The 71,210-nt window shown below is 46.5% G+C and overlaps 4 protein-coding genes and 2 pseudogenes across 5 annotated transcripts in view; 3 read left to right on the top strand and 3 right to left on the bottom strand.

Moving 5' to 3' along the window:
- Positions 1–1,752, bottom strand: part of LOC136466337 (sucrose synthase 6-like) — a 9,592-nt gene extending 7,840 nt beyond the window's left edge. Inside the window, exons 1-2 of the mRNA XM_066464707.1 lie at positions 1,228–1,752; positions 255–601 (exon numbers count right to left, since the gene is read on the bottom strand). Coding sequence (XP_066320804.1) covers positions 255–601; positions 1,228–1,752 — 872 coding nt within the window. The remainder of the gene's footprint in view (positions 1–254; positions 602–1,227) is intronic.
- A 22,995-nt stretch (positions 1,753–24,747) lies between these two features.
- LOC136464899 (uncharacterized) lies at positions 24,748–27,016 on the top strand. The gene is made up of 5 exons (XM_066463848.1): positions 24,748–25,220; positions 25,299–25,502; positions 26,127–26,210; positions 26,316–26,438; positions 26,517–27,016. The coding sequence occupies exons 1-5, from the start codon at positions 24,984–24,986 to the stop codon at positions 26,652–26,654; spliced, it is 786 nt and encodes a 261-aa protein (XP_066319945.1). The 5' UTR covers positions 24,748–24,983; the 3' UTR covers positions 26,655–27,016.
- Positions 27,017–32,453: 5,437 nt separating this feature from the next.
- Positions 32,454–36,160, top strand: LOC136468084 (uncharacterized; annotated as a pseudogene).
- LOC136468085 (large ribosomal RNA subunit accumulation protein YCED homolog 1, chloroplastic-like) lies at positions 35,831–38,173 on the top strand (annotated as a pseudogene).
- A 107-nt stretch (positions 38,174–38,280) lies between these two features.
- LOC136468083 (zinc finger CCCH domain-containing protein 19-like) lies at positions 38,281–41,703 on the bottom strand. The gene is made up of 3 exons (XM_066466949.1): positions 41,271–41,703; positions 40,625–40,735; positions 38,281–40,507 (listed from the first exon to the last, which is right to left on the bottom strand). Exons 1-3 carry the CDS (start codon positions 41,367–41,369, stop codon positions 38,636–38,638), a joined length of 2,082 nt encoding a protein of 693 aa, XP_066323046.1. The 5' UTR covers positions 41,370–41,703; the 3' UTR covers positions 38,281–38,635.
- Positions 41,704–42,824: 1,121 nt separating this feature from the next.
- On the bottom strand, positions 42,825–58,687 carry LOC136468082 (uncharacterized). Of its 2 annotated transcripts, none has more exons than XM_066466946.1 (17): positions 58,297–58,687; positions 56,634–56,752; positions 56,465–56,510; positions 55,262–55,334; positions 55,109–55,166; positions 54,728–54,823; positions 54,476–54,599; positions 53,806–54,072; positions 52,878–52,979; positions 52,353–52,710; positions 51,964–52,077; positions 51,139–51,770; positions 50,682–50,875; positions 49,079–49,301; positions 48,713–48,832; positions 46,807–47,577; positions 42,825–46,358 (listed from the first exon to the last, which is right to left on the bottom strand). In XM_066466946.1, the coding sequence occupies exons 1-17, from the start codon at positions 58,390–58,392 to the stop codon at positions 43,263–43,265; spliced, it is 6,489 nt and encodes a 2,162-aa protein (XP_066323043.1). In that variant the 5' UTR covers positions 58,393–58,687; the 3' UTR covers positions 42,825–43,262. The 2 variants fall into 2 exon arrangements, with proteins under 2 accessions (XP_066323043.1, XP_066323045.1); XM_066466948.1 differs by having other exon boundaries at positions 46,807–47,574.
- Positions 58,688–71,210: the final 12,523 nt, after the last annotated feature.

The raw sequence follows: 71,210 nt of genomic DNA, 5'->3' as shown, positions 1-71,210 counted from the left end.
TAGGCTGCTCACTCCTCGGTGGCACGACGTCTGGCTCGATCGGAGCCGAGGCGACGTTCCCCCCCCCCCCCGAACTAGGCTTCGTGCTATCCGCAGGCTCAGAAGCATTCTCCCCACGCATGCTTCAGGCCATGTCTTCACGGCGAACATCCATCACCCACTCGGTAGAGACTTGCTCTAACACCGACCACGTGTGCGGCAGCAAGCTCTCCCCGATCGATTGGATGTCCCCCATGCTCAGGCCTTCAGTATACCTGCTGTAGATAGTGGTGAAGTCTAGATTCGGGTGGTGCGTCGCCACCGAGGTCAGCACCCCCGACGCTCCGTAGAACAGCCCACTCCTGACAAGGTCCTTGACCGTGTCCAGGACCTCCGCCAGCTGGACAGCAGGCGCGCTAGTGCTTGGCACCGACCCGAAGACTTCTGAGACAATGAGCTGGGCAACATTGTGGATCTGGTCAAGGTCCCCCTCAAGAGCACGTCGCTCTTCATGGGACTTGGCTAGCTCCTCCGCATTCTGGCTGATGGTCGCCTTGGTCGTCTCCAGGTCTTGCTCCAGCGTCTTCACCTTTCCATCTAGCTCTGAAGGAAGGTCGACAAGCTCAGGAACAGGCGGAAGAAAGAAACCAATGCAATGAAAAACAAGAAAGGGTACGCACCAGTGTGAGAGTTCTCAAGAGTGAAGAATTCCTCCACCTGTCGAGTCGCCTGTGCGCACAGCCAGGTGTTTGCCTTCTCCGTCCCCATCACCTAGCCTTGGAGCGCGAGCACCTCCTGGTCCACCTTCGACCAGGCCCTCCGCTCCGCCTCTAGGGCCATCCGCGCTGACTCTAGGGCGGCCCGCTCCGACGCCAAAGCACTCCGCTCCGGCTCAAGGGCCGCCAAGGCCTCTTGAACCGCCGCCTTAGTGCTCACCAGGGATGTCCGCAACCCCACCTCAGTCTTCGCCTGGTGGGCTTTCATCGCCTCGAGCCCTTGCTCGACGGCAGTCGCCCGCTCCACTGCACATTGCCCCTCTGCCTGTGTCACAGCAAGCTCGGCCGCTCGGTCCTAGGACTCGCGGCAAGCGGACCCTACCCGACGCTCGAGCTCGACCATCCGGGGGTGTTCCGTTCGGAGGAAGTAAGACTTGCGGGATGACATCTTCCTCAGATTCTATGAAAAACAAGCATGCTAAAGACAACCGATGAAAGATTCAAAGGGCAAGGACAGGTACCAGAAACTCACCTCCGCAGCAAGCTGCAGGTCAATCTCAACCAACTGTCGAGCGAACTGAGCCTGCTTATGGGTGTTTTTGAACTTCGTGGCTAGCTTGGTGAGTTCGGACACCGCGACATGCCCTTGCCCCCCAAAAATGTCCCAGAGCTGACGCTCCCGAGAATCCCGGAGGACGAACCGTGCCTTTGATGGGTCCTCAGGGCAGGACCACTCTAGGTCACCCTCCGGCAAACCGCCGGAGGGCCCAGCCTCCAACTGGACCACTGCCAGCTCCCGCGGCGACACTGGCGGCCCCGCCACGATATCCACCTCGTCATCAGATAGGATCTCCACCACCTCATTCGCATGGGACGCTACCGGGCGTCCCAACTCTGTCCTAGCCACACTTCCCTCCGACGCCTTCGGCTCCGATGACAAGGACAAGCCGTGCGTCCCTCCACCCAACGAGATTGGGAGCTCGCCCTCCCTCGTCTCTTCCACCACGACCGTCGGAGGAGGGGCCGCGAGAGTTACCTCCGACGCAACCCCCGCCATCGGCACTGGGATCACCGCCAACACCGACGATGCCGCTGCCGCCTTATTAGCAGATGCCCTGGGGGGCACCACCCCCGAGAGGGAAGGCTTTGCCGCCGCCACCCTGCTGCCCCCTTCGCCCACCGCAACACGCTGTAGGGTGGGCCTCCAAGTCTCCTACACGAGGGTTAGGGCGATGCTCAACCCCGACATCCCTTGGCCGCTGACGGAAATTACAGGTGAGTCACTCCAAAAAGACTCGACCAACAAAGGATCGAAGGGCAACAAAGAAAAACATACCGGGAGGTGAGCGGTATGACTCTGAAGGCAGGCTCCGACAACAATGGACCTATGGGATGATGAAAGGTCCTAATATGGCTAGAGGGGGGGGTGAATAGCCTATTTAGAAATCTACAAATTACCTAGAGCAATTTGATTAGTATGACAAATAGCGTAATGCAAACTTGCTCTAGCTCTACAAGAGTTGCAAGCCACCTATCCAACAATTCTAGTTGCAATGATTACTTAGGCACACAAACTTGCTATGTAATTACTCACTAAGAGCTCTCAACCTTGCTACTCTAAAGAGCTCAACTAGATGAATGTAAATAACAAAGCAAGCTCTCAATTCTAATTACACTAAAGAGCTTGTATCAACTAGTTTGCAAGAATGTAAATAAGTAAGTAGGGTGATTATATCGACGTGTAGGAGATGAACCAATCATAAGATGAATATATAGCCAATCACCGGGAGAATACCAAAGACAAGAGACAATCGATTTTCTCCCGAGGTTCATGTGCTTGCCAACACGCTACGTCCCTGTTGTGTCGACCAACACTTGGTGGTTCGGTGGCTAAGAGGTGTTTCACAAACCTTGTCTAGACAATAGGACACCGCAAGAACCGACCCACAAGTGAGGTAACTCAATGACACTAGCAATTTACTAGAGTTACCTTTTGGCGCTCTGCCGGAGAAGGTACAACTCCCCTCACAATCACCGGAGACGGCCATGAACAATCACCAACTCGTGCTGATCCTCCACCACTGCACCGAGCCGTCTAGGTGGTGGCAACCACCAAGAGTAACAAGCAAAATCCACAGCACAACACGAATACCAAGTGCCTCTAGATGCAATCACTCAAGCAATGCACTTGGATTCTCTCCCAATCTCACAAAGATGATGAATCAATGATGGAGATGAGTGGGAGGGCTTTGGCTAAGCTCACAAGGTTGCTATGTCAATGAAAATGTGCAAGAGATCTCCCTTGAGCCGGCCATGGGGCTATAAATAGAGCCCCCATCAAATAGAACTGTTATACCCCTTCACTGGGCAAAACACGCTCTGACCGGACCCTGGACTCAGCGTCCGGTCCACTGTCTTATGCCACGTGTCACTCTGAGTTAAAACTGAACCATCAGATCACAACGGCTATGTGCTGACCGGACGCTCCGGCTGAACTAACCGGACGCTGAACCCCCAGCGTCCGGTCGAGTACAGTAAGGGCCAAAATTCATTTCTCCTCGACCGGACGCGTCCGGTCCACCTCGACCGGACACAGCCCAGCGTCCGGTGATAAACCCTAGCCACTGTACCGCTGACTCAGCGCGACCGGACACAGGCAGTGAGCGTCCGATGCTTTTAGACCCAGCATCCGGCCAGTTGACCGACGCCAGCGTCTTCGCGATAAACTCCTTTTCACTTCTAACTTCTCCACCCTTGCTCCAATGTGCCAACCACCAAGTGTATCACCTTGTGCACATGTGTTAGCATGTTTTCACAAACATTTTCAAGGGTGTTAGTACTCCACTAGATCCTAAATGCATATGCAATCAATTAGAGCATCTAGTGGCACTTTGATAACCACATTTCGATACGAGTTTCACTCCTCTTAATAGTACGGCTATCTATCCTAAATGTGATCACACTCGCTAAGTGTCTTGATCACCAAAACAAAATGGCTCCTATATTTTATACCTTTGCCTTAAGCCTTTTGTTTTTCTCTTTCTTCTTTTCCAAGTTCACGCATTTGATCATCACCATGCCATCACCATTGTCATGATCTTTGTCATTGCTTCATCACTTGGAGTAGTGCTACCTATCTCATAATCACTTTGATAAACTAGGTTAGCACTTAGGGTTTCATCAATTAACCAAAATCAAACTAGAGCTTTCAATCTCCCCCTTTTTGGTATTTGATGACAACCCTTATACAAAGATATGAATTAAAGTTTAATCGAATCCATGTTGCTTGCCCAAGCATATTTACCATGTGTAAAAGAATATGGACAAGTTTCATGAACTCCAAATGGTAGTAATTGCTCCCCCTACATATGTGCTAGAAGTTTGGATTGTAGCTTGCACATATGCTTAGATAGGAAATATAGGAGTCAATTTCTACCAAATGATGCTAAGGTATAAGAGATGGACCTTTGAAGCGTGATACCAATCGAAGTGCACCAATATACCATCCTTAGCACCATTAGTAACTAGACATATACAAAAAGACTAGAATACCCCGTGAGATCAACATTACATGCAAGGGTCTAGTTTCCATAGAATGAACATAAGTCTAGTTACTTAGCCTATGCATGCTAGTTTTTCATTTCAACATTCAAACCTACAACTAGCATACACCACACAAGCATGGATATTTGAAATTAAAACTTATGACATGTAAGCAAACATATGTTATGCTCATTCAAATGCACCATATGAGTTTATGAGCTTGCTCCCCCTATTTGTATGCTTAAAATTTGAATTGATCCCCTTCTTTTGTCATATATCACTATCTTTTTGTACACTATTTCTCCCCCTTTGTCATCAATGACCACAAAGGCTTAAAGTATAGATAGGGTAGGATTAATAATGTCAACAATTTGCACAAAAGGTGGTCTCAAATTATAGATATGTTGGGGTGAGACCATGTGAGATGAGGATCATTTTCCCAATTTGGTTCAATCTAGATTACTTGCAAAAGATATTTAACTCGGTTTGATCCAAGGACAAGCTTCTTCACACCTCCAAATAAGGGTTATCTTGTACCATGTTGAGTTAAACACTTATAGCTCATTTTCTAAATCAAACACTAGGTTTACAAGCCCACAAACATGTCATATGCTACCACAGGATTATTTTAAACATACAAGCAATAGTGGTACCATACAAGCATCAAATTCATTTGATTTTCATGAATGAGCCTATTCAAAAGTGAAATATGTCTAGATGCACTAATCATGTCCTTAGCAATGGATGAATGACATGTCAATCAACTTTACCTTGCTTGGCTCGAAGGAGAGGCATGTCATATAGTGAGGGTGCATCAACACATATTGGAGAAGTCAAGTATATTCAATTCATTCCTTAGCTTGCAAAACCTCTTCTCATCAAGTGGCTTGGTGAATATGTCGGCAAGTTGATCTTCGGTGCCCACACTCTCTATGCAAATGTCATCTTTTTGTTGGTGATCTCTTATGAAATGATGGCGGACATCAATATGCTTTGTTCTTGAGTGTTGAACCGGGTTGTTGGTGAGTTTTACGGCACTTTCATTGTCACATAACAATGGCACTTGCTTGAACTTGATTCCAAAATCACTCAAAGTGGCCTTCATCCAAAGTAATTGAGCACAACAACTACTGGTCAAAATATACTCTGCTTCGGTGGTTGAAAGTGCTACATTATTTTGCTTCTTTGATGACCAAGACACAAGTGATCTTCCTAATAGTTGACATGTGCCCGATGTGCTCCTTCTCTCAACTTTGCATCCCGCATAATCGGAATCTGAATATCCAATCAACTCAAATCTTGCTCCTTTGGGATACCATAATCCAACATGTTGTGTATGCTTCAAGTACCTCAATATTCTCTTTGTTGCCTTTAAATGACTTTCTCTTGGTGAGGCTTGAAATCTAGCACACATGCATACACTAAACATCACATCCGGTCTTGATGCGGTCACATAGAGTAGGCTTCCAATCATAGACCGATACATCTTTTGATCCACCATGTTGCCACTAGCATCACTATCCAAGCTTCTACTTGTCCCCATTGGTGTACTAATAGCTTTACTCTCATCCATTTCAAACTTCTTGAGCATGTCCTTGATATACTTGTCTTGACTCACAAATGTACCATTCTTCATTTGCTTGATTTGAAGACCAAGGAAGTAACTAAGCTCTCCAATCATAGACATCTCAAACTCACTTGCCATCATCTTGCCAAACTCCTCACAAAATTCTTGATTTGTTGATCCAAAGATGATATCATCAACATAGATTTGCATTACAAATAAGTCATTCCTAAGCTTCTTGGTGAAAAGAGTGGTGTCAACCTTTCCCATCTTCAATCCCTTAGAGAGTAGGAAATTCCTCAATATCTCATACCATGCTCTTGGTGCTTGTTTCAATCCATACAAAGCCTTTCTCAACTTGTAAACATGGTTGGGTTTCTTTTCATCTTCAAAACCGGGAGGTTGCTCAACATACACAAGCTCATTGATGTACCCATTGAGAAATGCACTTTTCACATCTATTTGATACAACTTGATATTGTGGGCACAAGCATAAGCTAGCAAGATCCTGATTGCTTTCAATCTTGCAACAGGGGCATATGTTTCTCCAAAGTCAAGACCTTCAATTTGAGTGTAACCTTGAGCCACTAATCTTGCTTTGTTCCTTATTACTATCCTATTTTGATCTTGCTTGTTTCGAAAGACCCACTTAGTTCTAATCATATTATGATCCTTAGGCCTCTCAACTAAATCCCATACTTGGTTTCTTGTGAAGTTGTTTAGCTCTTCATGCATAGCATTGATCCAATCAATATCCTTCAAAGCTTCATTTATCTTCTTAGGTTCAATGGATGATACAAATGAGAAGTGCTCACAAAATGATGTCAATCTTGATCTAGTTTATACTCCCCTTGAAATATCACCAATGATAGTGTCCAATGGATGATCTCTTGCAACATTGGTTGGTTGAAGCACTTGCAGTTGATTGCTAGCATTTGATTGATCACTTGGTTGAGATGATGAACTAGCCATTTGTTGATCTTGCACATTGCCATTACTAGTGCTTGCTTGGATTTGATCATGAGAACCGTTAGCTTGCACATTTGAGTTAGAGAGCACTTGATTCTTGTCATCTTCAACATCAATCACCCCTCTAGGCCTTAACTCACCAATGTCCATGTTCTTCATTACATTAACCAATTGAGTGCCTTTTACATCATCTAGGTTCTCATCTTTCTCTTGGGAACCATTTGTTTCATCAAATTCCACATCATGAACCTCCTCAAGAGTACCACTAGCCAAATTCCAAACTCTATAAGCCTTGCTAGTAGTGGAGTAACCAAGCAAGAAACCTTCATCACATTTCTTTTCAAACTTGCTCAATCTAGTGCCTTTCTTCAATATATAGCATTTACAACCAAAGATCCGAAAGTATGCTATGTTGGGCTTTCTTCCATTCAATAGCTCATTAGGTGTCTTTTCCATCATAGGGTGACAATAGAGTCGATTGCTATAGTAGCAAGCCGTGTTGATTGCTTCGGCCCAAAAAGAATGACTTACATTGTACTCACTCAACATTAATCTTGCCATATCAATCAAGGTTCTATTCTTTTTTTCAACTAGCCCATTTGATTGAGGAGTGTACTTGGCCGAGAATTGATGTCTAATTCCAAATTCATCACATAACTCATCAATTCTAGTGTTCTTGAACTCACTTCCATTGTCACTTCTAACTTTCTTGATTGTTGTTTCAAACTCATTGTGAATACCCTTGACAAAAGATTTGAATGTTGTAAACACATCACTCTTATCACCAAGAAAGAATACCCATGTGTATCTAGTGAAATCATCCACAATCACAAATCCATATTTATTTCCTCCAATACTGGTATATGTGGTTGGTCCAAACAAGTCCATGTGCATTAACTCAAATGCCTTGGATGTACTCATCATGCTCTTCTTAGGATGTGTATTACCAACTTGCTTTCTGGCTTGATATGCACTACATAGCTTATCCTTCTCAAATGTGATATCTTTCAAGCCTCTAACTAAGTCATGCTTAATCAATTTGTTTAATTGTTTCATTCCAACATGACCAAGCCTTCTATGCCATAACCAACCCATACTAGACTTAGTGATCAAACATGTTGACAATTGAGCTTCTCTAGTATTGAAATCAACTAAGTATAGATTCTCATATCTAAATCCTTTGAATATCAAGTTAGAGTCATCTACACTTATAATCTCTACATCATCCACACCAAATATGCACTTGAAACCAAGATCACACAATTGAGCTACCGACAATAGGTTGAAGTTCAAGTTCTCTACTAGTAGCACATTGGAAATGCTCAAATCATTAGATATTGCAATCTTACCAAGCCCTTTGACCTTGCCTTTGCCATTGTCACCAAATGTTATACTATCAATCACATTGCTCTTGCTTTCATTGATTGAATTGAACATTCTTGGATCACCGGTCATGTGTTGTGTGCACCCACTATTAAGCACCAATGCCTTCCCCCGGCTTTATAATTTAGCTACAAAAGAAGAACAATTCCTTTTAGGTACCCAAACTTGCTTGGGTCCTTGTAGGTTAGTCACTAAGGTCTTTGGTACCCAAATGGCCTTCTTCTTTGGGCCCATAATTGGTGTACCAATGAACTTAGCCTTCACACCATTGGCACCCTTATAAAGCATGTAACAAGAATTAAATTTGATTGAGGATACATTAGGTAGCTTGTTCTTGTTAGTCTTGCAATTTTGCTCTATATGCCCAACTTGCTTGCATCTATTGTAAAACCGACCATTGCCCTTCACAAAGCTAGCTTTGGGAGTGACAAAGGCCGCCTTGCCTTTCTTGGGGGTATAGCCTAATTCCTCTTTGTTGAGAGAAAACCTTTGGCTACCCAAGCACTTTAGCAAGTGGGCTTCTCTACCATAGGCATTGCCTAAGGCACGAGTAAGCTCATTCACCTCCTTCTTGAGGTTCTCATTTTCCACCATAAGTGATGCATCATTTATAGATAGAGTGGAAGTGGTAGTGCTACAAGAGGTGTTAGTAGGAGCAACAATAATGAGTTCATGAAAAGATTCATCAATAAGATCACATGTTAGTCCCACATCACATGTTATGATCACTTGCTCCTTCTTGGCTTCCTCCACTTTGACTTGCTCAATGAGAGAGGAGTAAGCCTTTTCAAGCTTAGAGTGAGCTTTGCCAAGCTTCTCATGGGCTTCCATTAGCCTCTTATGAGTGGCATTGAGTTCATCAAGGGATTGCTCAAGAAATTTGACTTTCTTGTTTAATTCCTTCCACTCCTTTCTCTTCATCTCAAAACAAGTATGCACTTGCTCACACATGTCCATGAGCTTCTCCTTGGAGTACTCCTCATTATCATCATCACTCCTACAAGCATCACTTTCACATTCATCATCATCACTCACATCATATTTTACCTTGGTAGGTTTTGCCATGAGGCACGTCGATGGAGTGTCGAAGATGGAGGGCTTGTTGTTGATGGCGATGCTTGCTAGTGCTCTCTTGATAGATTTCTTATCATCATCACTAGAGCTATCACTATCCAAAGAGCCATCACTATCCCATGTGACCACATAGCCTCCACCCTTCTTCTTATTTTGGAAGGTCATTCTCTTCTCCTTCTTCTCCTTCTTTTCTTTCTTATCCTCCTTGTGCTTCTTCTTCTCATCCACATCATTGTCACTATTGTATGGACAATTTGCTACTACATGATCGGGGCTTTTGCAATTGTAGCATCTTCTCACATACTCTTTCTTCTTAGTGTGATCTCTTCTCTTTCTTGCACCATAGCCCTTCTTCTTCATGAATTTTCCCATCTTATGCACAAAGAGAGCCATAGCTTCATCATCAATATCACTAAGATCATCATCATCACTTGATTCTTTCTTGGATTTGCCCTTGTTTTTGTATGATGATGAACTAGCCTTGAATGCTATGCTTTTCTTCTTCTTGTCCTCTTCTTCCTTGTCCTCCTTGTCATCCCCCTCCCTTTCCACACGGTATGTCTCTTGTGTCATGATATCACCTAGTACTTGATTGGGGGTAATGTCCTTCAATCCTCCTCTTATGATGAGCAATCTTAACATCTCAAATCTTGGAGGTAAGCACATCAAGAATCGATGGGAGACATCATCATCCTTGATCTTCTCTCCCAATACCTTCAAGTCGTTGACAATGACTTGCAATCGATGGAACATCTCTAGAATGTTCTCATCATCCTTCATCTTGAAACTTGTCAACTTGTCCTTGAGGATGTACAACTTGGCACTCTTCACCGCCGGTGTGCCCTCATATGTTTCCTCCAATCTCTTCCACACCTCATTTGCTCTATCACAATCCTTGATTTGCTCAAATACTTTGGAATCAATGGCATTGTATATGGTGTTGAGAGCCATTGTATTGCATTGCTTGTTGATCTTATCTTGATTGGTTGGATCATCGGGATCAATGATAGCATAGTCATTTTCGGTCACTTCCCATACTTGATCATTGATTGAACCAAGATACATCCTCATCTTTCTCTTCTAATAACATAGCATGTGCCATCAAAGAACGGTGGTTTGCCCCCCACATGGTTAAACACAACTTGAGCCATAATTTGACACCGAGGTTGTTAAGCCTTTAATCAAACGGTGACCATGGCTCTGATACCACTTGAAAGGTCCTAATATGGCTAGAGGGGGGTGAATAGCCTATTTAGAAATCTACAAATTAACTAGAGCAATTTGATTAGTATGACAAATAGCATAATACAAACTTGCTCTAGCTCTACAAGGGTTGCAAGCCACCTATCTAACAATTCTAGTTGCAATGATTACTTAGGCACACAAACTTGCTATGTAATTACTCACTAAGACCTCTCAACCTTGCTACTCTAAAAAGCTCAACTAGATGAATGTAAATAACAAAGCAAGCTCTTAATTCTAATTACACTAAAGAGCTTGTATCAACTAGTTTGCAAGAATGTAAATAAGTAAGTAGGGTGATTATACCGACGTGTAGGAGATGAACCAATCATAAGATGAATATATAGCCAATCACCGGAAGAATGCCAAAGACAAGAGACAATCGATTTTCTCCCGAGGTTCACGTGCTTGCCAACACGCTACGTTCCCATTGTGTCGACCAACACTTGGTGGTTCGATGGCTAAGAGGTGTTTCACAAATCTCGTCCAGACGACAGGACACCGCAAGAACTGACCCACAAGTGAGGTAACTCAATGACACTAGCAATTTACTAGAGTTACCTTTTGGCGCTCCGTCGGGGAAGGTACAACTCCCCTCACAATCACCGGAGACGGCCATGAACAATCACCAACTCATGCCGATCCTCCACCGCTGCACCGAGCCGTCTAGGTGGTGGCAACCACCAAGAGTAACAAGCAAAATCCGCAGCGCAACACGAATACCAAGTGCCTCTAGATGCAATCACTCAAGCAATGCACTTGGATTCTCTCCCAATCTCACAAAGATGATGAATCAATGATGGAGATGAGTAGGAGGGATTTGGCTAAGCTCACAAGGTTGCTATGTCAATGAAAATGTGCAAGAGATCTCCCTTGAGCTAGCCATGGGGCTATAAATAGAGCCCCCATCAAATAGAGCTGTTATACTCCTTTACTGGGCAAAACGCGCTCTGACCGGATGCTCCGGTCAAACTGACTGGACCCTGGACTCAGCGTCCGGTCCAATGTCTTATGCCACGTGTCACTCTGAGTTAAAACTGAACCGTCAGATCACAACGGCTACGTGCTGATCGGACGCTCCGGCTGAACTAACCGGACGCTGAACCCCCAGCGTCCGGTCGAGTACAGTAAGGGTCAAAATTCGTTTCTCCTCGACCGGACGTGTCCGGTCCACCTCGACCAGACACAGCCCAGCATCCGGTGATAAACCCTAGCCACTATACCGCTGAGTCAGCGCGACCGGACGCAGGCAGTCAGCGTCCGGTGCTTTCAGACCTAGCGTCCGGTCAGTTGACCGACTCCAGCGTCTTCGCGACAAACTCCTTTTCACTTCTAACTTCTCCACCCTTGCTCCAATGTGCCAACCACCAAGTGTATCACCTTGTGCATATGTGTTAGCATGTTTTCACAAACATTTTCAAGGGTGTTAGTACTCCACTAGATCCTAAATGCATATGCAATGAATTAGAGCATCTAGTGGCACTTTGATAACCGCATTTCGATATGAGTTTCACTCCTCTTAATAGTACGGCTATCTATCCTAAATGTGATCACACTCGCTAAGTGTCTTGATCACCGAAACAAAATGGCTCCTATATTTTATACCTTTGCCTTGAGCCTTTTGTTTTTCTCTTTCTTCTTTTTCAAGTTCAAGCATTTGATCATCACCATTGTCATGATCTTCGTCATTGCTTCATCACTTGGAGTAGTGCTACCTATCTCATAACCACTTTGATAAACTAGGTTAGCACTTAGGGTTTCATCAATTAACCAAAACCAAACTAGAGCTTTCAGACGAGGACCGCTCCCAGGCTATGACCCGTGCCCCCTCACTTCAGACGAGGGCGGAGTCATCTCGACCGGCTCCTGCCCGGCCTGTGGGTCACTATGACCTCTGGCTCGGGACTCCCCGACCGGAGCAGCGGGCAGAGCGTCCTCCTATTGCAAGTCATGCGTCGTCCGGGCGCCAGTCTGCCCCTCAGACCGACCTAACTGCTTGACCACACCCACGGCAGGCAGGGCCTCCTCTGGCTGTGAGTCAGCCGTTGGCACCGGTCCCGTCGCCGCACGAGCGCCAGTCCGCTCCTCGGGCCGCCCGGCTTGCTCAACCACATCCACCACAGGCGACGACGGGATCGGCGACACCACCAAGGGACGCGGTGACCGTGTCCGCTTTGCCGCCTGTCCACCAATGGCGTTCGCGCTTGTTGCACGCTTCCTCAATGCAGGAACCTCCGCACGTCGCGCGGCCTCCTGCTCCTCACCGGTGGACATCGCCGTAGGGTCACGACGCTCCACCGAGGTCACAACGACCTCCCAACTCCCCTCCTCGTCGGAGAAGACCATGTCGTCCAAATCCATAGGATCATCTAACGCGAGTTTCGACTCGATGTCGCTCCTACGTTCCCCAGCTCTCACGCACCGGATGACCTCCCGCTCCTTCTCCTCCTTTCGTTGAACCTCCCCGGTTCTCTTCTTCTTCCGGGCGTCTACCGCCTCCTTCTAGGTGGCCTGTCGGGCCCTGCCCTCTGGTCCCTTAGGAAGGTGCGGTCGAGACTTGTACCTTTCAAGCCCCTACGGAACAGATGGCCCACGATCAAGAAACAAGAAAAGCAGAAGAAGAAACACGAACAAAATAAGGGGCCATACCAGGTTGGACATGATAGAGGCATTGAACGATATGGGTTTCCCCACAACTGTATCCCTAGGCCTCAGCTGTAGCACTCGACCAAGGCGACTCTATACCTCGTCGTCTGGCAGGTCCTCCAGTAATGCACGGTCTGGGTCCGACCGACCACCGTACATCCACATCGGCCATGTCCTCTTCGCCAACTGCGCAACCCGATGGTGGAAGAGGGTGTGGAACACCCACACCCCATCAAGGCTGCTCCTTATGAGCTTCCACAGCTCCTTCTCGATGACCTCCACCTTGTGCCTCTCCGGGCGGGCGCAACCCCACGACCAACTTTTCTGCTTCTCTGACCTCCCACCGGTGAACGCCGAAAACGGCGCCTCCACTGGATTCCTGATGTAAAACCACTCCTCGTGCCACCCTCGGTTGGAGTCATAGGAGGAGTACGTGGGGTATGAATCTCCCACGCTCAGCTTCCTCTGCAGGGCGAAACCTCCCACCGGCGTGGTCTCGGCCGAACTCTCCGCCGTCAGGGTCCTCTCGGAGAACAGCCGCCGGAAGAAATCCACGTGCGGCTCCATCCCAAGGAAAGCCTCACAGACGGTGACAAAGCCGACAATGTGCAGCACCCCCGTCGGATTAAAGTGTTGTAGCTCTAGACCCCACTCGTTGAGGAGCCCGCGTAGGAACCAGTGCGTGGGGTACCCTAATCCACACTCATGGAAGGTAAGGAAAGAAACCACCTCGTTGGGATGAGGTTGCGGGAACTCCTCCCCTCTAGGGACCCTCCAGTGCGCCACCTCCTGCGGCGGCAGAAACCCCTTCTTGACGAAGGCCTCCAGCACCAACTTCCTCACGTTGGACGACCTCTAGTCCGACATTTTTGCTCCGGGTCACAAAAGGATCGGTGAGTTTCTTCTCTCCTCCCTCACTCTCTCCCCTTTCTTTCCTAGAAACCACCGTGGCTCTCAGGAATGCTCACGGCAAGAAGGAGAAGGGAAGGCGGCGGTAGAGGAGGAACAGGCAAAAGAACGGGACGAAAACCCTCTCACTTCTCCTACTTAAGGAAAAGGAAACAACAGTTAGGGAAGGACGCGCCGATCAGGGAAGGCAGAACGGCGGAGCGAGAAAACCTCTCTTTTCCATTTAATGTAGATAAGACGTGCCCTGACCGATGAGACATGCTCTGCCCGACGGAGCGGCTCCTGATCAGAAGGGACGTGGCCTGGCCATGGCTCACCACTACCATACGATCAACCACTACCACACGACAGGCACAGGAACCGAAGCACCACCGCACGCGGGCCGCTCGCCACTTCCCTAGGACAGACCTAGGGAGACCAAAAACGAAATCTCCACCAGGAGACCAACCGGCCCCCTGAGTCGATCAAATCGCTCAGTATCCACCCCGATACACAGGTAGGAAGCGAAGGGACGCCCCCATGTAGGCCATGCCGACTCCATCATGAACGACGAGCACGGGTCCCGATCAGATGTTTCCGACTGAAGCTCTCCGAGCCCCGTCACTCCAGTCGTCAAGGTAAAATACTATCAAACCCCCTCTATTTTGTTATAAATCATTTCATATATCCATACGCGCATTCATTCCATACGCCCGTGCCTCCTGGACGATTCGGGCCCTGAACCACCTAGGGGCTCAGGAACTAAGCATCGCACGTGCAGCGAAATGCATCAAAACGCTCCATGTTGCGTCACGAAGCGGTGATTGCCTCATTCAACATGAGCAACCAATAGAGCCAAGGGAGAAAACCATAGATGAGCACCGTGCGGCCCTCGCCCAGTCCGGCAGACCGGGTCATCTCAACCTTCTCGTTCGATCCTGAACCTCTCACCAAGCCCATAGAATCTCCATCGAGGTGAGGCCGTTAGGCCACCCGGGTCGGTCTCCGGAACGACCTAGGCATCTGCCGGGTTGCAGGTAAAGGAGTATTGGAATGTCATAAGAGGGCTATGCAGACCCCGTCACGAACGATGGACCTGGATTTCGCTCGATCACACCTGTTAGCGAACTCACCGAGCTAGTCTTCGAGCCCGAGCGATCAGGACAAGCGACGAAACTCAGCCCCTCCGGTTGTGAGGAACCGAGGATAGGATAACGCACACAGCTCACATCGACCCCCACGAAGGCCCGACAGGGCTCGGGAGCTCAAGACAAACACCAAGGACAACGACCTCGAACTCACCAGATCCACGACCCCGACTCGCCCGGTCGCGCGGCGCGCACTGACGCTAGGATCCGCGAGCACCGCCTCGTCCGATCTTTAACTAACTAACTACGCTTTGGCTCCATACGGCTTCACTTCCGACTGCGCTCTAGACTCCTAGGACCGTGACCCCAAACTCGCGTCAAACGGCTTCACTTCTGACTAAGCTCTAGACTCCTGGGACCACGACCCTGAACTCGCGTCATACGACTTCACTTCCGACTGCACTCTAGACTCCTGGGACCGCAACCCCGAACTTGCCTTGTCAGGATCCACGAGCTCCGGCTCGATCGATTCCTAAACTAACTAAACTAACTCTCTCGATCCACGGCGTGCACCGACGCCTAGGTCCGCTCGTGACTCCACCTCGCCCGATCCCACGGCGCGCATCGACACCAAAGATCAGCGAGCTCTATCGCATCCGAACTAAACTGTCTCCATCCACGGTGCGCATCGACGTCGAGATTAGTAAGTTCTATCTCAATCCAATCCCCGCGCCTAAACACCTCGGCTGTACAACGACGCCTTGGTTGAACAAAAATCTATCTCAGGCTAAAAACATGAACAAAGCCCACTAAAACAACACCCCCCAGACGGTCCTACCCGAACCGCCCGGGGGCTCGGGGGCTACACCCGCGAGTGTGCTCGCGCGCACCCGCCGATCAACAAAAAAACCTCCCCCACTGACAACACAGAAAACCCCCCAGCCGGTTCTGCCCGAACCACCCAGGGGCTCAGGGGCTACACCCGCAGGTGCGCTCGCGTGCACCCGCCGGCAAGACAAAAATCCATCGGACGATTCTGCCCAAATCGCCCAGGGGCTTGGGGGCTCCTGTCGGGTTTATAAAGCCGGGGTCCCTCGAGGACCGACCTCCACGCCAAAGCTCGACCCGTGAGTCTAAAAACAATAGGGCAAAGGGCAGTCCAGCAACCGACCGGAAGGCCTAGCCCAAGAAGAGCAACGCCCGCTCGTCAGCTACTTCGGCCCACCTATCCGACCGGAGCGCTCGATTCAGGCGCCAGCCGCCTCCGGACGGCCTCTTCGATCGGAAGGCCTGCCCTGAGCCCTACTTCCGACTCTGACCCCACGTCTCTCCGACCGGGGTACGTAAGAACACTGCTCGCTGCTCTTCTCGGACCGGCGCAACCGAAGCCGACTGGGGCCATCCGACCAGGGACGCCCGCTCAGAAGGGACTAGGGACGAACGAAGAAAGCAACATGAGAGTCAAACCATGGTACAGGCACCATACCCTATACACCTATGGGAACAGTGTTCCACAACCACCCAGACATACACAGTATTGTAGGTGCCGACATTTATCCCTATAGTATTGTAGGCGCCGTTGGACTCCCATACGACAGAAAGCCCCTCACATGCCTCTGGGCATCAATAGTGTTGTAGGCGCCGGGATTCACCATACCCGGTAAACGTGGTGAGACTCCTCACATTTTTTTTCTCGAAGTGAGACTCCTCGCATGCCTCTGGGCAAGCAGTATTTTGCAGGTACCAACGTCAACCCTTCCTGAAGAAGACACCGCAACCTCCCACGTGCACCTGACATTCTACAGTGACATCAACAGTGTTGTGGGCGCCTACCATTATCCAATCCTCATCGGCATGGGCAACAAGGCTTAAAAGCATCCATACCCTCTCCCACTCACCTGTAAAGCCATCCCCTTCATCTATAAAAGGGGATGCACTCCCTCCAATAGGAGGGCGACGGACCGATTGATTCAAGCTTAGTTCCTTTAGATTCATTAGTCCAATAGCTCACAACCGTAGAACCGCCAGGTTCGGACCTCTAGCATACGCTTGAACACTTAGCTCATAGCGGAGTTCCTGTCGCTCTCGGCCCTTCCGACTAGAGCCGACCGGGCCTCTGGTACCCCCCATCTTTCTCCTTCACGTTTGTAACCCCGCTGCAGACTTCGAGCACCTGGGCTCAGGAATAAAGTCACCGACCGACCCAAACTAGACATAGGGCACGTTGCCTAAAACAGTATAAATCCTATGTCCTTGAGTGCTAGGCCACCTCCGATCACAACGTACAACAAAACTACAAATATTCACTAGTTAGTCATTTTCTATACCGACACATATGTTCTGCTGTTCATATGCAACGCCCTTCTACCATGGATGTTGCCTGTGTTCTTGCCCTATTGCAGGAGGAACTGGTGGATCCGAGTCACCAAAAATCACCGTCCAGGGCCATGCCCATGCTACAACAGGCGCCGGTTCCTGATCGTGGTGGGCGAACCCCTGCTGGTGGCACCGTTGCCAGGGAGGAGCGGCGTCCTCGGGGCATCGAGGACAAGCTGAATACTCTTCACTCCTATCGACGAGCCCGTGGCCTCTGCATTCGCTGCGGTGAAAAATGGTCTCGCGACCATAAGTGCCCCGAAGCTCTTCAGTTACATGCACTACAAGAATTCTAGGATATGTGCAACAGTGAAGACTCAGAGTGCTATGAAGAGGTCAACCCTGGGGATGAGTGTAATCAGGTGTTTGCTGTCCAGGTATTAGCCACAGTCGCTGCTCCCACACCTGTTCGGTCTATTCATTTTGAAGGCACTGTCCAGGGCATTCCTATTTAGATTTTGGTTGATTCAGGCAGCTCTTGTTCCTTTGTTAGCACCACTCTAGCCAGCAAGTTGACAGGTGCTACATCGCTGGACAATCTGCCAAAGGTTCATATCGCTGATGGCAGTTTAGTTGAGTGCCCACAGTCTTTCAGTGCTTTGACTTGGGAAGTTGATTCGTGCCAGTAAACTTCAGCTTTCTTGGCTCTTCCAATGCCCTCTTATGATATGATCATTGGTATGGATTGGCTGGCTACTCATAGTCCGATGCAAATTGATTGGCAGCACAAGTGGGTTATGATTCCATATGGTCAGTCTACTGTGCATTTGCAAGGCAAGCTCAGGGAGTTGCCGAAGGGTTCAGTTATTCAGGTTACTGCACTTTCTTCTGATGATCGTGCTCAGCAAGAGTCTGTCCCTCAGGCTGTATTAGACTTGTTGAAGGAGTTTGAGTTCGTGTTTGCCCCTCCAGATGGTTATTCGCCTGCTCGGCCATTTGATCATGCTATACCACTCATTCTGGGCGCATCTCCTGTGTAAGTTCGTCCCTACCGCTATCCACCTTCGGTCATGGATGAAATTGAGAGGCAAGTCACTGAAATGTTAGATGCTGGTATTATTCAGCCTAGCAAGAGCCCCTTTTCATCATCTATTCTCCTAGTCAAAAAGAAGGACGGGACATTCCGGTTCTGTGTTGATTTTCGCCACCTCAATGCGATCACAGCCAAGGCTAAGTATCCAGTTCTAGTAATTGAGGAGTTGTTGGATGAACTCACCCATGCATCATGGTTCACTTGTTTGGATCTCACTGCTGGTTACCATTAGATTTGGCTGCAAGTGGGCGACGAACCGAAGATAGCTTTTCAAACCCATTCGGGACAGTATGAATTCCGTGTGATGGCATTTGGATTGACTGGGGCGCCGGCTACTTTTTAGAAGGCCATGAACACTACTCTGGCGCCATTGTTGCGCCGTGGAGTACTGGTCTTCTTTGACGACATCCTAATTTACAGTAGGTCTCTTGAAGAACATATGGTCCATCTCCGGCAAGTTTTGGAACTTTTGCGCCGTGACCAGTGGCAGGTGAAGCTGTCCAAGTGTGTGTTTGCTCAGCGTCAGTTGAAGTATCTGGGGCATGTGATTTTTGAGCATGGAGTGGCCACGGATCCTGATAAGGTGCACGCAGTTTTGCACTGGGCAGTGCCCTCGTCTGTCAAGGAACTCCGCAGCTTCTTGGGCCCAGCAGGGTATTACAGGCGCTTTGTTAGGCATTTTGGTGTGATCACTCGTCCGCTGACGGAGTTGCTCAAGAAAGGGGCTCTGTTCGTCTGGTCCACTGTTCATGATGCTGCTTTTCATGCTCTCAAATAGGCCTTGACCTCTACACCCGTGCTGGCCTTGCCTGATTTCTCCAAGCCGTTCTCTGTGGAGACTGATGCGAGTGGGATAGGAATTGGCGTGGTGCTTACTCAGGATGGCCACCCGCTAGCTTTTCTTAGTAAGTCTCTTTCCCTCCGTTCCTAGGGTCTCTCGACTTATGAGAAGGAATATCTTGCCATTTTGATGGCATTGGACCATTGGCGCGGTTATCTGTAGCATGCGGAGTTCTGCATTATCACTGACCAGAAAAGTTTAGTGCAGCTGTCTGAGCAGCGTTTGCATACCCCTTGGCAACAGAAGGTGTTCACCAAACTCATCGGACTGCAATATCAGATTGTGTACAGGAAAGGGGATGACAACAAGGCTGCTGATGCTCTGACCCGAATGCCAGCTGGGGATTGTTCAGCGCTTTCTGTGGCTCAGCCTCAATGGTTACAAGAGGTGGTTGCTTCCTATGCGTTGGATTCTCGCGCCCAGCAAATCATTGCTAAGTTGGTTGTGGACCCTTCCGCGGTGCCCCGTTTTACATATAAGGATGGTCTGTTGCGTTATGATCAGCGCGTTTGGATCGGCCATCAGCCTGATCTACAGCGTCGCATCATCGCAGCTATGCATGACAGCGCCATTGGAGGTCATTCTAGCATTCCTGTTACTTATAGGCGCATTAAGCAGTTGTTCGCGTGGAAGGGTCTCAAGTCAGCGGTGCAGCAATTTGTCCGTTCTTGTTTGACATGCCAACAAGCCAAGCCAGATCGCTCCTGTTTGCCAGGGCTGCTACAGCCATTACCTGTTCCTAATCGCGCCTGGCAGGTCATTTCTATGGACTTTATCGAAGGTCTTCCAGTATCCAGGGGGTTCAATTGCATCTTGGTGGTAGTGGATACATTCTCCAAGTACGCCCATTTCATTGCTTCGAAGCATCCTTTCACAGCGGCAACTGTGGCTAAGCTGTTTTTGTCTCAAGTGTATAAGCTGCATGGCCTGCCCAATGCCATTGTGTCTGACCGCGACCGCATTTTTACTAGTCACTTCTGGAAAGAGCTCTTCAAGTTGGCAGGTGTGGATCTTTGTATGAGCTCGGCGTACCATCCGTAATCAGACGGCCAAACTGAGCGCGTCAACCAGTGCTTAGAAGCCTTCCTTCGATGTTATGTTCACGCTTGTCCCCGGCAATGGAGCTCTTGGCTTGATGTGGCCGAATTCTGGTATAACACATCTATGCATTCTGCTTTGGGCCGGTCACCTTTTGAAGTACTCTATGGCTTTGCTCCCCAACAATTTGGCCTGCATGCTGCCCAAGACTCACCCATTTCAGATTTGTCTAAGTGGCTCCATGATCGTGAACTCATGACGGATCTGATCAAGCAGCATCTCCACCGTGCTAAGCAGAGGATGAAAAAGCAAGCGGATGAGAACCGCTCAGAGCGCGAGTTTCAGCCGGAGGATTGGGTGTTCTTGAAACTGCAGCCTTATGTGCAGTCCTCTTTGGCTGCTCGTTCTAACCAAAAGTTGGCATTCAAGTATTTTGTACCTTTCCACATCATTGAGCGCATCGGATCAATCGCTTACAAGTTGGAGCTTCCTGCTTCATCTTCCATTCACCCCGTTTTTCATGTGTCATAGCTCAAGAAGGCCGTGGGTGCTCACCAAATTGTCGAGAAGCTGCTGCCACCATCCTCTGTTCGCTGGAGTATTCCAGAGCAGATTCTTCAGCGCCGAACCATCATCAAGGGCTCCGCACCGGTACGCCAAGGCTTGGTCAGGTGGTCTCACTTGCCTTCTTCGTTGTCTACCTAGGAAGATTTGGACTATCTTCGGCAGCAGTTTCCTCGCGCCGCTGTCTGGGGTCATCCAGGCGCGCAAGAGGGAGGGGATGTCAACATTCCTTCTCATGGGCCAGCGCCGGATAAGCTTCTGGGCTCGTCTGCTTCAGCTGAGGAAGGAGGGCGCATGAAGAGGCCCAGGGTTAAGAATACCAAGGTGTTCGGGCCGGATTGAGCCGTCTAGTTAGCTCAATAAGAGTAGGTGTGAGTTTCCTATATGTGTTCTGAACTCTGCCGTGGAAGGCATGATGATCGTAAACAAACAACCCTGAACTGAAGCCTGAGATTCATCCGTTTTCCTGCCCTTGCTGTTCTTCTCGCCCTTTGCTTTGCTCTTCCGATCCGTTTCCCCTTGCTGTTAACAGCAGCGCCGCCTGGAGCTTGCTGACGGTGTCGATGATGAGCAGCTTATTCTGCTGGTCGCCCGGCCGGTACCTGAGCGCCAGCAGGTAGTCCAGCAGCGGCTTCTTCATCGACGACATCTTCTCCGTGGCAGTGCCAGTGCCAGGCCTGCTGCCGCCGCCGAGCCTGGAGGACAGGAATCTGGAGACCAAGTGCATGCCGTTGCCGATGGAGGAAGGCAGCGTGAGGCGAGGCGTGGAGAGGTCCAGGGCGCCCAAGTTCACCTCCAGCGAGTTGTCGTCCTGCGCCCAATGGTTGTCGTATAGGATTTCCTTGCGCTTGAGGTAGTCGGAGGGCGTGATCTGCTGGACGGTGAGGTCGCCGGAGTGGACGGTGATGTACTCCCAGACGCCAGGGTTCCTCCGCACGGCCAGGGCCACGTAGGGAGGGAGCACCACGGCCTCATGCGTGCAGGAGATGACGTGGCCCAGGAAGCCGTCGGCGAGCCTGCTGCTGTCCTTGTTGTCCACCGCCGTGGAGCTCCTCCAGGAGATGCTGCTGCTTCATGAGCCTGCTGCCCTGGGACACGTACCGCTGGAAGCAGCGCTTCATGTGGTACCGGCTCTGACGCAGCGCCTCGGGCATCATGTCCGCGATGCTGTCCGACCGCCTCATCATCTCCTCTCCTCTCTTCTAGCAATCTACTAGTGCCGGGAGGAGGCAATGTAATCGCAATGATGCTTGCTCCATCTCTTTGTTATCTTTATATACACACACCAGATCACTAAGAAGGCAAGCATAGCTATAGATGCCTAGATGCTTGTTGGGCGAACAAGGACAGTGGACAGAGGAAGGAAGGATGGAGGGAAGAGAGAATGGATTTTGATTGGTGGACGACAAGCAAACATTGGCATGGGACGCTAGGCAAGCAAGGCATTGCCTTTACCTTTACCTTCGAAATGCTTGTCGTCAGAATATAATGTGTATTTTGTAGTGTGTATGGGTCTCATATAGGAGTACTACACATGAGACATGTGAGTAAATTGGAACATTTGTTTTCGAATGGGTCATCGTCATCTTTACCTCCCTAAACTGTATCCGTGATTTTATTTTCCTCCTCAAACTCCAAAATTAGATGTCTTATCCCCTGAGCTCTTAAAATCATTCCAATGCAATTACCTCTTTGCCCTAGTTGAAGTGGTTTCATCTTTTTTTTATATAGTAAATTAAAATCCTGCAAATACTTGATACAATTTTAAACCACGAAAATACCTCTGAATTTTCTAAAAATTTTGAGAAAAATTCTAGCGATATATACTGGGACATAGAAAACCAAATAAAATATTTAAAACTCATGAAAATACTTCTAGAACCTTAGAAAAGTAGATTTAGCTCAAGGAAAATGAAAATATACAAAAAAGATCTGATTTTCCCCAAGATATTCTAATCAAATGTGTATACGTGTTTTAGAAAACTTTCCAGTGATAAAATGTATGAGGCGCAACCAACACAAATGCATACTCCCTCCGTCCCAAAATAAGAGACGTTTTGACTTTCAGGCATCTTGTTTGATTGTTCGTCTTTTTCAATTTTTTTGTGTAAATTATAAAATAAATAAATCATTATTAAAGTATTTCTAATGATAAAATAAGTCATAACAAAATGGATGATATTTATACAAAAAATTTGAATAAGACAGACGGTCAAACAAGAAGCTCGAAAAGTAAACAACTGTCACTTATTTTGGGACGGATGGAGTATTATATACTCCCTCCGTCCAGAAAAGAATGCAATTATGGGATCCGTGCCGATCAAAGTAGCTAAAGTTTGACCAAGTTTATAGCAAATAGTATTAATAGTTATGTCTCCAAATAAATTTATTATAGAAATATATTCTATGACTAATCTAATGATACTAATTTTGCATCAGGAATATTAGTATTTTTTATATAATTTTGGTCAAAGTTCAAACTGATTGACTTATTAGGAAGCGAGAATTGCATTTTGTGAAGGAGTACATTAACGCTGAATGCAATCATGCTCGTTATGTCTCTTTTTTTTCATTGGGCTCGTCAACTGAGGCAGGAACTAACTAAAAAAAACTGCGGCAGCAACTGCCCAACAAGTGTCCGTGTTTGGGCCGTATGGATAGCAGAAGAAGCAAACGAATGGACCAGACCAACTGGTTAGGGATAGCAGAGTGTTTTAACAGGTTCTCATTTCAACCGGAATATACTGAACTGGAATAAACTGAACTGGAATACAACAGGTTCTTATTTCAACTTGAATATATTGAACTGGAATACAACATGTTCTCATTATCTTCTCATGTTATTACTAGAAACCAAACACGGAATCAAGCATTGATAAGATCCACCCAACGACAAATTCCACACTACATTCTTATCCAGAATGAAGATTGTACAAAATTTTGAGGACCCACCATGTTAAAGCACAGATCTTACTCCACCTGCTACTTATCAGGAACAGAGAGAGATTCCATGAACAGACTCTCCCAGTTCATAAGCCTGAGACAAATTTAAATCGAACGAATTGTGTATAGCACGACCGCACGAACAAAACCACATAGCAACCACCGAATCGACATCACCAACGAGCACGGAGCGAGCCGCCGCCTCGACAGCAAACGCTTATCAGCATCGTCGCATCGAATCCGGAGACTCATCAGATCGAGTCGCACTAACCCACCTAAATCTAGACCCCAGTGGATTCAAACCCGCGCGGAAGGCGGCCTAAACGGCGGGGGCCGCAAGAGCAGGGACAAGGCAAAGGTGCGAGCGACTTGTAGTTACCTCCGCGCTGAGCCACGGGAACCCGAAGAAGCCGCAGCGGCGTTGTGGCGGGGCCGCGAGCCGCCGGTGGCCTCGAGCTCAACGGCGTCGACGCCTCGCGTGCCGCGGTTCCCAAGCGCTGCTCCGGGCCGTAGGGTTTCTCCTTGACTAGCGGCGGCGGAAACCCTAACGGGCGGTCTCGCGAGAAGAGAACAGAGGGAGGATCGGTATGGGGAAAATGAGATGCGCTGGGGGGACTCGGAGAATAGAAGACGGCATGCTTCGAAACGTTTTTCGGTGTAACCAGTGGCATTTGTGGGTAATTACCCACCAACTCTACGAGGAGGTTCAAAAGAGAGGGTTCTGGAGCAGCAAAAGAGGTGCTCAAAAAGTCCACCTCTATCTGCACTATAGCTTTATGGAGTTTTAAAGTTGAGATGTTTGACCGGATTTTTTTTTGATGAAGTTACTGGAGTTAGAGTGGAGCCAATCAACGCCTGGGGAGTGGAGTGGAGCCGCAACCGGCAACGGCATCGGCAACCCCCAACGCCAACGGCTCTCTCCTTGTCTCTCCCCAATCGGCGGAACGGAAGGATCGCAACCAATTCGATTCAATTTCAAATCCAAATCGCAAGGCCTGACGACTGACGACTCCTCCTTCCTCTCTCCTCTACCCGGAAGCCTGCCCGCATCGGATCGCATCGCGCCGGAGCCTGCCGCCGTGCCGTCACCGAAGCCATGGGACCCACGCCGCCGCACACGGAGGATACTAGGGTTACGCAGCTCCCGCTCCCCGGCGGCGCCGAGGAGTACGTGCGCGACTCCATCCACGCCTCCCTGGGTCTCCCCGTCTCCGATCGCTCCCTCCGCCTCAAGCTCCTCGCCTCCGAGGACCAGCGCCACCGCCTCCAGGACCACGTCTTCTCGCTCGAGGAGGACCTCCGCGCAGCCCAGCGCCGCATCGACCTCCTCAAGGTACACAAGTCACAACGGACTCTCTCTGCTCTCCCCCGTTCGCTCTTGATTCGTCATCCACTTCCTCTCCTTCCCCAGGCCGAGGCCGCCATGAACGCCACCGGCCTCCGCCGCTGCGTCGAGGAAAAGGAGGCCATGGCCGCCGCGTACGCCGACCTCTCCGACAAGAGCAGCAAGGAGTGCCGGCTCTACGAGCGGGACCTCGAGCGCGCCATGGAGTCCTGCGACGACCTCGCCAGGGAGAACGACGACCTCCGCGCACGCCTAAACCAGAACGCAGATGTCAGTTTCCTCCTCTCTTTTTTCCCCTTCCTGATTCCTGATTTCCTAACTACTGGTGCTCTGCTTAAGATCCGTGCTTTCCACTGTCTGGTGGTATTCAAAATATAGATATACATGAAACCGCAAGTTTTGCCTTGTGTGGAGATTACATTTACATCACAAATCCATTCCAATCCAATCACACTAGTATCTACTGTAATTTCGTCACCGTATTCAAAATAGATATAGATGGAACCGCGAGTTTTGCCTTGTATGGAGATTACTTTTACATTACAAATCCAATCCAATCACACTAGTATCTACTGTAATTTCGTCTTTGGGCAGGGTTTTCGGTTTAGGTTTCTATAAACAGGGATGTCCTTAATCCTCCAAAGGTGTCATTTTGCATGAACGTGAAGCGCGATCCCATTTGTCAACCTTCACAAGTTTTTGCTAGTCACAATAAATTTGCGTAATACAGTAATAGATTGTTGCAATTCCTTCAAGTTTGTACTGCACATGCGTTTGTAAATAGGTAACGTAATACGCCAACATCAGATTTGTTTTACTAGATTCCTCTCACCAGTACTATTATTATGTGTTTGCCTTTGGCTTTGACCTGATCAATGCCAACATGTTATGCAGTTGGCAGCATTGATGGCTCAAGTGCAAGAACTACAGAAGGAAAAGGAGATTCTGAAGATGAATCTTGATACAGCGGAGGCGGAGGTATATCAAAGGCACTCATGTCCTTGAGATTCTTGTGTTTTTACATGACTGGTTAGCTATTGATGACAGGCAAATCAATTGTTTTCTTGATTGCTGTTCTTGAAGGTTGTCACGCTAAGTGAGGACAACAGGGCTCTTGATGAAGAGATCAAAAGGCTGCTGGGTTTGCTGGAGAAGGAGCGACAACGCCGGTCCGAAAGAAAGAAATCTGCCAGTACATCCACCAAGGTAAATTGACAAATTCTGTCGCGGGCTAAGAGGAAGCAAAGTGTGATGGGATGATGTGATGAATGATTTTTGTTACAGAACAAGCGCAAGTCGTCTAGCTTGAGGGATGGCAGCCCCGCTGGCCGAGCTCTTGATTTTGGCTGTGCAGATTCTTCAAGGCATCCACTGTCCCCATTGCCCCACAACTCCCCAGACTACAGGGCGCACAAGAAGTGAAGGCAACAACCAACCCACCGTTCAGAGCATTTCCGGATTTACTTGTGCGCAACGCGAGTGTTGCATCGTGCCGCTGATGATCTGATTCAAATCTGGTCCCCGCTAATTTTCTATCTTTCCTGTTTTCGGTAGCTGTGATGTTTTTAGACCAGGAGCAAGTTTATCCTGCTTCACTTGCATTCTATTCCATTGGCTAGAGGTTGCTGTTGTGTTTGTGGTGGTTCTGGAGGAAATGAAAAGGCCCATGGTCTGCTTATGGCTTGATGTATCATGTATGATATGAAAGCAGCTTCTCCATTTCACTTGGAGCGAACATGGTTCACCTAAATGCTGCACCTCTACTTTTTGGGAAGAAAAGAAAACGCTGGTGGGTGGAAGTGGAATATAGCCATGGTTCTTATCATATACTATATCATATATTAGTATAGAGTATGAAAATCAGAGAATGGAGAGAGAACAATCTGGCATGTGAGAAATTGTTTGCAAGGCCTTCTCCCCGATCGTTTGGGCTTGTTTGGCTGATAAGCCATGGCTGAAAGTACCGTCGGATGATTTGGTGTGAGAGAAAAATACTGTTCGTTGGCTGAAAAAGTACGGCTTAATTGGGGCAGTGTAATTCGTGTGATGATTTGTTGTGTCAGAGGTTGCTGTACCCTTTCTTGAGCTGAGCTGTGCTAGTAGTATTTAATTGATTTCAAAGATTGATCTATAATCCTAGAACTCTCCCAAATGGTTCTTGTGCTTGCCTCCTCTAACTCTCCCAAATGTTTCTTGTGCTTGCCTCCTCTTCCTCTCCAAAATGGAAATCTTTGCCTAAGCACTGATGGTTATTGTCTAATAGACTTAGCATCGTCTAATAGACTTAGCATCTTAATAGGCATAACACGGGACACAGAGCGAGCAAGACGAACCAAACAGTATTATTGTATGTTTTAATACACATGGTTAGTTGTCTAAAATAGTTGTGGTTGGCTAACAACTAGTTGAAAGCTTATTTAAAAAATTAGACTAATTTTTAGCTAGCTAGTGATTATCCCTTATCCAAATAGGCCCTAACCCTCATGTCTAAATACGCTGGAGCTAATGTTGACTAATCTTCAGGAGTAGCTGCTCCCTCCATGTCCGTTATTTTTTAGCTATAAAATATTTATAAAACATGGTCAATATATAATTTTATAAAACTACATTTCAAAATGAATCTATTTACATCATTTTTATATTTTCAAACTCAATTCAAAAGAATTTATTTGTAGTCAAAGTTTAAAATGTTTGACTTAACAACCTCAAAACGACTTTCTTTAGGAATATGGAGAGAGTAGCTACCCCTTATACAAACATGCCCTTATTCTCTTGTGTTTTTTCTTCGAAAAATTATAGTAGTTCAGAAAAAATGGGGGAAAAAAACACGAATCTTAATGCAACACAGACTTGACCAGGGTTCAAAATTTCGGTGAAATTTCGGCCGAATTTCGCAAAATTTGGTAATTTCGATGGTGGCCGAAAGAAGAATCCGAAATTTTGTAATACACTAATACATGTGTTATATAACTCTAGACTCATCTTTTTCTATTGTTTATATTGCTTATTCTTCTATTCGATAGATGTGTAGTCATAAATCGTACTAACATTTATTTAGATCTATTTTTTTTTAGAAAAAACATACTTCATATGCTAGTTTCTAAAAAAAATCGCCGAAATTTGGGCTAAATTTCGCGAAATTCGGTAATTTCGGTGGTGATCGAAAATTTTGCAATATACCGAAATTAAAAATCTTGGACGCACTTGCTCCGGCAGACTCCTTCATTCTCCCTGGGATATTTAACTTAATGCCATCCTTACGGATGGCACCTCTCCAATTGCCAGCTTTAGAATGGAACCTACAAAATTGCCATACAAAGCAGTGAACCTCCTGTGTTTTTGCCACTTTTGATGATGTGGCGTGCCATGTGAGCTTGCCAGCACGACAACGCCCATAGGAGCCCTAACTTAGCACGGGAAAAGACCGTTTTGCCCCTGCCTCCTTCTGCCTTTGTGGCCCCAGCGTTCAACGCCGATCTCCGTTCTCTTCCCCGCTGGTCTCCATTCTCTCCCTGTCGCACCAGCGTCCACACGCCGCTCCCCGCTGTTGACTCGCTCGTCGCGGTGTCAGCTCGCCCTCGCCCTCGCCCTCGTCGGCGCCGGCGCCCGCGACCGACGTGGAGGTACGCCAGCCCGTGCGCCACGCCCACACATGCGCGTAGCTAGGCCACCTACTCCAGCTCCAGAAAGCCGACGCCAGCTCGGGGGATGGAAGAGCGTCTGGTCCAGGAAGTACTGGTTCATGTACTCGTACACCAGCAGCTGCCGCCCCGCGCCCTCGGCCTAGAACCCGTGGAGCTTCACCAGGTTCACGTCGTGGACGTTGCCGATCACGACGATCTCCGCCAGGAACTCGCGTTGTCCCTGCGTGCCTAGCCCGTTCATCCGCTTCACCGCCACGGTGCTCTGGTTAGGGAGCTCGCCGCGGAACACGGAGCTGATCTGCCACTTGAAGCCATCCGTCGCTGCGTCGCGACGTCCTGGTCGGCAGGCCGGGATGAACACGTTCTCGTCGAGGTCCTCGACGTCAAATGGGGCGGAGGACGCAGCCGCGCCGACGATAGCATGGCCGGCAGCTTGAACCAGCTGCTGCTGCTCTTCTTGACGAGCTGCGGGCTGCGGCCGGCGCCTCGTGAGCCACTGCGTGGCTATGGTGTAGAGCAGGTGGTTGCAGTCGTTGGCCAGCGTGGCCCTGAAACATTCGGCTGGCGGCGGCACCGGTCCGTACAGACATGGGCCGCCTGACGCCGGCGGTGGTGATGGCGCTACTCGTCGTCCTGGCGGCCGTGTCCGGGCTCCCGGCGATCAACGTGACGACGATGGCGTTCGAGGACGCGTACGCGCCGCTGTTCGCCACGGCAACATGCCAACATCCTCCGCTCTGCCGACCATGGCACCGATGATTGTTTCACCAGTAGACAAACTACTTTTACTCCCGGTTCGCAACCCCCTTTAGTCCCGGTTTTGGAACCGGGAGCACGAATCCGGGACTAAAGGGCCCCTCCTTTAGTCCCGGTTTCGCGCCCGGGACTAAAGTTCCACCTTTAGTCCCGGTTGGTAATACCAACCGGGGCTAAAGAGGCCTCCCGGCCTGACCACGTAAACCGGTCCTTTAGTCCCGGTTGATAATACCAACCGGGACTAAAGATTTTTTTTCTTTTTTTTTTTCTATTTCTATTTTCACGCTGCTACTAGGTTTTTTTGTTTGTATTTCTATTTTCCTTTTTTTTCTATTTTCACGCTGCTACCGAACTAAAGGTTTTCTTTTTTTTTGTTTCTATTTCTATTTTCTTTTTTTTCTTTTTTTAATTGATGATTCGTTTTGGTTTTTGAATACGCATTCTACGCTACTAGTATATACGTACATTTATAATGTTCAACATTTTGTATAAACTATAGTACGAAGGACCTTTAGTTAAGGATCAGCGGTACAATCCTATAGAGCAGATCCTGTTCAAGTTCGTGCTGCATGGTTCGAGAGCTGAGCTTTTAAGTTAGCTTTCACTCTTCTGAGCAAGCGAGGTGGTGCTAATAGATGGGACTGGCCAGCAATTCCAGCATATTGCGTATTGGGCCGGCCCATCGAAGCTCCTATAAACACCCGGGACTAAAAGACCTTTAGTCCCGACTGATAATACCAACCAGGACTAAAAGTATATCTTTAGTCCCGGCTCGTAATACCAGCCCGACTAATTGATTTCCTACGTACGTAGCAGCTAGCTAGCAGAGAGTTTTGGTCCCGGCTAATGTACTGACACGTACTGACACGTACTAGCTAGCTAATGTAGCAGCTACTGACACGTACTGACATGTACTAGCTAGCTAATGTAGCAGCTACTGCTGGATACTGAGGCCTTGTTTAGATGACCCCCAAATTCCAAGTTTTTTCACTCTCTCTCCATCACATCAATTTTTAGCCGCTTGTATGGAGCATTAAATGTAGGTAAAAAAATAACTAATTGTACAGTTTAGTTGGAAATCACGAGATGAATCTTTTGAGCCTAGTTGGTCCACGATTGGACAATATTTGCCAAATAAGACGAAAGTGGTACTATTCATCGAGTTGCAAAAAGTTGCAATCTAAACATGGCCTGACTTGAATACGTAAAAGTTTCTGAAAGAAAACATGAACTGTCCAATGCTTCTGCTGGATACTGACTTGAATGAGATTCCATCTACCCTGCGTATAATTATGAGATCATAGAGGCAGCAGCAGGCTACGTAACCTTTAGTCCCGGCCGGGACTAAAGGTCTTCTAGTCTTGGATGGAGCCTCCAGCCGGGAGTAGACTTTTACTCCCGGTTGGAGGGACCAACCAGGAGTAAAAGTTAACCTTTAGTCCCGGTTGGTAGCTTCAACTGGGACTAAAGGTCCCCTGTAGCAAAAGCCTGCCGAGTAGCCATTGGACAGGGACCTTTAGTTCCGGTTGAAGCTACAAACCGGGACTAAAGGTCTCTTTAGTCCCGGACGCGAGAAATACCGGGACTAAAGCCAAATTTCAAGACAGGATCAAAGATCGTTTCTCTGCTAGTGTTTGTTTCCAACTTTTCATGCACGCATTTGTCTAACGCATTCATCAATAAACAATTCGATTGCTGGATTGCTGGTCGATCATATTCGAAAACATCTATCCGATGAGCGAGCAATTATTAATCTGATTGATGAACGAGATTGCATTTGCGGTGGATTAATTTGTTGTAGGGTCTGGTTTCATCTCCTCGTCCATGTATCTACCAGCACGGCTTCTTCAGCGCGTCCATGAAGCTTCCCTCCAACTACATGCTTCCTGCCTGCAGGCATCCACCGGCGACGCGTTCGAGAAGCGGCACAACAAGTTGGACTTCGAGTTCCTGGGCAACATTCGGGGCAAGCCATGGCGGGTGCATGCAGACCAACGTGTACGGCAACAGCTGCGTCGGCCGGGGCCGGGAGGAGCGGTACGTGCTGCCGTTCGACCCCACCAGGGAGTTCCTATGGACGGCCGCCGTCGTGTCCTTCTACGTGGACGACGGAGCGAGGTGCACTGGTCGGACGCCATGGGCAGGGACTTCCCGTCCAAGCCCATGTCCGTGTACACGCCACTGCGTGGGACACCTCCACCTGGGGCTGGGGGAGAGAGGGGCTCTCGGCTGCGAGTGGGTTTGACCAAAGGAGCGACCGGCGCTGGGCCACAAGACAGAAGGAGGCGGGAGCAAAACCGTCTTTTCCTATGCAAGTTAGGACTCCCACTGACCTGCCGCTCTGGCACGCTCGCGTGGCGTGCTACGGCAGTAAGGGTGTGTTTAGGTGGAGAGTTTTTTTTTTATCATATCGGATGTGTTGGAAAGACGTCGGAAGAAGTTTTTGGATACTAATAAAAAAACAAATTACATAACCCATCAGAAAACTGCGAGACAAATCCAATGATACTAACTAATCGGGCATTAGCACATATGGGTACCGTAGCACTTAAGGCTTTTTATGGACTAATTAGGCTTAAAAGATTCGTCTCGCGATTTTACCGAGAACTGTACAATTAGTTTTTTTCCGTCTACATTTAGTAGTCCATGTATGTGTCCAAACATGCTCTTTTACTGTAGGAGGCAAAAAAAAAAAAAAAAAATGGAAACTAAACACGCCCTAAAAATGGCAAAAACTGTTTTAATGATAATTGTGTATGTTCCATTTTAAAGCTGGAGGTGCCATCCATAAGAACGGCAACAAGTAAAATATCCTCCGCCGCATTCGTCAAAGCAAACCCTAGCCAATGGACGCCGACGCCGCCGCCGTTTACAAGCGCAAGCGACCCGATGAGTCCGACCCCGGCGCCGGGGAGCTCGACCTCTCCACCGCCGACGCTGTCGAGGTGCTCGACCTCCGCGCCGCCAAACGCCTCCTGCTGGCCTTCGAGCGCCGCCTCCGAGACAACCTCGAGGCGCGCATGAAGTACCCCGACGACCCCGCCCGCTTCGCCGACTCGGAGATCGCGCTCCACGCCGAGACCGACCGCCTCCGCCTCCTCGCCGGTGCGCCCGAGCTCTTCCTCGACCTCGTCCCCATCGGCCTCGCCTGCTCCCTTGCCTCCCTCCTCACCCACGACAATGTCGACCTCGCAGCCGCCGCCGCATCCCTCCTCACCGACTCCGAGGACCCCTCCGACCTCGCCGCCGTACAGCCCTCGCCGACGCGCTCGACCTCCTCGTCCACAACCTCTCCCGCTTCGCCGAGACTGACTCCGACGAGGCTGAGGCCGTCCACAACACCCTCGCCGTCCTCAAGAACCTCCTCGACCTCCGCCCCAACCTCGCCGACAAAGTCTGCGACGGAACCAAGCTCCTACGATGGCTCCTCTCGCGCCTCAAGGCACGCGAGTTCGACGCCAACAAGCAGTACGCCTCCGAGATCCTCGCCATCCTCCTGCAGAACAGCCCCGCCAATCAGAAGCGCCTCGGCCAGATCAACGGAGTCGACGCCCTGCTTCAGGCGGTTGCTATGTACAAATCCAGGGACCCAAAGACCTCCGACGAGGAGGAGATGCTCGAGAACCTCTTCGACTGTCTCTGCTGCGTGCTCATGCCCCTGGAGAACAAGGAGAGGTTTGTCAAGGCTGAAGGCGTTGAGCTCATGATCATCATTATGAAACAGAAGAAGCTGGCATACAGCTCCGTGATCCGCACGCTCGATTTTGCCATGACCAAGTTCCCGCCTGCGTGCGAGCGTTTTGTTGATGTGCTTGGCCTTAAGACTGCTTTTGCGGCCTTCATGGGTAAGGCAAGTAAACCTTCCTCCTTACCCTTTCCCCAGTCTTTTCTGACATTTCAGATGATCCAGTATATTCGTTCCATTTACTCTCCTATGCTATGTGCTATGTAATAGGCCTAACTTCATCGGCCACTTATTAATCTATCTGCTTCCTGAAATGAGTCTGTTATTAACTTAAAATTCTGCCACAGATTCCTGTGAACAAGAAAAACAAGAAAGAGAGTTATCAGGAGGAGCTAGAAGAGCGTATCGTTTCACTTATTGCTTCATTGTTTGGTAAGCAGGCAAGTCCACTCTAGTGTGTGTCACTTCATATTATTATTCTGTGTTGACCAGATGTGTTCTCCATGGTAATTTTTATTCTAAGTCCCGTTGCTGCATATATGAGCCTGACTTTGAAGAATGAACATCAATGTATTTATTCTTTTTCTATCAGTTGAAAAATCCCTAGGTATTCTACAAATATGTTAGTCAAACAAACTAATTTCGTAGGGGAAACTGTGGATTACCCTGTATAGAAATATTTGGTCTCAATACCTTATGGTAATTAACTAGAAAGCCAGCAATGGCAAAGTGAATGCCATTAGGGGCATATGCTCTTGTGCCTTCAAACTTCAGATGCACATTGAGATTCATGCAATATAGGAATTTTAGAAACATTTTTTTTGTCTATCTTTTGCAGTGCACGAATCTCAATGCACATAACGGTGTAAACCACAAGAGCACATGCCCTTTAGGTAATAAAACTGCCTTCAGCTGCTCATCATGTAAGAGCTTTAAGTTAACTGTATATATTGATTTCACCAAGTAATACATGATACCTGTGTAACAGTATCTTCAGGAAGAATCCATTGCACATGTGGATCCAATAGTTTCTCAAATAATTGATAGAATGCCACAATTATTCTTGCATGACATGTGATAGCTTCTCACAAGTTCAGTTGCTCATCATGTAAGACCAACCCAACATCTCTTTGGCCCATACTGTATTTTAGTAGTACCTGGTTGCGATTAAGTGCTTTCTTTCTGTGATTCAGTTGTTTTATGTATTTTGTCATGTTTGGTTATTTTATACCTGTCTTTAGGTGGTATTACCAAAGGCTCACGAAGGATGAGGCTACTAGGAAAATTTGTTGAGAATGAATGTGAAAAGATAGACCGTCTGATGGAGTTCTACACAAGGTATATCTGCTGTGGAGAAAGAGGATTGCCTTACCTTTTCGGCTACTTCATTTCTTGATTGCATGGTCACTTGTGTTGTACAGGTATTCGGACAGAGTGAAAGAAGAGACTGAAAGACTTGATAGCCTTGATTTGGAAGATTTAGAGGTGCCTTTTTATGCCTTGTTTCTTTGATCTCCATCTCCATTTCGGGCAAACAATGAATTTTTTGAACATGTTCCTATTTCTCCCAGATGGACGATGATGAGCGGTATAACCGAAAACTTGAAGCTGGGCTTTACACACTGCAGGTATTGGCATAATGAATTTGTAGTGTTGTATCCGATATAGTTTCCTCAGCCAGTGTTGGTTTGGGTTCTTGTTTACCTTACGATGTTTCTGAACTAAGTCTGTGTATGTTTCAGTTAATTGCGCATATTCTGGGACACATCTGGCACTCTGGGTTAGTAATATTTGTTTTGTTTTCTGTGTTACCTCGCTTTGTCGTGCATAGTTGGATTTCAATTCTAAAGTCATCGTCTTTCTTATGGCATGTCACTGATTTTCAGGAATTCCCAGATGAGAGCAAGAGTAGAAATGCTTCTTAAACAAAACAAACTTACGAAGCAAGATGTGAAGGACATACTTGAGGTGTACCATTCATCTCCATATGTTTGCCGTTTTAGTTTGCTTCCGCTTTAGTTTGATTGGTGCTGCTGCTCTGTAGTATTATCTACTATTATGTATGGTCCATAATTTGTATTGTTGTTGACCTTTTCTATGTGGCTTGGTGGTAACCTCGGTGAGAGGGGATGGCATTAAGAGCAATGACTATGATGGAGGCGTAACATCTATTGGTTTTGCATTGCAGGAGTATCATGACAACATTGGGGACTTGGATGGACCTGAAGAGAAGGAAAGAGCACAAGCGCGGACCAAGGAAATTATTGCGGCGTTGTGATGTGCAAGGTGGCCTGGGGTGTAGTTGGTTGTGGAGCAAGACTAAGTCTGGTAGATATTTTGCAAGGGTTTTAGGAGGAGACTATGCTGAGCGATTTTATATTGCAGTCAACAAGTGTAACTTACTACTGGGTTGTAGATGATGGATGGCAGAAACAAGAGGGCAGTGCTTGCTTCTAATGCACTCCCTCCGTTTTCAAATTATAAGTCGTTCCAGCTTTTCTAGATACATAGCTTTTGGAATGGAGGGAGTAGCGCAGTATTCAGTTCAGTTTTATTCTATTCTTGTGTAGACTAGCTAGTTATTTGCTCACGGGTTGTTCTGCATTTGTAGTCAGGAACAAAGGAAAACATTGTGGGAGGAAATGCAAGGTACGCTGCTATGGATATATGCTATTTGTAGGATTTGGATATGGCAGTTCCGAGAAACTGTCATGTATTTGGTGGTGACGACTCTTTGACCTTTTCTTGTTGTAGAAAAAAGGCTTGTCCATGCTAAGGTTCTTTGTACACGGAGTTTTCGCTCACTTTGAACTAAATGATGAATAACAATGAATGATTATATTTAGGGATGAAAGTGGACTATCCCGCGAACCTACGTATAGGCTTAATTCGCTTAATTTTGTGGCTTCTGGTTGCAGGTTAGCACATTTGCATCCCTAGTTATATCGCGTCAATGAACGTAGAAATATGAATTACTGCCATTACACAACATTTTTGTTTCGCTTTGAGCTTTTTTTTCCTTTCATTTCTTGGTTAGTTGTTTTTTTTTAATTATCTTTTGGTTTGTTTGCTTGGGGTGCCTATGAAGCCGAAAGAGCAGAAGCGCGGCTTGTTGACGTCTCCAGCCTAGCCTAGCGCGCCACGCCATCATGTACTATCCTCAGCCTGCCGTCTCCGTGGCGGCGGCGGTTGCCCTCCGCCCCTCGCTCCCCGCCCTCCGCAGCCACTCTCACTCCCATTCCCCAAGAGCGTCATCCCTTCTCCACTGCCGCCGCTCCTCCGCGCCGCCTCCATGGGGAGGACGCCCATCGCCGCCGTCTCCGACGACTTCTTTTGGACGCTGCTGAACTGGAACCGGAATCGGAATCCGACGACGACGGACTTCCTTCTCCATGGGAGGGCGCGCTCGTGTACAGCCGCGACGCCGCCGTCCACCACCTCGAGTACGCCACCACGCTGGAGCGCCTCGGCCTCGGGGACCTCTCCTCCCCCGACTCCCGCGCGCGCGCCGCCAACCTGGGGCTGGGGCTGGCTGGAGGGGGACAGGACAGCACTGCCGCTCAGTCTCAGACCCCCGTCCTCGTCTCCCTCGACGTCACCAGGCGCCGCGGCCGCCTGCGCCTGGACGGCATCGTGCGCACCGTCATCACCCTCGGCTGCTTCAGGTGCCGTGCCATCAGTCTCAATCTCTTCCTTCTTCGCCACACAAGACTACTCTACCTGTGCTTTGCAAATTGCAATCACTCTCTATCTGTCTAGTTGATGAATGCCACCCACACTACTTTCCCATTTAGTAATTTCCTATCTACAAATTACAAAATATGCTCCAATCCTGTCCTGTGAGAAGCAATTTCCTTGTGAGAATAAAACAATCCCTTTGTCATACCATGGTCTAACTTCACGTCACATTTTCCCAACACACAATAAACAACCTGCCTTTCAGGGAAACAAAGCACTCACTCAATCCTCTGTCCCAGAAAGGGCACAATTCTTCTCTTTTTTTGTAGTAAAAGTTTAGCTCCCCAACAGAGGCAGCAAATCATCATACGAGTGTTTAAACTGCACATGTCATGCATTTGTCAAATATATTATATATATGAGAAGCAGACAGAGTGAAATTCTTTATCATGGTCATCGCACCAGTTTGTTTTACACTTCTAAGTACACACAAGCCACACTGACACTGAATCATATGCACCCCCAGTGGTAACTAGTACTAACTAACGTAAGATGTCATGCTTGGCTCTCTTCTTTGCTCAGGTGTGCTGAGCCAGCTCCTGAAGGCATATTTGCGAATTTTTCCCTGTTGTTGACAGAAGACCCAGTAGAGGAACCAGACGTAGTTGACCTCGGCACGATTTTTGAAGAGGACATCACTAAGGGTGCTTCGCTAGCTGGCACCGACTGGGATGACCGGCTGCACTTCCCAGCCACTGACAAGGAAATCGATATATCCAAGCAGATCCGGGACATCATTCACCTGGAGATCACGTTGGATGCAGTCTGCAGCCCCAATTGCAAGGGCCTATGCCTTACCTGCGGCGCAAACCTCAACACCAGCAGCTGCACATGCAGCAAAGACAAGCCGAAGGAGCCCAAGGACGTGAAGGGACGAGGGCCTCTCAAAGAGTTGTTGAAACCCATGCAAAAAAGATGATGCAGATACCACAAAGTTTGTAGAACTAGCGCCACCTGGCCAACTTCATCCCATGCTACTGGCTCCAGTGTTGTCGGAGTTGAAATGGAGACATGAAGTTTTTCCTTTCCAACTGTTCAATGCCACTACATATGAGATACTTCTGGGATCTTTGAAGTATAGGAAGGCATCCATGCCTACCAGCAAATAGATATCGAATAACTGTACATCTGGAGGCAAGGGTGTAGAATGAATGTATTGTAGATGTATTCTCTACCAGCAATATATTTTCATCTTACGCATCAATCAAAAAAGCAAATACAGATATACAGTATGAAATCTGTTAGGTCTCATGTCAACTAAAAATACAACACAGCACGTGCAGGAGCCTACTCTAGAGAGGAGCCCCGGCACATTTGCGTGAGTACAGACAGACAGGTCGGTGGCTGCCTCTCCTTGGTTTGGTTGTTACAACAAGCGAGCTCTCCGATGAAGGAGCTCATTTTTTCAACAATGTCCATTCTTCTATCTCTGTTCTCCCAACTATATATTAGTCTATGTCTTTTGCGCAGTGAACTAAAAAGTACCTCGCGCCAAAAGAGATGAACACCTTGTGAGAACCACTGACACCTCTTCTTGTTGCTTGGGCCTCCTCGTACAACAACTTGCTTATCCGGCTCGTTCAGGAGATCATCACGCTCACTTTTCGAGCGAAGTCATCGTCCTCATCCTCTAGATCGTCGTCGTCGTCGTCTTGGTACTCCTGGTAGTCATTCTCCTCCTCAGCGTTGACGTCCACCGCCTCATAGTCATAGTCTTCCGCTGCTGCCTCTCCGTCTTGATGCTCCTCCAGCTCTTGGGCTGCTGCAGCTTCATCATCATAGTCTTCTGCTGCTGCCTCTGCGTCTTGATACTCGTCCAGCTCTTGGGCCGCTGCAGCTTCATCGGCGTTGTCTTCTGCTGCTGCCTCTGCATCTTGATACTCGTCTAGCTCTTGGGCCGCTGCAGCTTCATCGGCATTGTCGTCGTACGCCACATCATCTTCAGGATGGAAGGCTTCCTCTTCCTCCTCTTCTTCTCCAATGCCCTCCATGTTCTCCCCAACCGTGTCATTTGCCACAGTTTGGAATTCTTCTTCCGCTCCTGCAGTGTAGTTATCTGCTTCCTGTATGATGCCAGGCTGGGCAGCGGGGATTTCAGAAGTTGTCTCTCTTTTTCTCTTCAGTATGGCACTCAGGGGCTTTGGACCTTCAAACGGAGCAGCCTCCCTGCTCGAAACTATTTCTGAAGTCACATGAGAAGAGCCTAAGCCCTTGACGATGGCATCTTCTCCTGACCTGCCAACATCTTTCTTTGCCTTCAACTCTGCAAGGCTCTTTGGACCAGCAAAGTTCAGTGATTCAGTATCCTCACTGCTATTTTCCTTCACCGCCAAATCTTTTGCACTGTTACCCGGTATCTCCTCAGCTGATCTAGCCTTTAGCCTTTCATGAAGCCTCCCTCGAAGGTCTGAGGGTTTTGGTGGTGACAATCTGGCTCTAGAACCTCTATCCCACTCCTCTGAACGTGACCCAAGCCTGTCAAACGATGTCTCCCCAGGTAGCCTTATTCTATCACGCAGTCGAGACCTTGAGAGGCCATCCTGCTGTTCACCTCGCCGACGATGTTGGTCATTGCGCTCATCCTCAAGATGAGTGTCATGCTTACCAGGGGCTTCAGTTGATCCTGAATTATTATTGAGCTTTCTTTGTTTCAGTAGCCTATGGCGCAGATCCGAACTGCTGGCAGCCACAGCGGGGATATGTTCTCTCTGGGAAATCCTTTTCTCTGATGAAGACCTCTCTGCCGAATTTCTGTATGACCTTTCTGATTCATATCCACCATGTGTTTGCCTCGTCATCCCTCCAGTACCATTAGCACGATGGTTGTAAGTGGTATGGTTTCCCTTGAATGACTGTTGAGCGTCGTCGTCAGCAGCACCGACAATCACGCCAGAACCAGCGGATGGTTCTCTCACAAATTCGCCCACCTCCATACCATTGTCAGTTAAGCCATCCTGGACTGAAGGCCGAGGCTGGTAACACTTTGGTGCACCAGGCTGTGCATAAGAATTACTGTGATTCTGATAAACTCTTGATCGATGATCGGCCCTACTCATCGTCAGACTTTGCTTGTGATGAAGCAGTTTACCATCATGAGCGCTGGCCTTTGGCTTGTCAACTACGCCTACCGCAGGCGTGCTCTGCTGGGACGAAGAGTTGGGTTTTGTCCAGGAGTTCTTCAACAGAGGATGAAGATTAGGCTGCAAGGCAGGGGTGAAGACCTTGGCCGGCGGCTGTGGAGCAGGGTTTCCTGCAGACTGGGGCGCATGCAGGAAGGTACACCTGTCCCCTTTTGTGCACATGCCCTTCTGAAAGTAATAACATGGAACACCCTGCTTGGCAATGGCAGGAACAGATCCATGGGGTTGAGCTGGAACAGAAGCTGAAGCTTGGGGTACAGACTGTTGAGCTGGACCTGGAGTTGTTGGTGCTCCGGCCAGGTTGTCTAATGGCTGAAAAAAAACACACGAGTAGAGTAAAGCAAAGCATCACGCTTGTGTTACTTAGAATGTACTGTAATAATCATGGCATTAATTTGTGTTTGGATGTGTAGAGGGCGGAGGGCGCACCGGGTGCCTGAAGGAGCATTTAGGATTGGCGCAGTTGCCATGGAACCAATACCAGCAGTCCCTGGGATTCATCCTGGCAGCATCGCTGTGACGGTACTCGCATTCACTTCCCTGCATGCAGTGCAGGAGATTATGATTCCAACATGTGAGCGAGGTGAGTCCAACTCAAGCTCAACTAACTTAAGTGTAACCTACTGTATGTAGAAATTAAAATTACAGTGCCATGGATATGGATCTGGAAATGATGCAGCAGGGGGGGTATGTATTATCAGGTGATGGTAGAAAATGGAATAAAGCTTGAACGTTGAAAGGAACGATCTATGTTATGCATGCGGCCTTGGAAGCGAAGAGTAAGCAACGGATTAAAGAGATCTATAGTAGGAGATTCGGAAAGGCCGAAGAAAAGTAAGGTGGTGATCCAGATCGAAGGCTAGGGTAGGCTATGCATCTAGAGGAGGCGAAGAGAGATGCCATGGCATCTATAAGACTATAATTGAAGGGAGCGAGCAACATGTATGGCAGAAGAATCCAAGAAAGAGCAGATTAACCTTTAATTTGCTGTATGCAGTAGTAAGTAAGAGAAGAAAGGAAATCAAATGAAGAAGAAGATAAAAGGGGCCGGGGAAGTAGCAGGAGTAGGTGGTACCTTTTTGCAGGTCAACGGGGAGGCGAGGAAGTAGATGCAGTCGGTGCTCCGGCGGCGGCGTGCCTCCTCCTCGTCGGGCCGCGCGGCGGCGGAATCCATAGCTGAAGCCAGGCAAAGAGCTAGGCAACGGCGGCGGCGGCAAGATTTATTAGTCTGAAGTGTAGAGGCGGAGGCGGAGGAGCAGAGCAGGCCCCGAGTGAGTATTTGGCGATCGATGCGCTTTGTTTGGGATGGGATAGATCTGCTTGGGTTGTTTGTGGTTGTGGTTGAGGAGAGGAGAGGAGAGTATTTCTTTTCTTGAGCATCAGCAGCTGCTGCTTCCTCCTGAACAGCTCTCAGTCTCAGCTCAAGTGGGAGGGACGCCAGGGTAGACGAGGGGCTCGGGTTCCCCCAGTCTGCTAACTGCTGGCCTACGAGTACTCCTAGCCAAGCTAGCCAAGCTCTCTCTCCCTCCTCTGCTCAACCAAGTGCCGTGTCGTCTTGTGTGGTCGCTCGTAGATGATGGCTAGGAGGAGTGGAGTAAAAAGCACAGTAGATCTGGCTCTGCCACCTGTGTGTCTGTGTAATCCATGTGTAAGCGCGTGTTCAGTTCCAAAAATACTTCCAAAAAAGTGTTACAGTACCCGTCATATCGAATCTTGCGATACGTGTATGGAGCAGTAAATATAGACGAAAAAAAAACTAATTGCACAGTTTGGTTGGAAATCGCGAGACGAACGTTTTGAGCCTAATTAGTCCATGATTGAACACTATTTACCAAATAAAAACAAAAGTACTACGATACCCAAATTCCAACTTTCCCTCCAACTCCTCTCCGAAAAGAAAGTTTAATAGTAGAAACTGTGCACAGATTCCAAACGCACATGTGTTTCGCCCCTGCTCTGCCTCAGTTGGGTGCATGGGAGTGAGCGCCAGAATGAACATGAACCAGATGGCAAGAGATGAAACATTCCATGTGCACACACACGCACACGGCACACCATGCGTTTCTTTGGTTGCTCGCCCAATTTTGCTATGCCCCAGTCCAACCATATATATATATATATATGTTTTCTTATACAGGAGAGGAAAAAACGAACCCAAACCATTGCACGCCCAGTTTCACTCACATACATACATGCGACGCAGCCATCGCAAGAAAAGATGTCTTCCTTCAATGATTCTGTTTATTTATGGAGAAACAAGCTCCGCAATTCGTACGTCATGAATGTCAGAATGAATGATTACTCGCACTCGCACCCATACCATACCATACCATACCATACGGATACAGGAGCCATCGTGAACAATAGATTCAGTGACACTTTGGACTAATAATAAATAAATAACTTTCGCTATGATGAGAAACGAAAATAATACCAAACGGAACAATTAGCCCTGTGCTGTGCTGTGCCGAGCCGTGCCGTGATTGAAAGCGAGAAAGGTGTACCCCACCACCGGATTACAGTCACAGTGACTTCAAACTCGTCGCGGTGAATTCCACGTCAGGATGCGATGCGAGATCCAGACGCCCACCACCGGTCACCGGAGTCGGACGGTTATGACAACAAGATAAGGAAGGTGCCCGGAATTAGAAAGCAACTTTCCTCTTCCATCCATCCCCACACTACACTGTGACCGTGACTCATCATATCCACACCACACAAGGAGCCTGTCAAGGACTTGTGTTTCATCCTCAATTTCTGCTCCTTTCCACAACCACAAGCGGGGAAAGATCCTACTAAAGGATGGCATGCCACCCATGTCCATAATTGGTTTTCAATTACATACACACACACTGCCTCCCTCAACAAAACATAACAAAACAATAATTAATAAATAAACAAATACTTCCCAAAACTGTACACTGAACTGCAGCCTTACTTACAGGCTTACAGCTACTAGAGCCACGTCTATCTGCGTGTCACCTTGCACCATACCCAATCACAAACCGCGCTGCTCTGCTCTGCTCTGCTGCCCAGTCAAAATTGTGCCGCTATATATGGTCTTGTCTTACCCGACGTTTGCCACAAAGGGCACCAGCCGCTTGTGATCCCTCTTGCGCCCAAGCGCGCAGGTATCAAGAACTCGCCCAAGCAGCAGCCGGGTGTTCTGCAGCGCTACATCCCGTGCCACCAACCCGCTATCTGGGGCGCTGCTGCTGCCACCGCCGCCGCCTTGCCCCATCAAGGATCCGAACCCCGACCCCGCGGCATACTGCAGCGGTCCGCTCCTAGCCTTGAAAGACGACTGAGGAAGCAGCATGCTCTGGAGGACCTTCTCCCCGGTCCCATGCCCATTCTCGCCAAATCCAGCCTCCTCGCCTTGCCCGCCAGCCACGCCGCTGCAGCTCCGTAACAGCGCCTCCAGCACGTTCAGTGCCTCCGAGCATAATGTGCTCTCCACCAGCTGAGACACGACGTTGTACACCTGGGGTATCTGGGACGGATCCACAGGGGTTTGCTGCAGCAGCGATTTAAGCATCAGAAGAATCACCCGCTGGTAATCCAGAGGGCCTCTCTCCAGGAGCCTCAGCAGGTGCCCAAAGGCCAAAGATGAGTGCTTAGGGAACCACTCTGCACAGATTGGTGGCGAAGCTCGTGCAAACAGATCTTCCAACGACATGATTTCCTCAAAGGAATATGCTCTGAACACTTCAGCCAAATCGTCCAGAGACTTGGCACGGCACCATACTGAGATATTGGATGCCACATAGTAAGCTTTCTGGTTCTGTTCTTGCAGTGGCGAAGCTGACCCGAGGGAAGGTACTTCACGTTCCCTCGTGAGCTGCAAACCAAGCCATGGAAGAAGGCCTGTGATGTGCATCAGTAACCTTGTCTCAGGGCTCCCAAATATAGAGTCACACGTAGGTATAGTGATCCTAGATAGCACCTCAATTGCAGATCCATGGCTAACAGTGGACATGAGCCCTTTCAGCACCAGCGGCTGCACCCCTTCAAAAGCAGGGACCTTCCCAGTCTCAGCCACAGATAACAGTCTCTCTGAAGTAGTTCTAGACTCCAGCCTGTGGAGGTCACTTGCATACCCATTGATGTCAAACTCATCACGCGGCATGCTTGAGAGTAACACATTTTCTGTTGTCCGGTCACGGAATGTCAAGCGATCAATTACCCTACAAAACAACTCAAGCACCTGGCAGTAGATGTGTACAAAGTCGGTGTGCATCAGTGCAACGCAGCCCCAAAAGAGCTGTGGATAAAGTATAACCTTCTCAGGTTCCATGTTTTCAACCATGACCTGTAAAGTCAACAATATCTCCATCGCAAAACCTAGAACAGCTGGAACAGGATTCCCCAAGCATCTGTGGATGCATCTCAGAAGCAATACACAGCTATCACTTTTAACACTGGGACGTAACGCACGGTATATCTGGTGCGACCGACATGCCAGGTGACGAGATGTGCACTCCATGGCCCACTTAAGAGCTTCAGAACCCCAAGTCTCACGAAGGTCCCCCTGGAAGAAAATAGCACTAACCATGCTTTGCACAAGTGCCAATAAGAGTGAAGCGCTAGGAAGTTCGGTCCGGACAAGGGTAGGATCCTCGTTCTCCCACATCAGGCTGCCCCTTTTAGACTGAATGTATTTTATCAAGCTCACCACATGATGCTTATTCTCTCTTTCACTACTTTCAACCTCATACAGTTCAAGATGACGGCCAGCCAATGAATACAGGAGATTCACGAGCAAATCTTGGCAATGCTCGAGCACAATGTCTTCTGAGCTATCCATCGAAACACATGTGACGTGGAACAACAGAGGTAAATTTTCACGGAAGTCTTCATCATTTTCATAAGCAATTTCAGCCAGAAGAATCAAAGCTATGTCAGCACGTGAAAGCAAGTGTTGGTGCCCTTGTAATGCTGACTGGAGCTCATTGGCATTGATCCCGTGAATTCCACTGCCCCCTTGATGCAAAAAATCATCTGTTGAGTTTGGGGTATCAAAGTAGTAGTCACCACTATCTCTGGAAACATGGCGGCTCCTCAGATTACCAGCAGAGCTTCGAACACCCATCAACGGCCCCGACATATTCATTAACGCTGGAAGTAGCTGGCCTGATCGGCCTGCCGTTGGGTTTGGAATGCTTACCTCAGGAGCCAACGGGCTCAGTGGGCCAGATACACTTCGGCCGGTAACTGCAGATGTCCGCCAGCTCAGGTTTCCACTGACATTTCTAACTGCACCATCAAGGGAACCACGAACAAGAAGGGGGGACATGTGAGGCTGGCTATCGACAACTGTTGCAACCTGAGAGGCAGTAGGCCCTTGAGAAAACTCCAATACGACATTTGCAGAGATATCAACTTTCCCAGGCCTGACTGGTTCTTCGTTGTCCTCGAGCATTCTCTGAGATAGCTCGCAGACCAAGTGATCAATGGTCTGTTGTGGGCAGATCCGAGCAAGATATAGGCTAACACGCTTCGCAACAGAAAAATAAGTAGCAAATGCACCAGTGATCTCTGCTGATGGATTGGCATCACAGTCCTCAATCCCTCTGGTGATCAAGAAGTTCAAAACTGGGATGATATTGCGAGTATTGCTTGCCACAGTGCTCCAAAGTTTCTCAATCTCATCAGGAAACTGATCACCATGTTTCCATGTCACATAATAAAGACTTTTCAGTAACCTCTCACTCCAGCCAGATTCCTTCAGTCTCACAAAGTTGAGATTTTCTATCCAAGGAGCCATGCATGTAAGGACCTGATGTTGTGCAATAATGTCCACTGCATCAAGCTGACGCTGCATTATTTCCTCGCACAGATGCTCACTGAGCTCAGGATGGTCCTTGGCAAGCTTTGAGGACAACTTATACTGGAATTGTTGGTAGGAATCTGGGAGGTTGCCAACAACAGAAGCCCGGTAATGCCCAACACCATCAGTATCGTCTTCAGCCCATTCGCGAAGAGAGAGTGTCTCCAACATCTGGAGGGCACTGTCACGGATTAGTTTTGTCTGATCAACCACCTTGTAGAGGATCAAGCTCACAAGTCTCTGGATTTCACATTTTGGAATCTCTTGGCGCATGTAGACTTCAGCCAGAACACTGAAATAGCCATCTGCTATTTGAGGGTCTGGAGAGTAGCACTGCAAATTATTGACAAAACATCAGCACCGTTGAGATTTAACAGCTGGTAGCAAGCATATAAATAGAATAATGCCCAAGTCATTGAGAAGTGACAACATATCATTTACTTTCAGATCAAAATGAGATACTGCAACAGTAACACAATCCTCCAAGAATGATTTGCCCAAAAGAAAAGCACTTCTTGAAGGAGATAACAAACCATAAATCAAGAGGCCAAAAAAGGAAAGAAAAAACTTTCAAGTGTAAATTTGTGGAGGATAAAGCAGTCAATAAGATCAACAATTAATTTATGCATTGTTTTGAGAAGAAAACTTTAGCATGAATAATTTTTAGAGCTGATGTGACTATTTCATGATTCATATGATACGAATGACATTGCAGGTGTGTATTTAGTCTACCTGCCAAGATATTGAGAAAGTAGACATGAGAAATATAAGCTAAACTTACCTGATCTATGCAAGCAGGAAACAAGTCCAAATTTGTCTGCAAAATATTCTTCAACGCGTTTTTTGCTAAGAGGAGTCGCAAGTGGCTAGTTTTCTGCTTGTCCCTCCCACCAAAACGTCCGCCGTCAGTATGCTTTGAATATGACGGTGTTCGCGGATCAACTGGTGAATGCCCAAAAGGTGCTCTTGCAGATGGTTCCATGAATAAACTATTAATCCATGATATCACCCGGCCAGACATCTTTCTTGCATTATCATCAAAACAAGGCCCATAAAGCAATGAAGCAATGGCATTCATAGAAGCCCAGTTAATAGCTTCTAACTGTTCAGCCATTTCCCTGTCAAATGCAAGTTTGTCAAGCGATTCCCTTGACCTCATATGTTGGTTACTTTTATATCGCTCAATTTCACGACGATAGTCGCTGCTGCTTTCCTGTCCCCATGAACTACCAGAATCCTCACTCCAGGTAAGGACAAGATCAAAAAGCCTCTTACGTATTCTGTTGTCAAACCACTCAGCTTTCGCATCAACAAATTCTGGAGCTAGGTATCTCAGAACAGATGCTAATGCGTATCGCAGAGGCTGCAAGTCTTGAAAGCTATCGGCCAAGGAAATAGTAATTTGGCGGTATGTTTCTTCAATGAACTTCAAAAACTGCTGGCGCAGCACAGGTTTCCGACTAAGCATCCCAGGCCAAACCTTCTCAGCTATCATTCGATGTATATTCGCAACATGAGTGCGCAGATCCTCACGGCGGGACCTAGGATTCTGCTGAACCAAACACAAGTAGCCATCAGAAAGAGTATTTGAAGAACTGTGCCTATAATCCTCTTTTGTTTCAATTTATTTCACAGGTGGTGATGCACCTTGTCAAGCAATGAACATAGAGATGACAAGAATATACGGATGCAAGTGGGTACCCAATGGTGTTTTCGGGTCAGCTAAATAATTACAGTTAAATGTCATTCTAGTTCAATTTTCCACTCCCCTCAAACTACGGAAATGCCATTCTAGTTCATTTAACCAAAATAGTTTGAACTTGCATCCCTACCAGAATAAGTAGCATATTCTACAAGTTGCAATACAAGGTCAAGGTGACACTATTCAGTCAGAAATTCATAGGAACCAAAAAGATAGTCCCTTTTATTTGATGTTATAGCTTCACGGGATTCAGGAAAAAAAAAAGTTAATTCCTCCGAAAGGGTACTAGCATTGTTTAGTTTGCAGTACATTTATAGGACTCGGAAGAATTTAATGAGCTAGAAATAGACATGCCTTTAATAGGGGCACAAGGTTACATTGTGAATTTTTGTTAATATGTACGAGTTTAAACATGAAATAAAAAAGAACAGAGAGACTAGTAGACATGGGCTGAACCCTCACTTTGTTTCACCATGTATAACTAATAAGCCCACTAACCCACCATGGACATAAACCAAGGAAGCACTAAATCAAGGAAAAAACATCAAAAGAAATTACTATTTGCTCCTAAGTGAAACGCTACCACCACTTAACCTCTCACAAAATTAAAGTAGAGAACAGAAAAATATTTGATTTTCTCGATGAACAAACACTTTGAACAACATTTCCCAAGAATATGGACAAGTACTGCAAAAGGTATGTATTGAGATCTTGATGACATCTAAGCGGATATGCACTCAACGTTACGCGATGTGCCCAACAATCTCCAAGTCCCAATCTCCGGTAGGAGATCACAGGGGGGTGGGGGTGATGTCTATACTATGTCTCAAAAAAAAAAGATGCAAGGCGAAGAGCAACAGTTAGTTTTTGCAGCAACATATGACCTCCCTTGAAAGAAGGCAGCGAAATTAACATTCATACCTAATTAATTCAATATAAATTTCACTAATACATTAACTTTAGGAAGAAAGTTAAGCCTCTGTACCTTCCATTTGGGTTTTCCTTCCGTTTCTGATGACACCTCCTCAATCAATAATGCCAGATCACCAAACATGATTTCACATACTTCTAAATGTGAGTGGCCAAGGGCAGTTGTAGCAGCAAGCTGCAGAAAGCATCAAAAACAATTTCAGTGTATGTGGACTTGTGGAGTCAACACTAATCAGCTAATTGTACAATATGCCAAAAGTGAATATATTTAATATGATTTCACCACACAGGAAAACAATATTGTCGCAGCCAAACAAAGAATCTGGAAGGGAAGGACAAGAACAAACTGCAGTATATGCAATTGCAATGTAATATGCAAGGCAAGATAAACCATGCAAAATTAATCATTGCATTAACTTACTGCATATGCTTCTGAACCATGACGCAATGATGGAAAAATCATATGGAAGACTTCTCTTGCTGATTTGATTTTAAATTCTTCTCTAATATCAGGTGGACAAGAGCATGCAAACATGGCATATATCAACCATTGGTCAAGTTTAGTTTCAGAATCTTGTGATTGCTGAGCCTTTCCACCGAGGTCAGCAGGAGTAATCTGTTCAAGTCTTCTAATAACCTCTAATCTGTGGAGTTTTGCAGTAAAGTTAATAAGATACCAATTATAGCTGATCATACAATGAACAATCAAATTATCAAATGAATGCAGAAAATAGTGTTTCTATGGAATGAGAACATAGCAATATAATTAAATTTTGAGAAAAATGAAATCAGTAAAAGCACCAATCAGTTCTCAAAAGATGTAGGAAATAATTAAAAAGGAAAAATGCTTGGGTTTGAAAGAAAGGGTGTAACTGTTTTCTAGGAAACTATATTTTGTGCCACAACAAATCGGGAAAATATTTAGTGCAAACCACATCTTCGGTGGAATCGTGAATATCCCGTAGAAAAACATACTTAGGAGTTCTCAAAAAAATTGAATCCATGCACATCCATAGTGCATCTATGGATGTATATTGACTCAAAATTTGAGATTCAAACTCACAACAACAACAACACAACAACAACAACAAAGCCTTTAAGTCCCAAACAAGTTGGGGTAGGCTAGAGTTGAAACCCATCAGAAGCAATCAAGGTTCAGGCACGTGAACAGCTGTCTTCCAAGCACTCCTATCTAAGGCTAAGTCTTTGGGTATATTCCATCCTTTCAAGTCTCCTTTTATTGCCTCTACCCAAGTCAACTTCGGTCTTCCTCTGCCTCTCTTCACGTTACTATCCTGACTTAGGATTCCACTACGCACCGGTGCATCTGGAGGTCTCCGTTGCACATGTCCAAACCATCTCAACCGGTGTTGGACAAGCTTTTCTTCAATTGGCGCAACCCCTAATCTCTCACGTATATCATCGTTCCGAACTCGATCGCTTCTTGTATGACCGCAAATCCAACGCAACATACGCATTTCCGCGACACTTAGCTGTTGAACATGTGCACCTGAAATTTTTTGTTTTCGTATGTTTTTTCACAAAATGAGTTCGAATCTCAAATTTTGTGGCAATGTACATCCATAGATGCACTATGGTTGTGCATGATTTCCTTTTTTAGAACTCCTTAGTGTGTTTTTCTAGTGGGGTTTCACGATTGTACCGAAGATGTAGTTTGCACTGAATATTTTCCCCAACAAATCACCAAATAAACGAAGGAAAGCTATGTCTATCAGTATTCAGTTCCATTGAACATGTTACTATGTTAGGCTCTCAGTCAACTCTCCATAAGTACACCCATCATGGCACCTAGTCATGCTCACATTCTGAGCTTCTGCCAAAGATGTTACTACAAGTTTTTGTGGTAAACTTTTTAATAGCACAGAATGCAGAAAAGCCAGTGCCTAATTGAACTTCGGAAAATAAGGTCAAAGTTGACAATGGAAGGAAATAAAGAAGGCACAGTTGCATTTATCATATTGAATTGTGCGTGCAGAAGTTCCAGAAAAGACCAGAGTTCATGCCTTGTATCCTGCACAGAGCTCGGGCAAAGTTCAGCTGCATATTTCACAATTTCACTGAGGTAGCGAGCCCATCTGTTTTTATCTACACTCTCCAAAATGGATTGAAGAGTCACATCCAAAGGAATAGGGTCCATTTCACGTCTTAGATCATAAGGTCGTCCCGGATCCCAATAACAGCTTTGAACAATGTCTTCCTGCGAATTAATAAAGAAAACCATACTCTAAGGCATCCTTGTGTGATCAGGGATTGTGAAAAAAAACGAACAGTTTGATGACAACACTTGTGCTAATGAAATCTAAAGCTCACAGGAACATCAGAACTCCAAGGGGGTTTAGGAGGAAAGAGAAAATTTACTCTTGTATATGTTTCCTTTCCTAAGAACCTCCAACATTCCAACTTCTGGCGGTTCAAAGAAAATAAAACATGAAAAATGCACAAGAAAGAAGAAGCACTCACCCCATTCTCCTCTATGATATCTATGATAAATATTGGCTCTGGTTCAAGTTTCAGTTTATTGTCACCCAATTCATTTGCTGAGTAATCCCTGAGATCATTTTGCAGTGCTCGAACACATCGCAGTAACTCCAGGGCAGTGAGCCTTATTTGAACATCAGCAGAACTGAGAAAGACAAGGCCAACTGCATCCATTTCTGAGGCGCGAAATTCAGATACATCCCTGGACCTATGGAAAGGAGACCTCTGTAGTGCATCCCCTCCTATACTAGAACGCCTACCATATTGCATGTCTTTTACCAAAGCCTCCTCAGATAGGCATACTCTCCACAAACGCATCAGCTCCACCAAGCGACCAAGTGACGTTTGAATTAAAAGAGGAAATTCATCAGGAAGTTTTAGGATAAAATTGGCCATTCCTTTCAACACAGCAAACCTACGATTAGGCAGGCAACGTACGATCCTGTTCAACACTTGCACTGCTTCTTCACGAACACCAGGGTCAATACTTATGCCATGCTGAGGTATAATCTCAGTCATTTTATCATTACGGCCCACCTCTTCTATCAAGTATGGGATACATTTAAGCACAGACCTGAAGAGTGATCCCTGAGATTTATCCTTGGTTACATTATCTGAAAATATTAATATTAGAAATCAGAGTGAACAGGAAAATGATGAACTATATTAGGATATTACAAACTGGTCGTCTTTTTTATAATTAATGCAACAGTTTCTAGAGAGTTGTCCAAATAAATACACAGTAACAACAGCATTGGCCGAATAATTCCAAATTTTTGCTACATATAATGAGATATAGCAGCATACCTATTGTAGCCTTTGATGATGTGAGAAGTGCTAGGCTATATGCCTTGTTGCAAGACCTTAGTATTGACTCAATTGCTGACTTCACCTTTGGAATATAGTGCCCAATACCAGACACTGAAATTAAAAAGTACACACTTACCGTACATACAAAACTTGGTTAAACAACATCATCAAAAAAAGGGGCAGACCCAGTGCCGGAGGCTCCCACATGAGTGGGGTCTGGGGAAGGGAAAAACCCAGGCAAGCCTTCCCCCCGCAAAATCTGCGGAGAGGCTGCTTCGAACCCGCGACCTGGTGACTCAGTGAGAGAGCTCTCACCACTGCACCAGGCCTGCCCTTCTTAAACAACATCATCAAAGCCTTGCAAAATATTACCAGTGCCAGGTTACCTTGCAAAACATCCAAGCCAATTTGTTGATTTGATGGAGAAACAACTATCTCGAGCAAAGCCCTAAGACCAACAACCTTAGCTTCACTTAAACTATCTGGTTTCAATAATTCCAGGATCATATGATTCATTGCAAAATCCAGATTGCTCTGAGCTAAGGTCACACAAAACTCAACAAGTTTATCATGCTGCACATCTTGGGTCAGCAAGCCTTTCTTCAGAACGGTCAGTAATTGAGAGGTTACACTGTCTAAATAGTCCCAAACATGATTTCGAGGTTGGTAATCCGCATAAATATTCAAATAGAATTTTACTAGCCGATGAAGACAATCCAAAGCCATTGATCGATGGTTCTTGTCCTGTATGATAATTGATAAATCAGAATTATTCTAAAAAGCATTCCAAAGGAAGAACATTAAGTTTCAGAGATCAGAAAAATTGAAAATGATTTTCAGTGATGAAATATTATGATATCATCACATGAATTTATGTTTGTAATCATATCACATGTTTACAGAAACATCACCTTGAGATACTTATACAGGATCTCCATATGCTGGGAAAAATTAGAGTTGAATGCATTGGCATCACCAAGACAAAGTAGAAGGGTAACAAGTGGAAAACCAACCTGGAATAAAGGTTCAGCATCATATATTAACAATGTTATACACCAAAATAATGAGAGAGAGAGAGAGAGAGTAAGGAGCTTGTTGCTTTGTTCACACATCACTAAAGCTTAACATGCTCAACTTTACAAATAACTTTTACATTATTTCATTCCTATGACATTAAAATCCTTGTTATCTCCAATTAAGTGTGCAATAAGTTTGAAGCGAGCTGTGGTCCTACTGTAAGCAGGCAAGTAACTATGGCCCTGTTTGGCAGAGCTGGTTACCAGTAGCTCTAAGAAATCCTGGATCTGGAGCTGCAGGCATGCTAAGTGCATTTACACGACCCATTTTGTTTATATTTTAGATTAAATAAAAAAATTTAAACCACTTCAATTTAGTCTACAAACTACAGATCCAGCATAGATCTCAGAGCTAGAGCTGTGCCAAATGGGCCCTATATAACATAGCTAGCTTTACATTATTTCATCAAATACTTGATCAGATAACCCTAAGTATGAAGCATGGTTGAAATATTGGGTCCCTAGGTACGAAATTAAATGTTTCAGGAAGTGCTTAGGATGATGCAAGGAATTTTATCACCTATCCAACATAAAGACATACACAATATGAAGGGTCAAAAACTTATAGTGTTGGATTACTTGAAACTTGTGCAAAATAAATTAGAAAAGGGCCTGATTTAAGCAAAAGAAAAGACTAATAAAGAACCATTTTCAGAGCCACCCAAAGAGAATGACAGGCACCACACTATAGCAAAGCTAATGCATACTGTTTGTACAGATGCAATATCAATTACATAACTAAAATATCATTGCATCAACTTACAGCAACATGCTTGCTCTGCTTATCCATCCAATACATGAGCTGGACTCTTATTCGTGCAACAGCGTCATACCAAAGTGACAATGCAGGTTCGACACCAAGTGGAGGCCAATGATCTTTTCCACCCTCCGCAAGTGGGGCAAGTATACTTGAGAGCATGTTGCACAAAGCATGTTGCAATTCACTCTTTCTTTTGTTGGGAGGACGATTTAGAGGATTTGCTTTTGCAATAAAGGATACAGAAGCATTTAGCCCACCCTCTGTCTTCACCTGAAAAAGGTAATGAGCTTCAGGAATCAAAATGTTGTCTATACCGCTAGCCATAAGTTTGAAATGCACAATTCGAAGCGTTCCACATGGCCATTTTATCGACCAAACATTAATTTGCAGATGAGAAAATGAACAGGTCACAAATATTCTCGGTGTTCTTATATAAACAATAACTTCTTATTATAATACAAATTATGGCTGCACAAGTTCTAGATCCAGTGTACATAAAAAGAAGCATAGGTGGTTGGGTGCATCTAAGTAAACCACAACATCAATCATGAACATAATTCTTCAAACAGTTTGGTCCAGTCGTGCCTTTCATCCTTACCAATATCCTATCAACAAATACAAATATTGAAAATTTGAAACTATAAAACACCGGAGAAGTTTTTGCATATCATACCCCCAATTTAAGGTAGCGCATCCCGTTGATTATGCTGAGTGTCTCGCTTCTAAGAGCAAGTGAATGTGAATCAATACGCCGCACATTAAGCTCTATGAAAAACCTTTCTGTCACAGAACTGAACCTGTAAGAATAAAACATCATAGGTCTCAGCAACTTATACACGATGCAACAGATTCAAGTGATATTTTCAGTTATATAGACATCTCCCTCCCCCTTTACCCATAGAAGTCAATAATGTAAGAAGTATACCTTATGCGTGATAAAGTTCCTAAAAGCTGTGCAACAAGATCTAAGAGTAGACCTCGCAAATCAACCAATGAAGGATACTCTACTTGGCTCACAACCCTGAAGAAAGTATAGAAGGCAGGAGGCAAAATTAGCTTCCACAAGTATATAAGTTGAAGCTGCAATTAAAAAGGAAAGCAAACGCAATGACAGGACTCAGAAAATAGGCGAATGCCATTGAAATAACAGGTGAATGTCATTGAAACAAGACAGCAATCATTTATTGAATTAACATTTTTTAATGAAATGCCAGAATAAAATTGGCCACAAATACAAACTGTTATACTAGATTTGTGATACTTTTACCATACAAGAAACATGTTAGGAAAGGCAGTTAAACCTTACCTGTCTGCATTAATTAGCCAATCAAATACGAAACTTTCTAAGCCAATCCAAAGTTTCTCTAGACAAATTAGAAAGTGCAAGATGTCAGTCAACTACTTCGAAAAGTAACTCTGCAAAGAACTTAAAGAAGCAAAAAAGGGGAAAAGTAACAACCTGTTATTCCCTCTTGCGGACAATACTCAGCAAACCGAATGCAGGCTGAACAGAATATGCACTCAACAGCAAGCTGAGTAAGGGCAAAAGAAACTATGAAAATTGGTAACAAGAGGATGCAATTACTTATAACAACTAAGCAGCACGGATACGGATACGTGTATCGGTATCGGACAGATACGGATACGCGGATACGCCATTTTTTGAGGAAACCTGATACGTGGATATGTTTTATTATTTTTTATAAAAAATAATAATAAAGGACATTAAAATTATTGGCAGCGTATGTATGGATGCTCTCTGGAGACTACTCCAATCATTTCACAGCTTCTAGTTGCTACTTCTACCTGTGCTGGCAATTGGAGGGGTATTTTTGGCATATAAATGTACAGCAAGTCTTCCCTGCCTGTGCTTAGCTGGGCCCAAGATCAGATTTTTGAATCTTCTTTCTCTCCCCCAACATTCTTCCCCACACGGTGCCCCTTCAATCAGACGTCTGCGCGACTGCGCTCCTGCTGGCCTGCTCCTCGCAGCTCCTCCTCCACCGGCGCCATGCCTTCCTCCTCCCAAGCCGGTGACCGAGGTCCCTCTCGGCACAGGCAGCCGAGCGACCATGGCTGCGCCCCACTCCACCCCAAGCGCGTGGCCAGCGGGCGGCCCGCCCGGCGCGGATGCAGCACGCGGACCTCGCCAGCGCAGAGCTCGCCCAGCGCGGGGTGCGGCACGACGCGTGGCCGGCGGGCAGCCCGCCCGACTCAGATGCAGACGGACCTCGCCAGCGCGGGTGCGGCGCGGCGCGTGGCTGGCGAGTAGCCCACCCAGTGCGTGTGGGATAGGCCATAGTATATCGCAGGTCAGTGGTGGGTGGGCTAGGCCGTATCGCAAACACCCAAACAGCTTGGATACGTATCAATCCACGTATCGGAATTTAGTTTTATTTTTTTTTTTGCCGATACTTCACGGATACGTATCTGCCGCGTATCCACTGCGTATCCGTATCAGATACGTATCCGATACGGTATACGTGGCCAACCTCACGTATCCGTGTAACGTAGTATAACAATGAAAAGTAATTCCACTGACTACTTGCAGCTATGCTATAATTTACAGTATGCGTGTCTGGTGTTTTTTATTAATATACAAATGACAGCAGGAAATAAAGTGGTCCTTGTTACAAAAATAAATGGTTAATAGATAACAAACCTTCTTTTGGTATGTTGATGCATCGTGAGCACCTTTTGGGGATTCACTGCCAACCAATTATGAACAAATTTCAGTAAAAGGGAAAGGATGGCAAAGAGCTCAATGCTAAATAATTCAAACCTAATAATATTGTAAGGGTGGAGTTTTTAACATAGTTTAATCAGCACACCTTTCTCTCCACCGAAGAAGAGCTTCCAAAAGAGGTAGAGGTGTGTGTCTAGCAACCATGGCAAGAGAATCCAATACTTGCTCATAACTAGGATCCGATGGCCGGAGGTATTGCCCATCCTGTCATTCTCAAAATTAGAACAGAACTGGATATAGTTTGTGTTTTACTTAAAATGCTGTACCCAATAACAGACCAACTATAATTTGGCATCATGCCCATATGGTTGGTAACTACATGCGTAGAGGAAACAGTACTACCTTGAGCTACCCAACTACATATGTAAGTTATGTCTAGATTAAGGTTCTACCCATCTTGCAATCTTGATCCCCTCCCTGCTATATGAAAAAGGTGTATAACCTCCCTAAATGAATCAAGCACATCTTGTATGTAACTAGGATACTATGCCTATAAAGGATGTACATATCAAGGTCAGTATTTTATTAAGTTTTTTCAGAAGGAAACAACCTAACTAGCTCGGCATGGCCCATTAAAGGACAATTTATCAACTTAAGTCTTCTACCACCAAATTATAACTGAGCCTATAAACTCTAAAGAACAACAAAGCATTTTAGTCCCAGGCAAGCTTACGTAGGCTCGAGATGAAACCCAACATGAGCCACTAAAGCTATGATCAAATAAACATAAAGCATGTCAACAAAATTTTAAGACCTCTAATCGAACACCAGTTGACAAGAATACTAATATTAGACAGAGACTGAACACATTTTGGGGAAACTTTCAACGGAAGATACAAATAAGTTTTTTTCCCATTATTATTGTTGGGGACCGGCGCAAAATAGCTAAAGGTAAAGAAGAAAGTATTTACAGTATGCTTGTGGTAAGGTTGACCGTGGTGTGGTATCTTTGGTAAGAAGTTTAGCGCAGATGATGAGGAACTGTTACAGGTGAACTCGAGGTGCATCTTGTGAGCAACTATTGCCTTCTGCTGTGAGGAGTAAGGACAGCAGCACATTGATTCGGAGTGGCTAGGTTCCTAGGTTATTCACTCTCAGTGCCACAGGCGTTTTGTGTTTTTTTTTATAACAGTACCACAGGTGTTGGTTGTCTTGACAAACCAAAGCATCATACCAATGAAAAAGAATGAAGGGACAAGCATCTCAGTAGAGTGATTCCAATTTGCAGCTGTGTGTTGGATCATGTTGTGACAGGCCAAATTATGGAGAACTTTACATTGTTACAGGAGTTGAAAGAAACAATATCATGCCAAGAGAATCACATCCCAATTGTTAGTGTTGTGTGGCATCAATGTCTGCAGATACTGTTGGTAGGGCATGAATAATGCCCGCAGTGTATGCAATATACATGAGGCGGCAGAAATGGAACGATTGTAGAGTAGCACTTGACATGCAAGGGAGCAGAGAGTAACATGATATGGAATTCGCGAGTGCAGGACAAGGGACTGGAGAAGGAAGAAGTTAGCCAGAAATCCCTGAATGGTGGGAAGCCTTGCCACAACAGTCGGTAATGGTAATGGTAGCGCCGCGATCTCGAATCCAACCGATGGCCATGATGCCTTGTCACCTAATTGCCAGGTGAGCCTCTTCTGAACAGCGGAGTGGCAACGCCCAGAGGAGACCGCATGGGGTGGGAAATGGAATCGTGGAATCATCCATAATCGAAGTGGGGAGAGGGAGCAGCTGACCTGTGCCTGGGCGGTCTCGATGCGGCGGCGGGCGAGCGGGAGGAAGCGGGCGAGGAGGGAATCGACGATCTGCTTGGCTGCGCCGCCAGCGCCCATGTCGGACGTCGAGGCCGCCGCGCTGGGCGGCGTGGGGGGCAGCGGCGGGGGGTAAGAGACCCCCGCTGCCGCGGCCGCCGCGGCAGCGGAGAGATGGTGGGAGGAGCGCGGGGTAGCCAGCTTGAGATCGCGGGGAAACCGACCCAGCTAGGCGGCGATGCGGAGGCGGCCCCCGCCTCGGTCTGCCGTGTGCCCTGCCCTCTCCGAAGGTACAGACTAGACAGATGGAGCCATTGGAGGTGGTGGAGGTCCTCAGACTCGACTGGTTTCTGTATTCTCTTTCCTTTTTTTTCGGTTTGGGTCAGGATCAGGATGAAGAGCCTTTTACCGTGTGGCATTATAAAAGATCGATATTATACTGTAAAAAAACGAAAAGTTTTCCGGTGTCAGCAGCTAACGGCCAACAGAAATGACTCTTTTATCTTTAGTTGTGGTATCATCAAATTTTCCCTCCTTCCTCTCGTGCCACTGTCGTGTTGTAAAAAACTTCGCTTTTCCTTTATACCACTATGACAACTTATGTGTGTGCACATAAAAACTCAAATAAATATAAAATCGACAATTACGACAACCAATAAATATAAACTCTTGATAATTGCGACAACCAATATATATAAATTAGACAATTATGAGAACCAATAAATATAACAATTGCGACAATTCCAATAAATAAAAATTCTACAATTATGACAAACGGAATACATTCAGACATAAACGAGGTCTAAAATTATCATCCACGTACATAGTCAGCTTGATTACAACGTACAGTTTGAAGACAAAAGATGATCACATTAACATCATTACTAGTTTAAACATTGTTTGGTCATGCAGACTTTAAGTACTACAAAAGCAGTATGCCATAGAGATACAAACTCATCAAAGATCAAGTTTTTTCTTGCTTCTAGTTCCCATGGCCGGACTAGGAGGGGAGCTAGGGACCTTGCTGCGGGTTGACATGGCTGGACTAGCCTTGTTTGGAGTCAGTTTTTTTCGGAATGGCCCTCTTCTTCTTGTGTTGCTGCTGACTTGCGCTCTTGTCAGCTGTGTGCTGCTCACTTGATCCTAAAGGGTAAGTAATCGCCAAAGGATCTAGATGGTTCGATCCTGTTGCAGATCCTCTGAAAAAAGGAGACGTGAGTAAAAACAGTTAGTTAACCTATTAAAGTGGTGAAAAGACAATTATAGGAAATTAGCTTACCTCACAGAAGGGTCACTGGCCTCAGCAGTTGAAGTATTGGAAGTACTCTTTTGTTTCTTTGCGACAGTTGATGAGGACCGCAACAGTAGGTAGAACTGAAAAGACCATCCTTTGTGCAAGAGCTACAGGCACAATGCTGGTCTCAGTAGTAGCTGGTGCTATCTTCTTTTTCTTCTTTTTAGGTGGACCTCTGCACGGACAGATATGCTAGTAACAATGTAAACATGTAAAAATAATTACAAAGTTTAGGTTCTATGTTACCTTTCAGCAAGCATTGCTGCTATGTCTGTTGGGTCACCATCCTTACAAGTGTACCAATGATGTCCATATTGCTGACAGATTGGACACTGATGCCTACCCTTGGCTCCTTTGCTGCTACCCTCTACTGCTCCCTTATATCTGTTTTGCCTTCTCCTACCAGCTGTTGGCTTCAACAATGGAGGATGCGTGAAGAAACCATGTTCTGCTTTGGACCACATGGATTTGTCTGGTATAGCAGGGATTCTATCATCATAGGCAGCCCTGAAGCTCTCTACAGAGTAGTAGCTATCCACATGATCTTCTATCTTCTCTCCAGGTATAGAGGTGATGAAGACAATTGCATGCTTACATGGTAATCCAAAAACTTGCCATGCTCTGCATGAGCATGTCCTTTCCTATTGGTTGATAACAAACCTGTAACTAGAACCTCCTCTTGCCATAACCTCTGCAATCCTATCAAGTGAGCTAGTGACAACATCAATGTCAAGGTTCCTACTTTGCTCCTTCAACTTAGTTATGATGTGTGGCAAAATTTTTCTTTCCATTTTATTTGCAAATTTTCCCTCTGGTTCCACTTGATAAGAACCTTATGTCTTATAGTATCCATCAAGTCATCTAGATGCATCCCCTTATCATTTTTATCCAATTGTTGAAGCTTTCTGCTAAATTATTGGTGACATAGTCAACTTTTGGCAATGTAGAGTATTGACTTCTTGTCCATAGTTTTATATGGTTTTGCTGCAAGTACAATATTGCTGCCGGATTTGCTGCAGCCATGGCCTGGATATGCTTTTCAAACATATATGAATTCCAAGAATAAGCAAAAGCCCACAAATGTTCATCAAACACTTTTCTACTATACATTTTCTTAAAATTCTGCACCAAGTGCCACATGCACTCTCTATGCTCTGCATTTGGGAATACCTCACTAACTCCTGTCATGACTACCTGACCACAATCTGTGCAAAAGGTCAGACCAGGTGGGGGTACCTATAGCTTCCTTAAGCCTCTCCATGAACCAAATCCAGTTTTCATTGGTTTCAAAATCAATGACTCCTATTGCAACTGGGTACATCCAGTTATGCCCATCAACTGCACAAGCAATGCATATCTGACCTCTAAATTTTTTAGTCAAGAATGTACTATCAACAGCCAAATAAGGCCTACAACCTCTAAGGAAATCTTCAACACAAGGTTTCATTGAAAAAAAAACCTATTGAACCTGATCTTATCCTCTATTATGTGATGATCAATGACAACAGAGCTGCTAGGACAGGATTGTTCTATCTGTGCCTTAAACCTGTATAAGTTGTCAAAACTTCATATCTAGTTACCATACAACTCCTCCATAGCAAGTTCCTTTCCATCATACACTCTCTTGTAACTGATAGTGACTTTGTAATCATCCTTCAGTCTTCTCTGAAGTTCTATAGGCCCAACAGTTGGGTCCTCCGCTAACCAATCTTTAATCTTCTCAGAAATCCAAAACTTGATAGCACCCTTCACTTTCCCACTCCTCCTAGTACTATTACAGACATGAGGAGAAGGGTTCTTCTTGACCTACAAAGTTCAATTAGAAACAGAAAAATTAATTCAGAAATATGAACAAAATATTAGTGATAAAATATGAACAAAATATGAACAAAGATATTACCTGTACAGTAATATTATCGCCCATTGTCAATGCATGAATCCTCCACTTACAACCATATACCAATCTTGTGCAGTATACTCGATACCTCCCTGTTTCACTTTTTTTAATGTTATACTCAAATTCATTCTTGATAGCATGTGTTGCAAGAGCCAACTTAAATTCATGCATGTTTGGATAGATGCTCCCTTCTTCCATAGGAGGGTCATCTTTGTTGTATGCAACGTCAGGGATGTGAGAAGGCACTCTATCCTTAACAATCTCATCTACCTCAGCATCCATATCGAAGTCAGACATAGAATCAGATTCAGAGTTTGAACCTGGATCATAATCTTCATCCCTTTTCTCAGTTGTGTCAACATTTGCATGAGAAGCAGGTGCTATGTCAATATATAAACCTTCCTCATTAACCCCCACATGTTCATTATCTGGTTCAGGATTCATAAGATAATTATCCTCAGCATGTACCATGTCATTATCTAGTTCTGTAGCAGTCCTAGTTTGAGTTTCTTTGCTAGGTTCTACATAGCTAGGGGCTGACATTGATGGGGTGCATGGGATGTCAACATTGTCCCATGGTGGAATTTCTAGTGGATCAGCATCAGGTTTATGATATGCAATTGACATGCAACAACACTTGGAGCTTATATGTTTCGAGAACATATGCATTAAGTCTTGGTCTGAATGAATTTGTATGTTGGACTTGCTATCAGCATAGAAATAGAACAACTTCACTACATCACCATACCCGCAAGGAAACTCATTCACAATTTCAGCAACAAGATCTTTAAAATTTGTGGTGTCTGAATCAACAATTTTGTTAATGCCATACCATGGTCCTCGCATAGTTGGACTAATTATCCTAGTTTCTAGATTGAAACTGGTCTCGATGTCATTCCTACAGATGAACAAATACATATCTACACAGTTTAATCCAATGCTAACCACACCAAACATGACACTAATGTTCATCAATTAAAGCAAGGGAACGAGAACTCACCCATCTGGAAGCCAAGCTAGTCGCACGTCCACCATCCTTTCTAAAAATCTGCAACAAATCAGCACGAGATGGGCCTCCTATAGCCTCAGGCGATCTAGCCCACCCTTGCAACCTCCCCGGCAGCGCTTGAAGGCTCTATGGCCTCTACGGTGCCTGCCCACCCCGCTCACGAGAGCCTAGCGTGTGCCCTGCCCCTGCCCATGCGAAGGCGCACCTAGCCCCTCCCTTACGTGCGTGAGACATAGGGGACGTGCCGCCTTCCTTCCTCCACATGAGATACAGCGCCCGCCTACTCTTCCACGCCCACCCGCCTCCTCCCTCAGAGCCTGTTTAGGGTTTGGCTTAAGGTGGAGAGAGAACTCGATAACAAAGCAGAGAAAGAGTGAGGAATGACTAGAGAGAGTGATGGGCAATAGAGTAATTTTAGGTCTAGTTAGGAGCCAGCTCTGTTAGAATCAAACGGTAAAGTGACGGAAGTGGCACCTAGGGAAAGAAAATTTCATGCATGGGTACCGAGAAACTTTTCAAAATTTCAATGGTACATTGGTCATTTGAATCTTTTATAATGGCACATAGGTAAAAGGCTCTAGGATTAGTAACTGCCCCTACCCAACCATCATCCAGCCCTTGATTTCATTCGTTCAGAGCCTAGAGCTCCAGAGTCCAACCCAACCCTTAACCAAAAAAAACACCTGTATACTCTCTCTATTCTTTTACATGTCACACTAGGTTTTGTCCTCCCTATGTCATGTGACATTCGTGTCTCAACGACGCATCCGGCGAGTTGGCACTATGGCGTTCGACGTTGTCTCGGTGTAGTTTTCACACCTGGTGGTTTTCTAGGCCTAGAATTCTAGTTGATACTTGCGAGGTCTAAAATATCAAACTAACAAACTACTAACAAATCTTTCTCTATTGTGGGCATTTCATTTATCACCAAAACATCAGCAAAAGACATGCCTAACCAATATATAACAAGCCTACTACAACCCAACTAGCAAAAAACCTTACATGAAGATCGCAACGCACCTAATAGAGCTAGCACAACATTGTACAAATGCGATCGGTTGCTTGGACAAACCCAAAACTACATAAACTAGCTCAAGCTAAAGAGAAACCTCTTTCTAGGCCATTTGAACTCTCCCTCTTTGTGAGGATTGTTTGATTCTTGTGAGATCGAAAGAATTGAGTTGAGAGATTGGGTGATCTAAAGAGAAATAAAACAATCCTACCCTTGAGCACTTGTGGATCTTGTCAAGCATTTGGTGAAGTGTTTGTTGGTCTTGGAGGTGGAGCCTCCTAGACAACAAGGAGTTACTCGGTGAGCTCGAGCTCCTAAGCTTATGTTAAGCCATACGAAGTTTGTGAAAGTTCTGATTTCATCTCTGCAAGGGAAGAAATCAAATAGCGAAGTGGCAAAAGCGGTTGAAAGAAATTTGGCTCCCTTTGGATCGGAGCTCCTCGATGGAGACGTAGAATTCATGAAGGTGAATCCAAAATTCATTAAATAAATTGGGTTTATCCTTTGCTTGTTCTTGTTGTTCTTCATTGTTTCAACCTGATCTACTTGTTGTGAAGCATTTAGTCAAAACCATCTTGTGGAACTTGCTCACCATACTCCCATATACGTGTAGTAAATGTAGATCTGAATTCCATTGGTTAAATTGGTAGATCAATTAGGTTCTTCACTCACAAAGTCAGAATTCCACGTCATGGTTGGAATTTCTGATCAAGGTCGAAATTTCTGAGTAGGACTAGAATTCCTGATCACTATCATTTAATCCATTGCGAATTTTGAAATTTCAAGTTTTCCTATTCACCCCTCTAGGCGACATATCAATCATTTCATTACCCACAAATCCTCTTCTTTGAGTGCCGGTCTGATGCCTCACGTAGACATTCTAAGCCTTATGAGACACTCCCCACACCCTCTCTTTCATGAGATTGATCCATAGTTGCAAAACTCAAGTGGCGAATTGAGTGAGATTCAAACCAACGAGCAATAGAGATTAAGCCATACATTGAACACTTGTAGCAAATTAAGATACTGTGAAGCATTTGTTACTCTTAGAGATCATGTCTCCTAGATAGCCAAAAGCCTTTGGTGAGCACCAAGGTCATGGAGTGTCGTGGGAAGTTTTGTGAGGGCTTTGCTCTTATCCTCAAAAGAAAAAAAAATACCAAACTGGTTGTTGAAAGAAACATGGTTAGAGCCTGACTGCGGGTGGTTACTCATGGCTTCCTCAGAAAAGATGTAGGGTTTGAGTAGAGACTCAAACTTCGATGAACAGATCATTTTGTCTCCTTTTGTGCTTTACTTTGCTATATTTGTGTTTATCTTGATCTAGCAAAAGATTGAAGCTAGAGTTGAAAAGAGAAAATTTCAGTTTTGAGGTTTGCACCGCCATGAATGCATGATTAATGTGGTTTGACTAGGAGAGACTATAATTTATTTATTTTTTGTCTTCAATCATTCGCTTGGTAGGTGTGTAACTCCTAGACTTGTTCAATATATCTTATTTTTAATAGTTTTCATATTTTAACATGTAGTTTTTTAGAAACACCTATCCAACACTCTTCATGTGACATCTTTGGTCCTTTTAGTGAGTCCAATGAGAGTGTTTTGTGACTCAGGTACACTTAGAATTCCTCATATTTCTCCAGTGCACTATAGGAGGGTTCCACTAGAGCTTTGTCACAGTGAACATGTTTGTGAGGCAAAGGGAATTCTCTGGTGCCCCACTAGAGAAGTCACCTTAATAACAATGGAAATTACTGACAACTGTGTTAGTGACCGACTGACCATTACATTTTCTTTAGTGCAACTTCTATGCATCAAAGGAGACTAACCGGTTCTCTCGATTTCAACCCAATGAGTTTGTAAAGGTTAATATGTCTGGGGGCTATATATATTTGGTTCCCTAGCCATGTGAACCTCTTTTGGACATATGCAAAGCCTCATACACATACCAGAGTTGAGCATCCACACGCATATTCTTGCTAAGTGTTTCGTATTTGGAGAGTGTAAGCTAGATTCTAGTGTTAAACTTTGAGGGAGTGATCAAGTGACACTAGGTGTTTGTCTTGCAAGAGGTTTTGCTTGTTATTCTTGAAGGTTTCCGCCTCCTAAACAGTTGGAGCTTGCGAACTCCATAGAAGCACTATAAGGAAGATTGTGTAGGTGCTCCTGAGAAGAATTGTGAGGGGCTCTTTTGCTCAACCCCGACAGAGAAGGCGTGGAACATCCGTAGCAGAAAAGAGGATATTGAGTAGTTATTTGGTTTTAACCGTCTCAAAGATCAAGTGCTCAAGGTACCGAGACAACCTTGCAATTGCAGGGTTGGAAGCTTACTTCTAGTCATTTACTTTCGTATATTTAAATTGATTACATGTCACCCTAGGATGAAAACCCACTACATAGGAAAATAGTATATCAATGGTCTCTTGTAGTTTTGATTTAATTTTCCTAGCGGCTTTTGTTTTTAGTGGTCACCATCTCTTCATACACTTTAGGCGGTTCCTTATATCCTACTAAAACCCTAAGGAGTGGTTTGCACTGATGGATGGAAAAATGTTTCGAGTTGCTTGCATCGCGTATGTGGCCTTCGGTGAATGATGTTGCTGGTGTTTGTACCAAAATTTGGGAAGAAAAACGCGAGAACTCGAAGCTTATAGGATTGTGTCATCAAGGAATCGATTAAATGTGAATCGGTATCAGCTGATTTAGATACGATGTTAGAATTGGCTATTTTATAGATGACGTCAGCAGACGACGTTAATCAGTATTTTTCATCAAATTTATCGGCTCGATGCTTCATATCGATCATGTTCATTTAGCCGATGATGTTTTTTGATATTCCATGAGCATCGGTTATTTTGATTCATATCATTATCGTTTAATATTAGTCAATAATCCTTGATTTAAAGATCTTCATTTCATGGATACGTCGGATATCGACTATTTAGTCGATAGCCTTATTATGGGGGTATTAACCCCTATACCCTTACAACTAAGCTTGGGCCGGCCCGGATCGATGGGTCCGGTCCATCCGAAAGACGACGCGTGGCCTAGCCAACCTGGTTGGAGTCCTGCGCAAGGAGTCAAGGCGGATTTGGCGATCAAGCAGGATCTTGGTCGGTTAGAATAGGAATCCTTATCCGGCCACATATGGCAATTGTAACTGACTAGGATTAGTTTCTAGATCTGTAACCCTGCCTCCTGGACTATATAAGGTGGGCAGGGGATCCCTCTAAAAAACATCTCTCATTGACATACAGCAATACCAATCAGACGCAGGACGTAGGTATTACGCCTTTTTGGCGGCCAAACCTGGATAAAACCTCGTGTTTGTCTTGCGTCACCATCTTGTTTGTGACTTATGCATCTGTCTACCGACAATCTACTACCTTGGGCATACCCCTAGGTAGACTGCCGACCATATTTTGTCGACAGTGGCGCGCTAGGTAGGGGGTGTGCGTACTGCTCTCCAAGCAAACAAGACGGTCATCACCTCCGACTCCATGGCTACGCCGAACGGCCTCACGTTCACCGTCGGCCAGATCACCTGGACCACCGGCTCCGACGACGCCATCGCCATGATCATGGAGGAGGTGTGGATTCAGTCTGCGCCGACCACTACTTCACTTGCATCGACTACGGCTCCGACCATTACGGATACGGCTCCGACCACGATGGATCTGGCTCCAACCACGGTACATCCGGCTCCGACCACGCCTACGTCACTTTCAGCCACGCCGACGACCCGTCATCCGCTTCCTCGCTACAAAGGGAAGCAGATCGACAACACCGGCCTGCTCGACTCCATCGATCGGGTCGACACCAAACTCGCTGAAACCCTAGCTCTGGTAAGTACGATCCAAAGTCAACCTAATGAGCAGGTAACCACTCCCCACAATAGATCTATCCGACTAGTTCGGACCAGTCGTCTTACGTGACTTGGAACAGATCTCGTGGTTATATCTACTCCTGAGGGGCGCTCCGCTCGTCGCCAGCCGACCTTCACAACAGGTCTCCGACTCTCCGAGTACGAAGCCTCGATGGAGAACCACCAGGTCTAACCCTACGGCCTGCGAAACGCTGCTTCCAGCTACGCGTACAACCTACAACGTCGCTCGGATCTGTGTTTTATGCGCCGACCTCAGCAGAAGCCATGCAACTTCGTCAACATGGTCCGGATTGAAGATCATCGTGAAGGATCCGTCCACATGATCCAAGAGGGTGATTCCAGCTTCTCGTCGGGCACCGCATCTAATGCCTCCGTCCACACCGAGCTCTAGCATCACGAGGATGAAGGCGTCGAGCACGATCTGAATATCCCGGATCACGCCCTGGGATTCCCGCAATTCCTGTCTTTCCCACCAAGGCAAGGGGGTTTGATCAACGTGGTCAGCAATGACGAACCACCGGCAGTTGGCGAAACAGAACAAGAAAGAACTGCTCACGAAGCACGCAATATTGACCGGTTTAATCGTTGACAGATCGAAGCTGAAGCAGACTAGGAGGCACGACGCATAAGGGTCCAGCCATGTGACCTCAACAATGCTTTTGACAGGGTGGGGGACAAACAAGTCTTCAAGACTCCAAGCGCCAACGTAGCCGTCGCCATGGCGACAATACAGCGGCTACCCAACACTCCCGAGACCCAGGCAGTTCGCGACGACATACAAGCTTATCTGACGGCTGCTATGGCTCAGACTGCAGAGATGATGAACCAAGCCCGGGCTCCATCCGTTTCAGTCGAATCAAGCCACAGCCGCTAATACTCAAGTCGCTCACAGCCACTCAACCAACGTGGCTCGCACAACAACGACCCATCGGACAACCGGCAAGGCAGAAACGGTGGTCATGATGGTGGTCGGGGCGACAACCGCCGCCAGGAGGATAACCGCCACGACGTTCGAGATGACAACCGCTGAGAAAACCGCGACAATCGCCGTGATAACCACGGTCGCAGGGCTAACCCAGATGGCAATCGAGATCGCCGCGATGGCAATAACGATCTCTGCCATTACCTCGGTGGACGTGACCTATGCGCTCGCATCAACCAGAGAGCCGACGATCGTGCATCTCATGAAAGCTATCGCCGTATGGAATATGACACTGCCCACGGCCCGCCGGGTCTGAAGCAGTTTACTCCTCACCTTCGCCAAGTCATATGGCCCAAGAATTTCAAGCTTGAGAAACTCTAGAAGTACGACGGCAAGGAAAACCCCGAATTATGGGTCATGCTCTATGAAACTGCATGCCGATCAGCCATGGCTGATGAGCACGTCATGTCTAACTACTTCCCAGTCGTTGTTGGTCATGCAGGTCACCAATGGCTGGTTAGCTTGCCGGCAAACTATTTTGATTCTTGGCAGGAGCTCAAGCAGGCCTTCATCAACAATTTCATTGCTACTTGTGAACAACCCGGCAACAAGTACGATCTACAACGGATCCAAGATCGGAAAGATGAACCACTGCGTGAGTACGTTCGGCGTTTCTCGGAGATGCGCATCAAGGTCCCGTCAATCTCCGACAATGAGGCAATCGAGGCTTTTGTCACTGGCCTCCACTTCCACGACGCCCTAAGGGACAAGCTCCTCCAGAAGAGACCTGAATCAGTCACAGCGCTCCTGGCCAGCGCCAAGAAATACGCGGATGCCGACGACGCTAAAAAGATAATTGTTGAAGAAGCAGCAAGGGTTCCATGTTCCGATCACCCCCCACACTGCGACGATTACCATAGCAGTCGTGGTCGGAACAACAATTTTGACCGCCGCAATCAGCGCAACGACTCCCGCGACCACCGTGACCAACGTAATCAGCGGCGTAACCGCCGTGACGATTACAAGAGCAAGCGCGCTTGGGAAGACGACGGCGAGGTCAATACTGTTAAAAGGGGGGGCAGACGTCGTAACTACGAAGACGACTATGCCAAAGCATTGAAGGGGCCCTGCCAGCTCCATCCTAAGTCGAACCATACCATGGAGAATTGCCATGTCCTCAAAACTATCTACACGCGTCAACAGGTTCCGGATACGTCTGACAAGCCTAACGACGTAGGGGAACAATGCAACGAGGATAACGACGACGACGATGCAGACCCTCGTCATAAATACGTCAAGCCAACTGATCACGTGCACACCATCATCGGCGGCAAGGTGTCCATTGAGACCAAACGAGAACGCAAGCTGCTCGCCCACGCTTGCTTGAACGTGGCAAACACCGACAACCTTCTCACCGATCCGCGGCTCCCTCCGTGGTCTCACCATGAAATCTACTTCAGCAGGAAGGACCAATGGGCCGCCATACCTGAGCCAGGGCGTTTTCCCCTGGTCCTCGATCCTTGTATCAACAAGGTTCAGTTCGATAGGGTACTTATCGATGGTGGCAGCTCCATCGATATACTGTTCAGGAACAGCCTACCCGCCCTAAAAATAGCCTAGGCGGACCTGAAGCCGTACGAGGCACAGTTCTGGGGCATTCTCCCCGGACAGAGCTCTACACCTCTCGGGCAGATCACGCTACCTGTGCAATTTGGGACTCCGGACCACTTCCGCACCGACTACGTCAATTTCGTGGTCGCTGACTTCGACGGCACCTACCATGCTATTCTCGGTCGACCGTCGCTCACCAAGTTCATGGCCATACCTCATTATAGGTATCTGGTGCTCAAGATGCCTACCAAGAAAGGAGTCCTAACCCTCAGGGGCAATGTGTACGCAGCTTACACCTACGAGGATGACAGCTTCAAAGTCGTAGAGGCCCACGACCTCTCTATTCACATGGCCGAGACCATGCTCGACGCTAAGAAGGCCTCAACCGACCACCTGGAGATCCAAGACCTCAAGACTCCATGCAAGAACATCAAGTCAAAGGAGCACAAGGTGATCCAGCTGGTCGATGGCGACTCCAGCAAAACGGCCCTTATCGGGGCCAACCTGGATCCCAAATAGGAAGACACGCTCGTCGAGTTCTTGAGGAGCAACGTGGATGTGTTCGCATGGAAACCTGCCGACATGCCCGGTGTACCTCAGAACTTGATCGAGCACTCCTTAAATGTCAACAGCAAGGCCAAACCAATCAAGCAGAAGCTACGATGTTTCGCTCGCGACAAAAAGGAGACGATTAGGGTAGAAGTCACATGGCTTTTGGCAGCCGGATTTATTAAAGAAGTGTATCATCCGAAGTGGTTAGCCAACTCGGTTCTTGTACGCAAAAAGAATAATGAATGGAGAATGTGCGTTGATTACACTGATCTCAACAAACACTGCCCTAAGGACCCCTTCGGCTTACCTCGCATAGACGAGGTCGTAGATTCAACCGCCGGTTGTGAGCTGCTTTCCTTTCTCGATTGCTACTCTAGTTATCACCAGATCGCTCTCAAAAAGGATGATCAGATCAAGATGTCTTTCATCACGCCTTTCGGCGCCTACTGCTACACGACTATGTCGTTCAGGCTCAAGAACGCCGGGGCCACATACCAACGCGCCATTCAGGCCTGCCTCGCAGACGAGATAAAAGATGACCTAGTAGAGGCCTATGTGGATGATGTAGTTGTCAAAACCAAGGAAGCACATACCCTTGTTGACAACCTCAAACGTACCTTCGCGGCCCTCAATACATTCCAATGGAAGTTAAACCCAAAGAAGTGCATCTTTGGTGTTCTCTCTAGTATATTGCTAGGCAACGTCGTCAGTTACGA

The sequence above is a fragment of the Miscanthus floridulus genome, chromosome 7 (genome assembly GCF_019320115.1).
Source record: "Miscanthus floridulus cultivar M001 chromosome 7, ASM1932011v1, whole genome shotgun sequence".
Lineage (NCBI taxonomy): Eukaryota > Viridiplantae > Streptophyta > Magnoliopsida > Poales > Poaceae > Miscanthus > Miscanthus floridulus.
Note: the sequence above shows the minus strand (reverse complement) of the source record. Positions and strands in the feature narration are given on the sequence as shown.

Bases quoted from the DNA above. Each gene is read 5' to 3' on its own strand.
- LOC136468083 (XM_066466949.1), bottom strand. From the start codon at position 41,369: ATGGATTCCGCCGCCGCGCGGCCCGACGAGGAGGAGGCACGCCGCCGC. The intron at 40,736-41,270 runs GTACCACCTACT...CACTGCATGCAG, and splicing joins CCCCGTTGACCTGCAAAAAG to GGAAGTGAATGCGAGTACCG. The intron at 40,508-40,624 runs GTGCGCCCTCCG...GTTTTTTTTCAG, and splicing joins AATGCTCCTTCAGGCACCCG to CCATTAGACAACCTGGCCGG.
- LOC136464899 (XM_066463848.1), top strand. From the start codon at position 24,984: ATGGGACCCACGCCGCCGCACACGGAGGATACTAGGGTTACGCAGCTC. The intron at 25,221-25,298 runs GTACACAAGTCA...CTCCTTCCCCAG, and splicing joins GCCGCATCGACCTCCTCAAG to GCCGAGGCCGCCATGAACGC. The intron at 26,439-26,516 runs GTAAATTGACAA...TTTTTGTTACAG, and splicing joins CTGCCAGTACATCCACCAAG to AACAAGCGCAAGTCGTCTAG.
- LOC136468082 (XM_066466946.1), bottom strand. From the start codon at position 58,392: ATGGGCGCTGGCGGCGCAGCCAAGCAGATCGTCGATTCCCTCCTCGCC. The intron at 54,600-54,727 runs GTATACTTCTTA...TTATTCTTACAG, and splicing joins GGAACTTTATCACGCATAAG to GTTCAGTTCTGTGACAGAAA. The intron at 52,711-52,877 runs GTGATGTTTCTG...ATTATCATACAG, and splicing joins TCCTGTATAAGTATCTCAAG to GACAAGAACCATCGATCAAT.